Source organism: Sprattus sprattus (genome assembly GCF_963457725.1).
Source record: "Sprattus sprattus genome assembly, chromosome: 15".
In the NCBI taxonomy this organism is placed as follows: domain Eukaryota; kingdom Metazoa; phylum Chordata; class Actinopteri; order Clupeiformes; family Clupeidae; genus Sprattus; species Sprattus sprattus.
Genome location: NC_137913.1, coordinates 27,196,689 through 27,268,777, shown reverse-complemented (window position 1 = coordinate 27,268,777; position 72,089 = coordinate 27,196,689). Strand labels below are relative to the sequence as shown.

At 42.8% G+C, this 72,089-nt stretch overlaps 2 protein-coding genes across 2 annotated transcripts in view; both read right to left on the bottom strand.

The window, feature by feature from the left end:
- adgrd1 (adhesion G protein-coupled receptor D1) overlaps positions 1-27,002 on the bottom strand; it is a gene marked incomplete at both ends in the record, with an annotated part of 61,937 nt that extends 34,935 nt beyond the window's left edge. The window contains 11 exons of the mRNA XM_080852284.1: positions 2,269-2,376; positions 5,173-5,287; positions 5,605-5,688; positions 5,943-6,113; positions 10,017-10,099; positions 13,771-14,031; positions 17,719-17,895; positions 20,273-20,395; positions 25,751-25,867; positions 26,799-26,835; positions 26,949-27,002. Of these exons, the coding sequence (XP_080708410.1) occupies positions 2,269-2,376; positions 5,173-5,287; positions 5,605-5,688; positions 5,943-6,113; positions 10,017-10,099; positions 13,771-14,031; positions 17,719-17,895; positions 20,273-20,395; positions 25,751-25,867; positions 26,799-26,835; positions 26,949-27,002 (1,330 nt within the window). The remainder of the gene's footprint in view (positions 1-2,268; positions 2,377-5,172; positions 5,288-5,604; positions 5,689-5,942; positions 6,114-10,016; positions 10,100-13,770; positions 14,032-17,718; positions 17,896-20,272; positions 20,396-25,750; positions 25,868-26,798; positions 26,836-26,948) is intronic.
- A 5,196-nt stretch (positions 27,003-32,198) lies between these two features.
- rimbp2b (RIMS binding protein 2b) lies at positions 32,199-68,666 on the bottom strand (the record flags this gene model as incomplete). The annotated part of the gene is made up of 22 exons (XM_080852020.1): positions 68,562-68,666; positions 67,177-67,227; positions 66,460-66,480; positions 64,117-64,318; positions 62,478-62,626; positions 59,324-59,406; positions 58,952-59,061; positions 57,673-58,698; positions 51,980-52,131; positions 50,583-51,326; positions 49,997-50,143; positions 49,524-49,676; positions 45,884-46,660; positions 44,950-45,055; positions 43,735-43,860; positions 41,244-41,410; positions 40,766-40,934; positions 40,218-40,280; positions 39,544-39,647; positions 38,294-38,365; positions 33,277-33,411; positions 32,199-32,225 (listed from the first exon to the last, which is right to left on the bottom strand). Exons 1-22 carry the CDS (start codon positions 68,661-68,663, stop codon positions 32,199-32,201), a joined length of 4,686 nt encoding a protein of 1,561 aa, XP_080708146.1. The 5' UTR covers positions 68,664-68,666.
- Between the last annotated feature and the right edge of the window lie 3,423 nt (positions 68,667-72,089).

Here is a 72,089-nt window from a genome sequence, read left to right as displayed (position 1 = left end):
GACTCAGAGTGTGTGTGTGTGTGTAGGTCAGAATAGCTGTGAGTATGTGTATAACCGTCTTGGCTTTTGTGTGTGCTTGTGTTTGTGTAAGTACAAGAATGTGTGGGGCGGTATAATAGTTATTGCAGGAAATAATACAAGGCACACTCCCATATTCTCTATCTCTCTCTCTCTCTATCTTTATCTCTATCTCCCTCTCTCCCTCTCACTAACAATAAAAAAATAAATGGCTTACACAAACAATAACAGAATGAGCGAACAGCCTGTTCCCCTTCCTGAGTCAATCATGCTCTAAAATATCACCACCTAAATAGCCATTTCACAAGAGCATGCCCAAATGACCTGTGGCCCCAGCAGGCCAAACAGCCACAGCACTGTCTCAGAAGGCTGACCTGGGAGGGCATCATCACAAACATGAGCCAGACTGGCCAGACAGACCAACTGAAAGCTACTGAAGGGAGCGAATGTAGAATACTGGCACGTCATTTTGCAACAGTGAAGGTTCTAAACAGGAGATGTACAGGAGATCCTTCGTGGGTCGAAGACATTGGCTCCTGTGTTCCACATGATTTCCTTTCCATCATTTCACTTCCATTACCTCCACTGGAGTCCAGTAAACACCAGAAAATGCACAACAGTTACTGTAGTATCTACAGTATATCCTCACCTACATCCCATTCTTTTTAATTTTTCTTTTATGTTCTATTCTTCATTGTTTTTCATCCTCTTTTCTACAATTCTTACTGAGCGGATTCACCCAGCCAAATTCCGGTGAGCATTGTAAATGATTAAATGAACTTAGTTATTCTGAGTCAACTGGACCTGTTATTCAATCCCCCGATTGTTTTCTTTTCTGGTTCGCTCCTTATTTTCTGGTGGCTGGTTACCCGTTACCTCACTAATTTACTGCAGTGAGAAAGTGCCAAGGTATGATCCATCGGTGTTTCTTTTATGAAGACGTTTAAACTGAGCCTTGGCCTTGGCGGAAATGGAGGCGAGTGAAAACTGTAACTGCTTTCTGTGGAATTAATTGGCTCATAAAAGCAACACTAGATTTTCTTTAATGAAGTGTACCGTGCGTCCAAGCTCAGCAGAGAAATAAAGCCGCAAGGTTTTTTGAAAAGCCAGTGGTAACATTTATATTCCATTTCTGATTATGGGCTTTTAATAGCTGATTAAAGGGCCTTTATTGAACGGGTTGGAGTAGAGCGGCCACGTTGCGGTCCAGGTGCTGCCAAGACTATCTGACCTCAACAGAAAGTCAAACAAACAAGCCTTTTTATGCCTGCAGTAATTACTGTTTTCACACATATTAAGTGCATACACACACGAACACACACACATACACACGTTTACACGCACACACACAAACCACTTTAAGAGAAAGTTCTCTTTTTGGTCCTTTTGATTTTGTTCTCTGGTACAAAGAAGAGGAAGAATATCCAATGGAAAATGTTCTGCCTTTTTTCTGCAAAGCCATTTGAGCTCAGTAGCAGTTGAATGACTGATGTTCAGAGCCCCAAGGCAGCACCATCTATTTCTGTCCGCAGCTCAACACTCCCAGGTCTACAGTTTAACTGTCTGACCTGATCTCTCAAGCAGTTGATTGAACTGCACACTCACATTTACACACATAAAAAACACACAAACAAACACACACACACACACACACACACACACACACACACACACACACACACACACACACACACACACACACACACACACACACACACACATACACACACACACACACACACACACACACACACAAACACACACACACAAACACTCCCACTCACACACACTCACACAGCTACACTTGTAAGTCTGCTCCAGCAGTGAAGCATCATATGTAATTGCTCGGTGACAAATTCCTTTGCTGCTCTCTGTGGGACTTTGACTGTATCATAACAAATATTTTCTCAACAAGCACTTCAGCTGGACCCCTTACTCTGGACAAGGGCTCTCATTTTTTATAACTATAGCAAAAAAGGGTTCACGCAGTTGGCCATGTGTGTGTGTTTGGATATGTACAATGTTACAAACATGTGGGTGCAAGACTCCAGAAGTTTAAAACAGTAGGTATGCACCTGTGTGTTAGCATTTGCATGTATATGGATGTGTGTGTTTTTATGTATATGTGTGTGTGTGTGTGTGTGTGTGTGTGTGTGTGTGTGTGTGTGTGTGTGTGTGTGTGTGTGTGTGTGTGTGTGTGTGTGTGTGTGTGTGTGTGTGTGTGTGTGTATTAGTATTCATGTAACTTACACTGCATGCTTAAGGCCTCTCCCGGGACAGAGATGTAGTTCTTGCCCTGGGTGGGGAACCTGTAGCTCTGCATGTTGTAGTTCTGTGGAATCTTCATCAAGGAATAGTCTACACAGACCAACACAGATGATGTTAAAGGCAGATTGTCCATGTGTAACCCTCTGCTTAAATGTCTAAACCTTAACACAGATTACACATGCTAGAAACAACATTTAAGTAGGTTACAGTCAATTATCATCCTGCGTAATGTGACATCTTTGCAAAAAATCAAATGTTTCCATCAAACCCCTTGTACTGGGGAAACACTGAAACAGACGCCTGAATTTTCTCCACAAAGAGCATAACATGGAAAGTTGTAGTGAAATGATATTCCCTCACTGCAAGGGATCTAATTACCTTTTAAACAAATATATATATTTTTAATTAATCAGGCATTAAACCAAGTTCCTTTCTCATTTCAACACATATTTTCTATTATAGTCATAACATTCCTAACATTGGCGCACCAGTTACAGCTGCTATCACTGATATAGGTCAAGCTATAGATGTTTATTATGTGAATGAGTGTCCCTGGTTGTGTTGTTGTTAGTATGGGTCAAGTTTTTGACATATCCCGTAAGCGATGGTGTTCCACTGGGTGGATTAGTTTACAATTAGCATTCAAGTGAAGTAGAAAGTATGAGAGACCACAGGATTCGTCCCAGTAGAACCACTCTTATCACTAACATGAGGGAGGATCAGAGAAAATGCCCAGTGGAGCACAGAGAGAGAGGGGTGGGGGCACTAAGAGAACATGGGGGCAAGAGAGAGACAGTGAGAGATTGACCAAAGCTGAAAAATGAGAGAGAAGTGGAGGACAGGAAGAGACAAAAAAGATTAAAGATTTAAGAAGCAAGTAAGTGTGTCCTTGGGGAGGAGTGTGGAGGGAAAGCAGTAGTGGTGTGTGTGTGTGTGTGTGTGTGTGTGTGTGTGTGTGTGTGTGTGTGTGTGTGTGTGTGTGTGTGTGTGTGTGTGTGTGTGAGTGTGTGTGTGAGTGTGTGTGTAGTGATAGCAGTAGTGTTATCTGTGTCTAAGGAAGAGCGACACAGGCTCGCGTGAGGGCTGAATGTTTTTCTTAGCACTCCACTGCTCAGTGTTAGGCTCTAGGTATCATCATGGTCCTGTGCATTTTGCCATTGGGATTCGTGAAAACTAACCCCTCTAATAACATTCTATAAATCACATGCTTATAGACATACACACACACACAAACACACACACTCACACACACACACACACACATCATAATTTACTCATGATTCGGGGCTGACAAATCAAGGCTACAGGGGCAATCATTTGTTTGAATAACTTACTTAGATATTTCTGATATATCCTTCAATAACCCAATGATGCAATAGTTTATCAGTAATATAATGTTAACTTTTCACGCTTACGTGAATAACATAACAAAATGTAAATATAGCTGCAAGCAGCGATGGCAGTTTCCTCCTCCAGACATTGCGAACCAGGGAAAAATTTATTTTTGTGACAATTTGTCACTGTATAGAAAAATCCATGCTGCAGACTTGCCAATGGGATATTACATTTCAAATGCATTACTTTGAAGATCCTCAAGGGCCATGGCTTCAAGCTAAGAGTGAGAAGGGGTGTGGTCATCCCTAAATTTCCTTAAAAATGTTGTGTGTGTGTGCTTGCACGTGTCAAAGGAGCCTGTCCCTGTCCCTGTGTGTGTGTGTGTGAGAGAGAATCTGGAGCGCACACGCGCGCAAGACCAGAGGGGCAGGGGCAGAGAGGCAGACTTGAGAAACACCCTAGCAATTAGCCAAGCATGCGTATTTAAAATATTCACCAAAAATCTACTTTTCATCTTACAGTCAATTTTTTTGCAGATTTGTGTTCTAAACATTCTCAAGTGTCTTCACATGAACTTGTGATTCAATCAGAGTATCACTTTTTGACCTGTTGATGTGTAAAGCATTGTTTTAGCGTTAACAATCTATCAAATTTGCTTAATATCAATCATTTTTCAAGATGTGAAGTTGCCTTTGCACATGGCAACATGTTGTAGTGTCTTCCAGTGACATATCAAGTTTGGTGTTGATTTGTCAAAGATTTGCCAAGATATGACCTCACTTCCTGTTTGGCGACTTCTCTTCTGAATTTGAGTGGCTGTACCGGACAAACGGTTGTTGATAACTTTTGTGAGGCTAGGTCTGAAGATCATCTCTGGTGATTTTGATGAAGATTTGCCAAAAATTGTAGGAGGAGTAGGCTTTCAAAGGTTTTTGATAAAACCGGAAATAGCGGAAAATCTATATAACCGGAAATTTACGCCATGGGGTGGGTTTAATTCGTCTTGATCCAGGGAATCCAATGGTACCTCATTTTTGAAAATCAGTCATACGGTTCAAAAGTTGCGTGTGTTACAAAAGTCCAACTTTGACCCGTTGGTGGCGCTAGAGTGGTCTAATGAGAGCCATGAAACTTGGTGTGAATGAAGAAGAGACTGTCCTTAATGAGTGTGCCAAATTTCTCCAAGAGTTACCATATGGTTCTAGGGGCAGCCATTGACTCCCATGGTACTAACAGAATAATACTAACAGATACAATAGGTTACCTCCTACCGGAGGACACCTAATAATACAACATAATGTAACTACTTTTGTCATAAAAAGCTTTCACAAATCAAAATTTTACATTATGGGAATATATAATATTTTAGCTATCCTGATCAAAAGCTTAGAAATATCTTTTCAATTGCCCATGCTACTTTTGAGTCAGTACTGCAAAGCAGTACACTTTTGTCAACATCATCATCATCACACAGACAATTTGACAGTTCTCCAGGGAATATTATACATCAGAAGTCAAATACGCTGCTATTAGAGGAACCATAGCACTGACCTGCTACATGAGACTTGCCCCGAATGGTAATGGGGGCTTCAGACTGGACTTCCAGGTTATTCACCATATGACCCATGACCTTATCCACTGCCTCTATCAGTTCATTTACCAGAGACTGCAAAAATGAAAATGCAGGATCAACTACACATGGAAGACAATATGAAGACAAATCACCATAATATGCAGTTATTGTTAATAGCCATATAAGCATACATACAAGTAACCCATTCCCTGAGATTTGTGTCACACAGCATCTAGTTTTAAATTCTCCATTATGTGCAGTCACCAAGTCATTAAAAGCAGTGCAATAGGCAAATGAGGGTTTCCTACAACTGAGTAAAGAGATAGAAGCTGGGTTTACACTTGAGACAATTGTTGAATTGTTTTGACGCCAGATAAATCAAATTGAATTGAATTGAATGAATGGTTCACCTCATCCTCCATCTTGCCTTGCCCCTGATCATCCTGGCCTGCTCCAGTGGAGTTCAGCGTCTCCTCCACACTCCTAAGAAATGTCTAGAAAACAACAACCAGAAAACCACAATGCAAGCATCAAAAAGAACATTATAAGTCACTCAACCTACTGTAACTCAAACCCAAGGCCATTATTGGTATGTTAAAATACACTGTCAGCATGAATGCCAGAAGCACATACACCAGGGCAATCGCTAGATTAACATTTATGACCTTACAAGTTTAAAAAAAAATTGCTTAAATGTTATGTATATATGTATGTGTGTATGTATACATGAACGTGTACTTGTGTGTACCTGAGTGAAATTGTGGGCCGTCTGGCTGTGCAGAGTCTTGTTTGGCAGAGTGATGATGGGCATAGTGTCCAGTATGCTGACCGTGGGCGTGGGCACAAGGTCCTCCGAGGGAGAGACGTCCTCTGTCAGGTTACTAAGGCTGATGGGGTGGCTGGACTCTGAAGTGGTTTCCTGCACCATCCAAGTATAGGAGGAATTATTTATACGGATAAGGTATATTAAACACACACATACACTCACAAACACACACACAGAATTATATCATTATATCATATATCAATTATATCATAAAACACACACAAATACACACACACCAGAGACAGAGAGAGGGAGAGAGAGAGAGAAAAAAGAGAGAGAAAGAGAGAGAGAAAGATATTATTAGACACACACACAAGCACACACGCACACTCATGCAAACGTCTCACAAGCCAAACCAAGAAAGTCAGTAAACACACACACACACACACACACACACACACACACACACACACACACACACACACACAAAAGCACACACAAAAAGAAAAAAAACCTGAAAAGAGATGTGCCAAACCACACAAATAAATACACACAAAAAGCTACTCCACAAAAGCTTCTCTCTCTCTTTCTCACACACAAACACACACACACACACACACACACACAAAGACACACACACACACACAGAAACACACAGAAACACGCACACACAAACACACACACAAACACACGCGCACACACACACACACACACACACACAAACACACACACACACACACACACACACACACACACACACACACACACACACACACACGCACAAACATACAAACACACACACAAACATAGTTATAACACTGTCAAAAGCTCTTTGTGTGCACCACTTGGACTACAGCATCTTTGGGCCATTAGCGCACCACACAGATGTCCACTGAGCGGTATTAAATCTGAGCCGTGAGGGAGGCTCTCCAGCCATGGCTTTCCAAGCGAGGGCCTCTGCCAAGGCATAGAGCACCTGATTACGGCAAGTATGCCTCTAATTGAACCAATTAAAGCACTTTGCACAGTTCGGAAACTGTGCCTCAGGACGCTGGACAAGCTCAAGAGGGGAGGCACTGAGCAGTCCCACGTTGGAGATGGAAAGTGCTTGCACCTTGATAATCATGAGAGAGAGGCTATGATAAAGAAAGAAAGAAGGAGAAAAAGAGGGAGAGGGGCGTGAAATAGGTAGAGGGGAGGAGAGAAACAGTGAGGGGAGTGACAGAGGGAGAAAGATAGATGTAGAAGAGGGAGAGAGAGAGATGTAAGGAAATAGAGAGTGGCATCGATCATGCACTGAGGTGAAATGGACTGCATATGTGGTTGTCCTTAGTGTCGAGGGAGCGAGGGAGCACCAGAGGCAGGAAAGAGTGAGAGAAAGAGAGAGGGAGGAAGAGAGAGAGAAGTGAAGACAGCTTTCTGGCTTGGGCTATTTCCAGGGAAACTCTTCACAGCTCTATGTTTCCTCCCTGCCCCGGAGGAAGACATTTTGGGCGTCCATGAGCACAGATCTCTACTCTCCCTCTTCAGTCCTCCTGTCTTACTCTCTTCAGTCCTTCTGTCTTTCTCTCTTCAACCCTCCTGTCTTACTCTCTTCAGCCCTTCTGTCTTTCTCTCTTCAGTCCTCCTGTCTTTCTCTCTTCAGCCCTCCTGTCTTACTCTCTTCAGTCCTCCTGTCTTTCTCTCTTCAGCCCTTCTGTCTTTCTCTCTTCAGTCCTCCTGTCTTACTCTCTTCAGTCCTTCTGTCTTTCTCTCTTCAGTCCTCCTGTCTTACTCTCTTCAGTCCTCCTGTCTTTCTCTCTTCAACCCTCCTGTCTTTCTCTCTTCAGTCCTCCTGTCTTTCTCTCTTCAGTCCTCCTGTCTTACTCTCTTCAGTCCTCCTGTCTTTCTCTCTTCAGCCCTTATGTCTTTCTCTCTTCAACCCTCCTGTCTTTCTCTCTTCAGTCCTCCTGTCTTTCTCTCTTCAGTCCTCCTGTCTTACTCTCTTCAGCCCTCCTGTCTTTCTCTCTTCAGTCCTCCTGTCTTTCTCTCTTCAGTCCTCCTGTCTTACTCTCTTCAGCCCTCCTGTCTTTCAACTTTAAGGCCGAATCTCGATTCTTCCCCTTGCCCCTTTTGCTTTGTCTTTGTCTTTGTCTTTGTCTTAACCCTAGCACTTGCAAGTGTAAGGGCCCAGGGCTGAAAACTTTCCCCTATGAAATGAGACGCCACTCGTTTTCGGGTACGTCATGCGTGACTGTATGAGCTATGAAACTAGTGATTTAAAAAAGGTTTCAATGAAGAACATGGTTGCAAATATATATATGTATACAACTGTGTAGAGCACGAAACAAGACTGTCGTAATTTTTAAATTAATTATAAGCCAAAAATACTTACATGTAGTGTATGTAGCATCTAGCTAGAAAGCTACCATATAACCCAATGAAGTGGTGGCATACGCGCTAATTGTAACCTAAAACTACCGTTTGAAAGCTTCAGTTAAGACCTACAATACTATGCATCGTTCGTGTAGCACATTTCAGATCAAACCGAGTCATTATAAACATATAAAAAGTTGTGCAGATAGCTTTATTCATGTAAAATATTCCTTGCTTCAAGCAGCCATGTTTTTTTGAAAATTCCCGAGCTGGTTTCGCTGTGTGCTCTGGGATAGCCCTTGTAGGAGCAAGTGAGCTCTCAAATCATCTTAAAAATAAGGGCCATACAGCCCTCAATCTTACCCCTTAATCTTGATCAAATTGGGTATTGAGACACCACTAGCTCTCACATGAACGCGCAACTTCAAGGGTAAGGGGGAAGATAAGGGGTAAGGGGAAGTATTGAGATTGGGCCCAAATCTATTCCTTTAGACTTCATTCTCCCTCTTTCTCCAGCTTCTCCCTCACCCATTCTGGTTCGTTCTCTCCTCTCATTGAATCATCTTTCATCTCTTTCTCCCTCTGTCTGTCTCTCTCTGTCTCTGTCTCTGTCTCTCTCTCTCTTTGTCTGTCTGTCTCTCTGTCTCTCTCTTTCTCTCTGCCTGTCTTTCTTTCTCTCTCCTTGCTGTGCATTTAATAAACATGGGTAAAGCCTTTTTGCGTGAGCTCCCAATATCCTGCATTTTCCATTTCCTCACAATCTGAGGGGATCTCAACAATGGCTCAGTAGGTGCTGCAGTTGTTTTTGTGTTTACAGAGAGTTATAACACTGCCACCTCATTTCCTGCTCAGCTTACACTGGCCTACAATCATTTAAGTGTGTGTGTGTGTGTGTGTGTGTGTTTGTGTGTGTGTGTGTGTGTGTGTGTGTGTGTGTGTGTGTGTGTGTGTGTGTGTGTGTGTGTGTGTGTGTGTGTGTGTGTGTGTGTGTGTGTGTGTGAGAGAGAGAGGTTGTATGTGTATCTATGTGTGTGTGTGTGTGTGTGTGTGTGTGTGTGTGTGTGTGTGTGTGTGCGTGTGTGTGCGTGTGTGTGTGTGTGTGTGTGTGTGTGTTTGTGTGTACCTGTGTGGCAGGTTGGGTATATGTGTGGTTCAGTGTGTGAGGCCATATGTTTTTGGGGGTGTCTGTGTGTGCCTGAGTGTGTGTGAGTGTGTGTCCATAAGTCAGTACCCATGCCTGAGCATACCTGAAGGCAATCCCCTTGGTCTGCCTTAATTTCATATCAATGATTCATCCTCAGGCAAATGAAGCATCACAGAGTGTCTAGTGACTTTAACACAGGCCAATTCTCCACTACAGAGAGAGTTTGAAGGCTCTGTCATGAACATGAATACCCAGAAAGAGAGAGGGACTCTTATCTCTACAATCATCCAATCATTGGTCATTATTCAGGAAATGTCTGCACCTGTATCACACTATCTGAAATGTAAATGTTTACAGCTCATGGCCTGCTTCATGAGTTTCTTTAGAGTTGGGCCTTGACTTCATGCTTATGTCCTTGATAACATGAGTCATTATGTCAAAGCTTGTGGATCTGGATAGGAATAATTGAACTCCCTGGACAGGTGCTAAGATGGATGTGTTTTCCTGTTCTATGGTGAGGGGGGGTTAGTAGCTGTGTAAAATTGCAGTTGACTGACCTGGGAAAGATACGAAGCTGGCTGTGTTGTTGACGGCACAACGAAAGGAAGAGGAGTCGGTGTGGGGGAGTACACATTCGTACCTGTAGATGACAGATAATAGTGATTGAAAAACAAAAAGAGTCCAGTTACATCCACCCACAACAAATTCAGTTAAATCACACATCACAAATGCCTGCATAAACATTACTCTTTCTGTTCTTTTTTTACACCCTGGAAAGAGCCATCTCTCCACACCTGTTAAAGAGATGTGTTTGATGATTCATGTTTGATCCATGATGCATGTCTTGGCCGAGGCCAGGAGTGTTTCCAGAGAGAAGCACAGGTGATCCAGCTCTAGCGGGCTGGTTTAGGGGAAGGAATCCTGGCAGAGTGCACCCCAGATCCCCCCCTCCTCTTACCTCGGCCATTATCCACTATTAACGCCGGGGCCACAATTACCACACATGGGACAGACCACAACGGCCCTCACCATCAGTGAAAACGAAATGAAATAATGGTCAAATCTGCATTTTTTTTTCTGGAAAGCATTCGGAAGGACTTTTTCTCAGTAAACTAGATTGTAACCATCTGCGCCCGTTCACAAGAGGTTTTCACGTTTGACAACATCTGGGCTCAATTAGTTCAATTAGAACTAAACAGCATGCCAAAGTAGAGTGGAGAATCTCTGTGCACGCTGAAACTATCTAAAGAAACTAATTCGAAAGGACCAGTCCCCATCATTTAAAGGGCACTAATTAAACAGAAACTGAGACGCCATTAAGTGACGTGTGACGTCAGAGTGATTGGATTATAATTATATAATTATTATGAATGAGGCGGAAAAAAATAAGCTATTGTAATTCACAAAAACTTCGTCAGAAAGGGGAGACATTTATTCGCTTCTCTGAGTTATGGTACTGTCTTTTCTCATCCTGAGAGGACAGAGCAGGAGATAAATTGAACAATTAAATAAAATCAACCAACTTTATGTGAATGATGGGCATCGGCTGAATCTGGTGTCCATCCTTGATTCTGACACTATTAGTCCCATGAGAAACATTTCACCGCCATATTTAGCCTGCCAGACCTGTGCTGAATAAGAATTCCAAACTCAAAGCAATCACGGTAATAGGTTTTTTTCCTGGTTACCTAAGATGCAGAGCATTGCATGTCCATTTCTAAGAACATTACAATTGAATTTAATTGAATTAATGTATCATTGCATTGACTGAGACAACTGCCTTGGTAAAATATCTGAAACTCGTAGCATTTAAACAGATAGTGTCTCCTCCCAGTGACCCAGTGTTCATTACATGTCCATTGACGAGGACTTAGGCGATAATGAGTCCCCTACCACAGAAAGGTCAGCTCATACTGTGAGCAAATGTGATTGCAACACATGGATGAATTCAGATGCGACCAGCCCATCCATCTGTAAACAGTACACAAACCAAACACAACCTGATGTTGCGTTGTGCAATAAGCAATATTGCCATAGAAGGGCTGGAACTGAAAACCTCTCCTCTCCTCCTGCTTCTGGACGGCAGCTCTTTAATATCTTCTTTGGCGTCTTTCTTTTTTCGGAATGCGTTTTTGAAATCATGACAATATTACTCTTTTTTTTTGGTGAAAACACCAGATGCCAAGCAATGGCCAGCTGTAACTGATAGCAAGAGAGAGAGAGAGAGAGAGATAGAGAGACAGAGAGAGAGAGGAAAGGACAGAAAAAAAGAAAGGGAGGGAGAGTGACAGAGAGAGAGAAAGAGAGAAAGGGACAGAAAGAAAGGGAGGGAGAGAGAGTGACAGACAGAGTGAGAGATGTAGAGGGAGGCAGAGACAGGGATGGAGAGAATGAGAAAGAGGGAACTAGGAACAGATTCTTTTCTGATGTGAAATGGTCAGCACGTGTGCTGTTCCCCCCAGCCATAGTTAGGCATGAGCGAAGACCAGCGGCTGCTTCTGACGACACCTCTACACAAACACTCTAATGAGAAGAGTCTGGGAGCGCTCCTTACACCCCTCACCTCCCCACAACGCCCCATGACCCCCTCCCTGCTCTCCGCCCAGCCCTGTGCTATCACGGCTTAGTCCAACAGATGAGCCACAGCACAGACACACGCAGACACAGACACACCAGTTTTCAACAAAACAAAGGAAGTGGGAAGCTCTCTGTGCGAGGGGGAGAGTGAGACACCACATGAGCTGAATTATCTCCATCCTGCAGTTAGGAAAGGCTGTAAGCGGAATGAGAGGAACGCTCCCCGAATGAGACTCTCTCTGAAGCATTCCTGTATGTCCTTACGAAGTTCTACATGGGCTTTTCATAGAACACTTCAATGGGTATCATTTATATTGGTCATCATTAAGAAGCATAGAGAGTGAAAAGATTATGTCCAACTTCTCGAGATCAACTTGTCTGAATGATGTCTTTAATGAAATATGAATTATGTCAGCAATTGAATGTGTTATAGCAGCCTTGTAAAGCTGTTATAGAGCCTTGACATCAGAGGTGCAAACTTAGTTTATTATCTTGCACATACTTAAGCATTATAGACTTCCCAGCTTGCTCTCCGTTCTCCTGTGCAGCTGGGGCTTTCGTTTTACAGAGTCATTGGCAGGACAGCACGCTTTCTGTCCAAGTGAGTTAAGAACAACCTCAGCATCACAACCAGCTTGACTTATTCTAAACAGCATGTCGCAGGACTTGAGGTTACGGTGCTCTTTAAAAAACAGCAGCAGCCAGTGTTCTCTGATCCTGACCCATGAAACCATCCCTCGCTGGCCCTGATAAACACTTTGCGCCACTGTGCGGACCTCATATAAGGGCAAGATATGCAGGAGAGGCCCGGTAGTACCTAACCCAGGACCTCAGGGAAGAGGTGGGTGGTCGAGAGTTACCCCAGATGACCTAAATATGCGTTGTTTTGCTGTCCTTATGACTCCATGTGCAAAAGCTGATGGAAGAGGCTGCTGGCCTGGCTGTCAAAACTCCAAGCTCAACAGCTCCTTTTGCTAATGTTGTAAAAAGAATGGCGGGAGAGACAGAGAAAGGGAACCATGGAGGGGAGAAATGAAAAAGTTTACGTTTTAAAGAGAGAAAAGGAGACAAAGGGGAAAGTACGTGAGGGAAATGATATATTGATGTATAATAAAAGCTGAAGGAGAGAAAGAGAGAAAGAGTTGGAGGGGGAAAAAGAAGATGAGTGCTTATGTGACAAAAGGCAAAACAGAATCGAGAAGAAAGTAAGAAAGCTAATAAAAGAAAGAAGATGTGAAGAGAGAGTAACAGAGAAGCCAGATATGTGGAAGGGATGACAACAGTCTGTGCCAGAGAATGTGAGCTGGAGCTGCCAACAGGCCAAGTTGCCCAATGGCTATGGCAGGTGCCAGACTAACACCTTCATCTCAGTCTGGTGCTTTTATGGGCCATTTTACATCCTGATTTACACTGTATAAAAAAGGACACGGTCTGTAAAATGTCAGATATCCTTTTTATCAGTGAATCCAGGGAAGTACTTATTCCTCCTCTACAGGAGGGTACCATCTATTATTTTCTCACAGGTCTAAGATTAATATTACATCACCTTAAGATTAATATTACATCAGCTTAAAAATAATCATTCAGTGTCATCATTAAGAATATCATAAAAAGTGCTTTTATTGTCGGTGAGTAGTTTGTCACAATGAAGGATAAGATTGTCAACGTCAGATAGGTTTAACACTGAAGGACATACAGTGGGTAAGAGAATGACAGCAATCCCTTCTGTCTTACCAATGGCTGCTCTATAGTACAAGTTGATTTCCGCGGGGGACAGGGCTCGTTCCCAGATCACAAACTCGTCGAAGGCGCCTGTGGCATAGTGACCCCTTAAATTGTAGCCATTTCCTGTGCCAATGACCAAGTCAGGGTAGGGGTCGCCATAGTTCTGGGAGAAGTTTCCTTTAGGGTCGCTGACGCTGAATGACCCGTTGATGTAGACACTCAGACCATCTTTCAGGGTCCAGGTGAAGAGAATGTGGGTCCAGTAAGGCCCTGGAAGGAACAGTGGTGAGATAGAGAGAGAGAGAGAGAGAGAGAGAGAGAGAGAGAGAGAGAGAAAGAGAGAGAGAGAGAGAGAGAGAAAGAGAGAGAGAGATTGGAGATTGAGAGTTTGACATTTAAAACCTCTTTAGTCGAGGAGCACCAAGAACATAACCACATATCACCAGGCAAACAACAGACTACCATTATCATCAGTTTACCACAGACCTTTGTCTAAAGTCCGACATTGCCATTGTCTGAATCTCAATTCAACTATATACATATTGACTTGATTCACAATTGCCCCTCCTCCTCCTCCTCCAATCTACTGCTGTTCCGGATGGACAGATAGCTTGTCCTATCAAAACACTCAAATATGTGCTTGGCTCCTTCTTCTGTCGGGAGGAAGAAGAAAAGGAAAGATATGTCCGAAACACGGATGGACATAGAAGTAAGCAATGAAAGTGTGAAAAATGTTGATGTCTTTGTACCATGACTCAGCACTTAATACGTTTTGACATATTCAGAATGAGAGAGAGAATCACTTATTACTGCAGCTGTGCTTGTTAGTTTGAGTAATTTTGAATATAATTATGTGTTTGTTATGTCATATTTATAGTGGTAGACAGGTCAAATGTAGTTATGATTAAAGTAAACTAGTCCTACTCTGTCTGACATGGCCCTAAAATTTTGACTGTAATGAAGAGAGAAGACAGAGAGGCCATTCCAGCTATGACTGAGGCATTTCCTGTCTGGGCATTTCATTAGAACAGGCATTAGGTACCTCTCCATGGATACACAGACCACAATCACAGAGGAACAAACACACACACACACACACACACACACAAACACACACACACACACACACACACACACACACACACACACACACACAGGCACACCCATATTTGCACAGACAACAGAAAACCCTATAAGGCTAGACCAAATGCACAAACATAAAGCATACATCACAGACCCCCTTTCATCTTTGCCTTTCAAAGGAGAAAACAACCTCATTCAAATTTAAAGACACCTCAGCACCTCAGGAACCAGGAAGCTCATCGGCCCATAATCCACTGGGTGCAGTGCTTAAGCAGGACGCTCTGTCGCTTATGTCACAGATGAGAGGTCAACCCATTCAGGCAGAGAGAGAGCGAGAGACAGGGGAGAAAGAGGGCGAGAGAAAGAGAGAGAGAGGGAGAAACATTATACAGCCCTGAATGGGAAACAGATGAACTGTAATTGTCTCATGCTGTTTTTATGATCGCAAACAGCAAAGCTAACGCAAGAGGAAGAAAGGCCTCTGCATGGAAATATCTTGGAGCAAGTGGAAAATGGCTTTGATGCACAGAGGATATATAGCAGAACGTATAGAAGGTGGCGATTCCTTCTTGAAGAGAATTTGTAAATTAAGTGATTTAGTGGAAGCTTTCTAGAGTCTCACAACCAGTAAAAGTGAGGACTCTGGGAGGAAAGAGGAAAGCATCATCTTTATACATATTAAATCTAAAGTGTATGACTTAAGAGTCTTTTGTCCCTGGGTTACCACAGCCGTATTTCAGACAAACACATTTTGAATGCTGTCAAGTAAACCCTAGGCACATGTGGAGCCTCGATCGGAGACTATTCTGTCAAACTAGTATCAACCTTTCTTTGAACAACAGGAACCAAGGGCTTGTCTTATGACTAAACTGGACTTTCAGACATTTTGCACATGATGATTCACTAGTAATTAAAGTTTTCTAATTAATAAATAAATCTTAAAACTCAGAAATAAACTTTGTCATTTACAACTAAGAAAAATCTTTTGTCTGTCAAAGTCTGTCCAGCAAACATCTCTCCATCTTTGCCCGAACAAGATTTTTCAAAACAGCATTACAAGCAGACTTGTTTTCCGGAGTGATTTGTAGAATGCAAACAACGAGCACGAGGAGCAATTTGTATGAGATTAGAATTGCAGACTGCTGACTGATAGTGAAAAGACTGAAATTAACTGAACTGGCAGTTGGAAGCATTTGTTTTTGTATATATTTATAATTTGCCGTATCACAGACTGTATCTTTAAGTCCTATCATGCCTCGCGTGATGAAGATGACTCTGTCTGCCTTTCATTGCGTATGGCCATACCCCACGGAGTATGCCCGGTCTTTTCTGATCTCAGAAGTTAAACAGTGGAGGCCTCGTCAGTACAGTACGTGGATGGGACAACGTCTGCGAATAGCAGGTGCTGTAAGCTTCTTTTTTACAAGACAATGCAAGTTGGCAGAACTCTTCTCTAAACGTGTTAACCTTCGTGAAGTCAACGACATAGTCAAACAGAGAAAACATCAAAATCTCATAAATCAAGTTGCCTTGATAATTTGAGTTTTCACCATTTCCATTTTGACAGCTTTCCCTTCAGATGTACAATATAAGGCATCATAATTGGCGGTTTTCTCTTTTTACCACACTAGGGTGTGAGTACTGCACCAACGTTACCTCACAATGTTGCAAATATACTGTTTATCAATCAATAAATCAATCTATCCAGCAATGAACAAGTTCATTAGGTTTCCAAGGTGTGATTTTATGCTGAAAGGTAACACCTTTACGCACTACATATTTTCCGAAATAAGATAGTGTTATGTGGTTCAGGAACATAGTGTGACTTGGCCTGAAGACTTATTAAGTCAATGCCAGACCCTTATAAGCATACAGCACACCCAAGGGCTTCACGAATGCAGTGACTTCAGCCCTTATGCTTCCGAGACATTTGAGCTAAGAGGGATTTTTCAACAGTCCGCTAGCTAATTTAGCATCTCCTCTGTGTCAAATCTGTCAGACACTCTCACGCTAGGCTTATCACAAAACACACACTTTGAGCAGACTGTGCTATCATTAGGCCTGCCAGAAAACATGGCCCAGCTGAATGCAAGGAAACTGACCCAATATCAATAAAACCAACCAACTGTAAAAATATTGTGCTGCATGTATACAACACTTAGTATAGAATCATTTCAACTAAAGCCAAACCAGACATCCTCTGTGATAGCCAAATAGAAGGAAGGAAGAATTGAAATTCAACAGTTTTAGTTCAATGAAATTGTAGTATCTACTTTTGGTCATGATTTACATAAGATTCAAACAAGGGTATGTTTAAAATGTAGCCATGTGTATGAAATTAGAACAGAAGGGAGGTTTGGCTGAAGTGCGAGTCCAAAAACGTCCTCTTAGAGCGCCCCAAACACCCCACGATGCCAACAAACACAGATGTGCATGAACATGCAATCACAAATACACCACCACACACACACACACACACACACCCACACACACCCCCCCCCCCCCCCCCACACACACACACACACACACACACACACACAGAATAACACAACTCAACACCAACCGAGACAAACACTTTTAACTTTGCGAGTTACCATACAAACAAAGGCACATACCTGTGGGACGCAGATTAAATGTAATATCCATGTACCATACTATCTAATTTATCTCACTGTCTTGGACACATACACACACAGACACAGACACAGACACAGACACAGACACACACACACACACACACACACACACACACACACACACACACACACACACAAACACACACACACACACACACACACACACACACACACACACGCACAAACGCACACACGCACACACACACACACACACACACAGACCACATACAGCAAGTACCTGGGAGATCGATCTTGGCCTTCCATCTCCTGGAGTTGCCCCGGGTGTAGAACTCCACGTATCCTCCATGGGGGTTGGTGTACACAGAGAAGCCATTTGAAATGACTTTACCTCCTGAGGCTATGCTGAAACGGGAGTCAACCTCTTGGTTTTTCCAGAAAAAAGAAAACGTAATGCCTGTTGTGAGGGGGAAAAAAACACATGTTTTTATTTATTCGTTAGTTTCTGCAATAATTTTTTGACTGTGTAGTATAAATGTCGCATCACTTGCGACAGTGTTTCTAAATGATGGATTATGTCATCACAGATGTCAGAGAGCTTCATAATATTACAGGCGCTACGGTTCACACACAGATCTGTGTCTCAAAAGATGAAACGAGATATGCTTTGACACAGGCTGAGAAATTACTGTCTTTTTTCCTCATGTCTCTCTTTTGTAAAGGGCAATAAAAACAGACAGATAAAAGCAAGCAGCAGCAGTGCGCTAATAGGGGGTCACATCCAAGCCTATTAATGGATTCAAATTCAATTAAACCATGTCAGAAGGTTTTCCATTGCGAGTGAATCACTCCAGATTACTGATCATGTTTTTTGGCAACAGGGAGGCCAACCAGCGACAGTTCTGTGATGAAAGTCAAAATGTTCTTTCCAGCACTCTTCGACTCGCCTAGATCTCAAGATAAGACAACATAGCTCCAAACTTGAAAGTCTCCCTGGGCGCAGTGGCTCCATTTTGACCATGTGGGACAGGATGCTGATGAAACTAATGAAGAGTGCCAACAGAAATAGTTTTAGCTGTGTTATTTATGATATCTGGGGAGGGTTGGGGCTCATTTGCGTGATCTACTAGGTTCTGCCAGGAGCACTGTAAAACACAGGCTTTTTGAACCTGTAATTGGACAATGCAGGATTTATTATTTGAGACAGGCTACCTCCAGCACCAGCAACAGTGTAACCACAGAACTGGCTAAGCAGCTGTGACCATTAAACAATAAATAAATACATGAGATTACCCAGGTTTTTTCTATGCTTACCGGAATGTGGGATGGTAAAATATGAAATAAATAACAGATGATGTTACTGTAGCCATGTTGTTCAGTGAACTCATATGATGTAAGCGAGCAAAAGTCTTGGTCACGGCTTTGCAGCGGGAATGTTACATGCCGTATTAGTCATGGCACAGTTTTATAAAAATATACAACAGGACAGAAATCTGGGGAGAGCTAGATAAAGAAATGAAAACAAGGCAAAGAAGGAGAAGAGGAAAGAGGGGAAAGAGAAAGTGTTAATGAAAACAAATGAGAGATGGATATCGAGGTAATGTGTGTGTGGAGGAAGAAAGTGAACAAATGAGATAGCAATGAGGGATGGGGACACTTAAAAAAGAGACAGAAAAGCGAAAGTGAGCTGGAGAAATAAAGCGGAAAGGGGAATGTGGATAGAATGTCCCTTCATAGGATCTGATCCCAGAACAGATGTGGCGTTGATCCATTCCAGATCCTAAGCCAGTCCAAACCAACCAGGGCTGCGTTTCTCGATAACAGTGTCTCTTAGCCTTTTACAAAGACCTGAAAGGTAGACCCTTACTAAAGTTGTTTACTTTTCTATGCGTGTTTCCCAAAACATCTCTTAAAGTAGCATTATGTAGGAATTGTACTTCAGGGTAAGGGTTAGGATTAGCCGTTTTACCTTAAAATAACAGCTTAAAAAAATTGGGGCGCTACACTGACATTTAATATGGAGAATCGCCTAGACATAAAGCAGAATAGGCATATAACTGCTTTATGTAGGTTTGCCTGAAGCCACCCCGTTACTACTGTCTGCCAAACTAGTAACTTATTTGCTTTCTTGCTTTGTCTTGTGTTGTACTTGCTTGATGTTTGACTGTGTTTGGAAAGTTGTTGACTCACTAGTTTGTCATAGTGTCAAAGTAAGCACATTTCAAGAGGTTTCACTAGGTTTAGCCGCTAGCATCTCGTTAGCGATTAGCAATTCCTCCATTGTGCTACTTTAAGCGTTCCCTAAGAGAAACCTTCCTAAGTACCTTAAGAGGCGGAATCCAAAGTTTCTGGTATCGATTATTCTCATTCATGAAGGTTTGAGCATGTGTTAGATGAATTTACTGGACATGACTCAAATTGGAGCACACAGTATTAGATAGAACATCAACAACAAATACTATGCAAGTCAAAAATCTTCCACAAGACGGCTGTAGGCTAGATGTTACTCTGTGTATATATCAATATATTTGTATTGGCCAGGGATTTATTTTGTGTTTATCATGTATTTTTCTATTTATTTAATGAAGCAAAAAATGTGATGTAACATATATCTTACAATGCAGTCTTGCATATGTCTATACACTTATACTCTAAAGGTTCTAAAACATGTATTTGATCTGAAAACTATGTTGTATAGCTAAGGTATAGTTTAAGTATCTCTTACAGAAGGTGTGCTTAGGATGTTTTTGGAAACACCTAGGTATAAGGTATAACTTTCAAATGACGTAGCATTAGGAAGACTTAGGGAAACGCGGCCCAGACCAGAACCTTACCTTCAGGCCCGCACAGCATCGGGTCACTGATGCAGGAGTTCTTGTAGTTCCCAAAGTGCAGAAAAGTTCCTCCTTGGTCCCCGTTCAGATAGATGCCCTTGTTCACCATCCCTTCTACAATGTCTACAAGAAGAGAATGGGATGGGGGTTGGGGTGGGGGCAGGACGATTATTCTTGTTGGCCGCTGGTTAACTGACCACTCCCTAAAATCAGGCCCCCGGGCTTACAAAAATGATGGAGGTCCCTTTGAACGTGTGCCACATGATCTGAATCAGGCAAGGGAAGAGACATGGGACTCTTACTAATAAGCAGGCGTTCAGCTCAACTGAGCATGTTCCAGTGATCACAGGCCTACGTTATTACTCAGATCCAATATCCGCCAGTTATGTCACCCTCTGACGAGCTGCATGGCTAATGCATTAATTCCATTCCTGTCACACTTCATAGAGCTTGCGTAGCTTGGCAACCAATGTTTAGACATCCCTAGACACCTTAAACATACCTGTAGATTACTGTATAATGTTACTGTACTGTCTACTGTACTGTAATTTAATTAACTCCACATATATAAGTAAATACAAAGCCTGTAAGACACACATAAAACAATAGATAACTAGGGAGAGAGAGAATACAGAAAGAAAGAAAAAAGAAAGAATGAAAGACAGAGCTAAATGAATGAGATAGAGAAAGGAATCAAGGGACCACAGTGGTGGCACAGTGTGTTGTTGTGCTGGTGTGAACTATTGTACAGGAGAGGAGACAGCCAAGCTCATTGTGGTGAGGAATTTAAGCAGAGAATCCCCCACCCCCCCCACCCCCTCACCCCCTAACCCTCTCTTGGAACCGCTAAAATGGTTCACCCTCTACTAGCAGAGGACACGGAGAGAGTTCCAGATCTGCTGCTTTTCCAATGGACATTTATAGCCAGAAGCAAGAGTGATCCCGTAAGACTAGCATGGGCAAAGGCATGCCTTGTCAATGACTCCTTGCTGCAGTGTTTGGTCATCGACTTTCCCATTGTGATACAGTCAAAATTAATGTATGTTTAATCTACATTAGTACTCAACAGTGAGTATCAAAACCAAAGTATGTTTAATCTACATTAGTACTCAACAGTGAGTATCAAAACCAAAGTATGTTTAATCTACATTAGTACTCAACAGTGAGTATCAAAACCAAAGTATGTTTAATCTACATTAGTACTCAACAGTGAGTATCAAAACCAAAGTATGTTTAATCTACATTAGTACTCAACAGTGAGTATCAAAACCAAAGTATGTTTAATCTACATTAGTACTCAGCAGTGAGTAACAGTGGGTATAAAAATAAAAGTCACTCCGTTAAACTTAACAGTATGAAGTAGGTCGAGATACATGGAGGCATCTTTGCTAATGTGAATTAAATCACTTTGGTTCAGAGCAGCACAATATAAGGTGGCTAAGGCATGCGAAAGGATGGGAATAGTTTCACTGGCGACACCCATCAGTAAATGTGGTGGTTGATAGGACGGTAGATATCTAGCTTGATCCCTTTACCCACAATCCCTCACCTAGCTAGTTCTCATAATCAGATCACTAATACTGTATATCTGGTCCTGGTTCTCTTTTGGCATTAAATGCATGGGGAAGTTTTGTTTTTCAAAAGTAAAAGTTTCTTTAATCATACACAGGAAAGATGTCAAATTCCTCTTGCTATTGCTTAGAGACTTCCCACAGCGGCCAAACCTCTCACCATCAGCTGCAAGTACTCATACACAAAAACCTAGCCTAAGTATAATAACAACAGGGTACACTACAACCATCATACTGATACTTAACAAAATTTAAGAACAGCAACAACCACATAGATGTCTTCGTGAGCATTTCACTGGGGTTGTCAGGTTGGAACCTTTCACCACCTCCAATACCAGCGACAACAACAGAGGCACCTCAAGATAAACCTTGAAAATATGTAACATGCTAACTCAGTGTCTGATGAATGATGCACTGCTTGATTATCTAAACATCTACGTTATTTTATTATGGCATGCCACAGGCTATCCAGGGAAAGGGGTGGGAGGTTTGGGGGGTATAAACCTGGGTTAGGGTGAAGGTAGAAATGGATATGAACCCAGGTTATGGTAAGGGAAGCAATGGGATGGGATCCACTACAAGCTCTGGAGAATTTAGCTTCTTCCGTTCTTCATAGGGATTTGTTGACTCAATAAATTTAACAATGTGCTCACACTCAGAATATAACAACATGTCTGGTCTGATAACAGTCACAACAATACACTGTGGAACTTGGATTGGCCATCAGTCAGCAATGTCCAATCCCACACTACATTTGCCAGCACTGTTTGTATTTGTCCACTTTTCTGCCCCTCTCGCACAAAAGAAATTCTACTTTCCCTGTAATTAACTGGAAAACTGGAAAGTTAACCTCAACTTGTTTATTTGCAAACAACATGCCAATTTTTTTAAAACCCTGATTATGTCTTCACCACTAGCGACCCTGGGGCAAGCTAATTTTACAACCACACAGAATGTGTTTTAATGAGCCAACACCCATACAAAACTTGCAGCTTCCTTCTTCACCCACTCACTGACTGAGGCTCTGTGGAGTTGGGAGGACACCATAAGCCACACGGCTCCGGCAATGAATTTAATGCGGATAGCATCCATAGCCCACAATTCTCTCTAGCTCAGCTTCCTCTTCTCAACATTATGCCAGTTCATCCATTGCCCTTGTTTTGCCTGAGAAGCTGCTACTGCTCGTCTAGTTTCCTCTTCTTGTTCGTGGATAAAGCTGGTTACCACCTGCCTCCTCTCTTGCAGTTTAGCCTTAGCCAATGCTTTCCAACTTTCACCTAACCTAAACTCTGCTCTTTCACTGTGTACCAATGATATCCCTATGCTGTAATGTGCTTTGAGCAGGTTGAACTATTTCCTGTGGATTCCACTACTTCCCTGTTTTCGCCACTGCTGGAGCAGTGTTCTTGACTGCTGCATCCTTTAATTCAACTCTCAAACTTCCTGATTTCTCTTGAGTGAAGAAAGACTTCACAAACGTCAATGGATCCTTCTAGAATGCAGCCCTAGCTTGTTCTTTCTTCTTTGTCTACGGAGCTCCTCCCTCCAGTGGACGCTTCACCTCTGCCTAGTACACTAATACCTTCTCATCATCTGCTCATTTCCATTGCTTCTTCAGCTGCCTCCTCTTTAGAAAAAGACTTTCTATTTCAACCTGTCGTCTTGACTCTTTCCTTCCTAGCTTTCTGACAAACATATCTTTCCATGTCATTACAATACCCAACCTCACCCCTGTCAACTTCAACCGAGTGACTTGAGCTTCTTCTTAACCAGTAGTGCTCAATGTGGGGCCCCTGTTCTCCTTCATACAGAGATTTGTTCCTTCACTGGTGGATCATCAAGCCTTTCAGTGAAGTTTCCTTCCTCCTTTAACATGAACCTGAAGAGCTTTTCCCTTAACTCTCAAACTGGCCGTATCTATATTCATGTAAAGGAAATCGACTGCCACACTAGAGCGATATATTCAATTTGTTTTTTCTTTGTAAATGTCTTGTTGCAGTTGTTTACATATCCCAGAGGAAGAAATTAGTAAACAAAACAAAAAAAAATAAGTGATAAGACAACATAAAAAACCGAGAGTGGGAATATTAACAATTTCATTGTGCCTTCAGAATGACCATGATGGAAGTCTTTAAGTATTTTTGTGTTTCATCAGCTAAAGATACATACTGCAGCTAAACATACTTGATATCGTGTAGGTGTGCTTTGCCTCCTTTCCAGTCAAAGCTACAGTCAATAGATCATATGAGAAGCCAAGATATTGCCCTTGAAAAAAATCCTAAATTTGGTCTCTGAAGAACAATTTTACTGGATGAATCAGGAAAGAGTTTTTCTTTGTCCTCACCTACTGTTGCAGAAATGTTAGTGTAGGCAGAATCATTGGCATACACAGAGGAAGAATTATGAGAAGTGGACAGCACAGTGTGGTTGTGGATTCTGAGAGCTGTGGTAGAGATACGGAGAGAACACACACAAACACATAAACAAAACAGACAAACAAACAGACAGTACAAGGAGAGAAAACAAATGTGTGATTCACATACAACACAGTTACAACAATACAAGCTCAAATTAACTTCAAAGAAAAGACATGGACCATGGAGACAGATAGACACATTCAGATGATGGCAGACAGTGATGTTAGATGAGGACAAAGGGATGGATGAGTGAGTAAATAGAATAGATAGATAGATAGATAGATAGATAGATAGATAGATAGATAGATTGATTGAAAGTGAGAGAGAGAGAGTGAGAGACAGAGAGAGATATGAGAAGGAGGAACAATTAACATGAATGGATACAATTCTTTGAAAGGGCAACTGCAGCTAAGTTCAAGAGTCAAGACTTACGCTCTCACAGATATTCAGTTCACAACATGTATATTGGCTCCTTCACCAAGAAAGGAAAAAACTGAACCTTTACAATAATGACCTTGAAGGGTTCTTCTCACACCACAAGCTAAAAGCAACGCCTTGCTTTAAACAACCGCCTGATTGATTTAGTGCAACATCAAAAGAACAGGGAGAAAAAGCCCATGAAAAAAAGGGAAAAATTTGGATTTGGCCGTGTCTGTGGTCCACGTGGGGAAGCACAGAGGCCACCGCAGATGTCTAAACTCCCACCAAAACTCTGAGGATTCCTCAAAGCCTCTGGCTCTGGTGTGCATTAGTGAGCACGAGGCCCTGCTCATGGGACGGCAATATAAAAACCCTCGACGCTGTCTCAAGAAGAAAGACTGAATGTACAGATAACTGAAAATCATTAAATGTACCAGAACTTTTAAGAAATCCAAGCCCTACATAGTTTTAGTCAAATGAGAGTTTTAGAGTGTTCTCATTCAAGCTCAAGTATTCACGTTCTTGATACCTATACAAAAACGAAATATTGCTCTTAAATACTGCTGAAATTCCCTCCCTAATTCCTTGAAATATCCAGGTAGCAGTTCCTTGACTACACTTCACATAGTCAATGCATTTATTTCGAATCTTGGGCTTGAGGTGCTGCTGTATTAGAAAGCTGAATTGGTCATCAAAAAGTTTAAGTCTGATTCTACAAACAGCTGCACCACCAAAGAGGGACCCTTCATGCCCTACCAGTACGTTACTGGGGAAGAATGCATAACAGCTGTCAGTGCATGCAGATTTGAGAGACTTTAACGGGGTGGAAGGGGAGGATGGGCTTGGCTTTGACTCTTCCACTGTGTTTATCCAGACAGCGGGGAAAATAGAGAGCAAGAGAGAGAGGTGGAAGTAGACTCAAAGAGTGTCAAAGATGCAGTGATTGTTCTTGGAACTGAAAGAACAAATTGAGGCGGAGGTAGAAAGAGTGAGAGCGAGAGACGGAGCGTGAAGCTGGTGAGTACACGTCTGAATGTTCTATACTGCTGCGTGAAGCGTAGCGCACATACTTATATTACTCCCATTAATATGACCTGTTCTGTTCCCAAACTTGTCCCACAGCTCCGGGATTCCGTCCACCGCATCCAGGGGCCAGTAGTGTGAGGCTGTGGCCAGCACCTGGAAGCCTGGAGGGGGGGAGTGCGCCACAGTCAGTCCATAAAGGAACAGAGGTCGGTTATGGGGAGGGGTAATATGGCGCTAACTCCACGCGACTTGTAACCGAAAGTTTCTATGTCACTCTGACCCACTGGTTGGTGGTCCAATCTGATGCAATACCAAAACATCCGCACACAAAAATCGATGGTTGCTTACATCTCCAATTCCCCAATCCACACGTGTTCACGATCCCACTCAAAGAGATGCTTCAGCCACGTTGTATTTCCCTAGACAACTTATGAAACTATTTCAAATATAAATATAAAAACTCGGGTTTTACAAGTCTAATTACACAGACGTGCATCTCCTGTACCTATGATTCTCAAACAGAGACTGCATCTTAATCTGATACGGGACCAAATAAAATGTAGGGACAGTTATTGATTTAGCTGTTTGGTTATTATATAAACTTTGTCAAACATGTTTTTAGTCAAATCCCTATAAGCCAATGTTACCAGTCTGAATAGACGCGCCTTAAACGTTTGTGAGAGAGAACCAATGAGCCAACAAGAGTAAACCTTTTGTTAGGACGAAATCATTGATGTACACGCTTAACTATTTAGACCAATTTACGCCTAAAAATGTATCAGGTATTCATGGCTACACTTTTGTCAGGTAAGCAACAGTAGAAATACACAAAAATGCATAAACACAAATGCACAAACAACACATGAAAAGTGTAAAAGATTAACAGTAAAATTGTTCAATTTATCAGCTCGATCATGTTGCAGATGAACACTAATTCTTAAGTAGTTTTTTTTTTTTTTTTTTTTTACAGTGTATCAGTATTTATTTCTTATAATTTAATAATCATAATAATTCGTAGTATTTAAAACCCAAATACCATTTAAGATAACATACAAAGCAAGTAGTCAGATTGTTAATGAACACAGCTTTTACCTGGATGCTTGGACGGTGCCACTGCGTCACCACGGACCTGCATATTTAAGAGAACAAAATAGTAGGCTATTGTAGACTAAACATAATAGAAAATACTCATTATTGTCCGATAGTAACATTGATCAAAGAGGGTGTCGTGAGATTCTTTACCTGTAGAACGCTCATAAATGTGGTGACAGGAAGCACTTGGAACAACAGGTCCATATTTTTTAAGTTAAAATGCCCGTAGTTTTCATGAAATACCCCCAAAGTAAAATAACATTCGCCCGGCAGTCTAGGGCATTGTCAAAAGAAGTCGATGAAGGCTCCAGGTGGTTATGCCAGCTACTTAAGCCAGTCTGAAAGAAACTTATGATCAACTCAAAAGTAAAACGCCGCACTCAAACTACGTTTTATTTAAGCAAAGTTTAAAGGTGAATTTCGTTTATCATCGAATATTTCCAAGGCAGTAATCCGTTTCTAGCTTGCGTCGAAGTTTGTTATCCACGCGTTTGAGGCACTTGTGAGAGCTGAACGCTAAGTGTGTTTGACTGATGATGGGCTACAAGTGGCCTGCGCTCCGCTCCTCGTTCTGTCTTCGTCGGGAAAGTTCTCCCTCCCTCCAGTGCTGCGCAAATGGGCCGTTCTGACGGACAGACGTGGGAAATCACATGTGAAGTCATCATGTAGAGGGCCTGGAACATAGCAAGGTGGGGCCCTTAAGACGGTACATTTTGTGTTGTTTACGTTTTCATAACATGCCAAGGAAGAACAGCAAAACTATTTGCTTCACCCATAACAATCTCTCGTTTGACAACATGCCCCATCTTCTTATCCTTGTTAACAAATTCAGTGAGATAATAACTTAACCTTTTGATTTAACGCAAATGTTCGCTTTACAATATCATGAATTATAGACTTATTATATTAATTATGATTATATTAATTTGCGTGAGCACAATTGTGGTTTAAAGTTTTAAAGTAGGTCTAACCTATTTATTGAGGCCATCTAGTGGCAAGTTATTGTACTAACAACCTGGAACGTCTCCAATACAATCCTGCTGTGGAGCAGAATAAAACGAGGACACAAACGGTTTAATATATATTTTTTTTTTTTTTTACAAAATATCAAATTTATTCTGTTACAAAATTTTGCACATGCACACCCACACAATATTTGATAACCATCAATATAGGCTGATATCTGTTTTCATAAAGCTAGCACACAACTGCAGACTTTAAAACATTATGGTTTGAAGACACCATGGGGAAAAAGCTTGCACATTTTGATTATAAAGTTTAATGTACAAAAAAGGCAGTTTGAAAATCAAGTATAAACATTTAAAAAGAATTTACAAATGGACAAAGTACAAAAAGAGCAACAGTCACTCAAACAATACAGCGATAATGGTTATAACTTATAATGGTTCTGTAAGTCGCAATAAAGTAGCTATTCTAGAGACTCTGAATACCTAATATTTTGGCTGAAAATTGTACAAGTTATACAGAATGTCATTTTAATACATTCCTTTTTGGCAGTCTCGGTTCAAATCTCTTAAAGTCTAAGAACAATTGTCATTCGTTAAAGAAGATTTTTTTTCCTAAAAGCAGATGAAACCATGGAATGGCTGGTGGAAATTAAAGAAGGATAAATGACTTGAGGGAGTATGGGCTGGCATGAAAGAAGCTTCCGGGTGCAAAACGGAATGAAAGGGTAATATCTTGCGTTCAACACAGAGTGTACCTAGGCTTGTGGAGCCAACATATCACCTGTCTCAGGGCTGTTATTTTAGGACACTCTACTAGGGGTTTACTCCATTCCTACATTCCACTAATCTACGTTTCTGATTGAGAGGTTAAGAGGGGCAAAAAGACATGTTAAGTCAAAGAAACAAACACTATCATGGGCCACAATGATGCAGCTAAAAAAAAAAAAAGTTATACTGGCTGATGCCCACACAGAGTCCAAGTCTGTGCATAGGGTACAAAACCAGAATAAGGCCCGTGTAACGACAGAGAAGCTTGAGCTGAGCAGGTCTGGGTAAAGGATGGGAATTTGGAGGGAGTCATATGTCCTGTCACATCCACCAAAAAGCACATGACAAGCATGGGGATGCATTAAGCAGCACATCACTGTATCACGTGACGGTAAAACACACTTTTGTTTCTCCTGTTTGTTTGTTTCTAGTAGAGAGAATGCAATGAGACATGAACGCACACCACACATCCAAACAAACAAACAAACCTTTTGCACCACTGACCAGACTGAATAAAAATTCAAACCATTGTGCAATTATAAGGCAAATACATGGAGGCAGAGTCACACTAGGCAATTTATGACCACCCAACACTGCTGAACTAGCCACGCTTGGCAGGGTTCGTCAGACATCTTTCCCTTCTTTCAAAAATTTTAATAAACAAACAAACAAACAAACAAATAAATCAAAAATAAGCCTCAAATCTTAGTTTCCCCAAAACCCTGTTCTGTACTGTGCTAGGGAATTTATTGTGCTATTCATACGCTATTTATGTAAATCTACAGTACACTGCAACCTCGATTTGTGCAAAACTAAAACAGGTAATGACCCGGAGCAGAACACTTAAGTGTGAAGCAATCTTTTTGATTTCATCCATCCTAGCACTGGGTAGATTGGTAGTTCACTGTAAACATTGCACATGGTGTATTGTAGTCTAACCAGGCATCAACAGACAGTATGCCAGCCTGACTATAGGAGGCTTGAGGGCTGAGTGTAGGTGTAGTTCTTGGAGGTATGCCATTATTCAACAACTTCGGAGAGCAACTGTCTGTACATTCAACACCTGAGAGAGAGAGAGAGACAGAGAGAGAAAGAGAGAGAGAGAGAGAGAGAGAGAGAGAGAAAGAGAGAGAAGGCTCTCCTCAATCCCAACCTTGCATTTCTGTGCTTGACAACAAATGTGTACAACACGCTCAAGTCTCCCGGCCGTAATCACAATGCGTAAACCTTCCCAAATCCCTGAATCTCAATGTCCACTGTATTAAATAAATTACACTGTTGCTGCCCTGACATAATAATAATCATAATCATATTTAACAAATAGGAGAGTGACAAACACCTCCCCAGATAATCTCGTCACTCAACAGTTCTTGTGAACATCCTAGTTTTGACAACATTCTTCCGTTTCCTCAGTTTTCACATTTCACTTGAATCCACCTCCTATTTCTCAGTGTAAGACTGCAAGTGCAGCCGCAACAGAAGAGAAGACATCCTTTCCCACATTTGAGCACCTAGCAGTGATTTGCTTATCTTTTTTTGTTTTGTTGTTTTTTCGTGTGTTGTCATACACATCGTTGCCTGTGTTGTGAGAGGAATGAAGCAGTAGTCAGTAGTAAGTAAGAGAAGGAGGGGTTTGGAGAGGTTACTTTACAGCTCCAAGCTTTTTCAAGAGTTTCTTCCCTTTGGAGAGCAGTCCCTTTGTCTTTGTGTTGGTCCGCGCTGCCCTCATGGGGCTGCCGGGGCCCTGGGAGGCAGGACCAGACCCCGGGATGTGAGGGCGCACGGTTGGGGTCGCTGCTCTTCTGGGCGGCCCCGGGACCTAATGGGAGACCCGTAGGGGACAGTTCAGCTGGAGGGGAATTAGCAAAGTGTTGTTTTCTTTTTCTCTCTTCTTTCCTACTTTCCCTCCTTCCTTTCTTTACTTGTGTTTTAAAATTTCTGCTTTTATAATAATCTCGCCTACCTCCTGGTCTATGTCTCAACAACATTCACTTCAAAGTCTCTCAACCCCTCTATATTTGTCCCCTTCACATTTTTCTGTCCCAATACAGCCACAGTATATGTACCAGGTAGGGTTTATCAAGACAGAGTACAATACATGTGGATATTTCCCTTGTCAAGAGGGAGAATTGGGTTGATCACTACTTTAGATTGGGGCTCTTTTGAAATAAACTGTCCCTCTGCCCTTAATAATTGCATAAGAGTCTTGCCCAAAACTGACTCCAGTTCCTTAACCTGACCATTTATGCATTGGTGGGGAGATAGCAGCAGGTCTGGTCCCAAATCCGTTTTTACTCCTATCTGTTTGAGCTACATGGAATGGCTACTGAAATAAGGGGAGAGGAAAGGGAGATGTGTCCACAGCTACCTTTCACACAAAAACAAAACAAACCTTATATACAGTACTTGTTTTTTTTAACACTGAGGGACAATGAAGATGACACACAGTTTCCCTTAGAAAGTGGAGGCAGTCATACACAAGTGGGTTACAAGAAAAAAAACTGCTATCGTCTAAAGTATTCTTCCATTGTACTCATGAGCTAAAAGGCTTTTTCCATTGCACTTCAGAGAGGAATTCTCCGGTTTGAAGGCCATTAACATGAGAGTGTGTTTAAGATTGTAATATCAGGATGGTCCAAACTAAATTGGCTGAGGTCTGGCATGGCTATTTTTTAAGATTTCTGAAGCAAGAGAAGGGTTTGATTTACAAGCAATTTATAACTGTACATGATTTCAACTATGTTGTTATGCCCAATTCAAGACAATTTGGTTTACAAATTCTGTAAAACAAAATATCAAAACCGACAAATAAGTGGAAATCAGATTATAACGGAAATAAAATTTCTCATGTTAATTAATATGTTCCTTTTGGGAACCCGTGCCACTCTCTATGCAGGGAAAAAAAGGAGAATGTCAGTAAAGACTGTGCTACATTTAGGCTACCCATTCCTTAAATGGTGAAGAAAAAGTGCACCCCACATACTCAAGTGTAATTCAGCATCAATTTGTGTGCTGGACTGATCTTTTGTCTAGTACCAATTCTTAAATCAAAACTTATCTTATTTTATAATTTTTACACATAGCAGCATGTCAAGTGCACTACTTCAACTGGAGATGTGGGCGAGGGGGTAAGGAAAATGGAGAATTTCAGTCCGAGTGCCAATAGCTTCTCATCTAATTGACTACACACAGTGGTAAGGGATAGTGGGTGGGAAAACTCTGAACCTTAGATGTGCAACAATGGCCTTGAAGCTTCCCATGAGTCACAGTAAGGACATTACTGGTTATGAAAGACGGACATTATAATGTACAACACCCAAAAGAAACAACGGAAGATACCAGGCCTCTTGTCTAATGCACTGGCCAGGGTGACCACATTTAAGCTGTCAAGCCCCTGTTGAAAACTCAGGATCAAATCAGGTGAGTGATTATTCTGAATGGAAAATCTGTATGTCTATTGGTGCATCAGAAAGTGATGCATATTTCTGAAGAGTTTAATAATGTAAATATGTTTAGAAGTGCCTGTGTGCGCGTGTGTGTGTATGTTGCGCGTGTGTGTTGCTGCGTACCAGGAGCTAATGGGGACCCATGTCATCTGCATTAGACGAGGAGAGCGTAACAGTGGTATCCTCGGTTGTTCACTTACGTGACGGGCACTGAGCCTTTACGGAGTGAAATGAACACTCTTCTTCTGTGTTTGCCGAGCGGGTGAGAAAAGGAAATACAAAATAATAATAAATAATGCATTGATGGCATTTTCAACAGTTTTCACAGTGAAATATGATAAGAGAACCAAATAGTCACAGAGAAACCAAATACAAGATCTCGGCTGATTCCTGTTGATAGGGTAAAACATTAATTTGCAACATTATTTTTTTTCCACACACAGTTATAGTTACATTACTATTACATCTATGAATATAATTATTCTTCTGGTCATTTCCTTCTAATAGAGACTTTTTTGAACTGAATCATTTCAATGCTACAGGTATAAAAAAAACATTGCTCTCAGAAACATATACAAAAAGATCATATATATTTTATATATTACTAGACTCAGATTTGATGCAGTATAAAAAAAGGAAAAAAAAAACTCAAGCATTTCTTTCTTTTTTTTAAATCATGGACATGCAGGACTACAGTCTGTGATGTTTCATCTTCCATTACATCAAAACTATGTCTTCTATTATAAACTGCATTTTTTTTTTTAACAAACAAGACCATATTCATAAAGCATTTCAGACAATGCTCAGTGTCTGTGCTGGGGGTAGAAAATACAATGTTGAAGTTAGTGCTTTGTCTGTTTATCTTCACACATGACACAAAGATGCCTGGCGGACAGCTGGGGGAAGACAGCTTCACCAGATCCTCTTCGCTCCAATTCTTTATGAATTTTTTTACATAACAAATTCCCATGTTTGGTGCCCTCAATCCACCTCTCTACACATTTACATTTATATCGAGGCGCTCCACAGTCAAGAGTTTGGATGGTAACTGATAGAGACATGTCTGTGTCATTGCCCATTTTTGGCGTCACTTCCAAACAAACCCTTTCTAAACAAGTGGCTGGTCACACAACACAAACACAGAGGGCGAGAGTAAAAAAAAACACGAAAAAATACAAATACAGAGGAGAAGAGGCGGCATAAAAAGAAGTGGATAAAAAGGAGAGATAGAGCGGTAAGGAAGATAAGAAGAGCAGATGAATGACAGGAGGGCTAGCACTGCTTAAGATGATGTACCCTTTTGGTCTTTGTCCTTGATGGGTGATCCTGGGGGTAACGAGATGGAGTGTCTGTCAGATAGACCTCTACATCCTCAGGCACTTCTTCCAGAAAGTTGGAGGGAACCAGGCCTTTGTGTCCATTCAGTTCACCCTGAGGATGAGTGGTGGTGGTGAGAGAGGGTTTAAGGTACGGAGATCACGTCATGCCACTGTGCCAACACTTTAGCATGAAGAAGTAAAGAGAAGTAGGATGACAGCTTTCTGTGGTAAGGAATTTATTTCAAGCAATAGAAAAATAGACTACCTGACATTGGCTAATATATACACATGCACGAACGCACGCGCACGCACACGCACACACACAGACAGTGATAGTTATCTCTAGTTTGGTGTCCCCTACATTAACCTGCAATCAGTGTTTTGGTTAGAGGTGTTGAGGTCAAGTAAATATATATTTTTTAAATAAATCTGTGACTTGTCAATGATGATACATAGATGATACCCTAGTCCCTAGTCTACAAACAAAAGGCATGGATCAGTTTTTCCGTTTTTAAGTTTCCTAAGGAGTGAAGATTCCCACATCTTGGATTCGGACATGTATAGGGCCCAATTAACGGGCAAATTACAAAATAGCTGCTGAACAGAGCAATAATGTCCCATATATAACAGTGTTCAGTACACTTTAACTTTTTAATAAAAATGTCATATAAAATATACACAATGAAAATATATATACAACTACAGACTGCGTCTTGTCTTCTTTGATCTGAACCGTTCATGGAGGGGTCCACAACGTTTTGTGCTGAGAGTTTTAAGTAGCCTAAATATCTCGAGACAACCTGGTTTAAAGAAATAAAATGGCAGGAGGGTAGAACATTTGTGCTGTCACCCTGGATGTAGGGGAGCTTTCTATGAATGAGGTCATACTTCTTTAGATCTAAAGGTAGCTTCAAATGTATTACATATCAATTACATATGTAACATCTTAAATAAGTCTCTAAGCGTGACATGAAATGGACATGAACATTCTTAGTGATGAATAAAGTTATAGGGACTGAAAGTATTCAAGACACCCCCTAGTGGTAGCATTCTTGTCGCTGGGTGAGATGAAAGGGATTCTCCGTAGGGATGTTTTTTTTGAAGAAGTAGCCTGTATCTCTGTCCATAATAGGCCCTTATACATGTGTCAATTTAACCCACCCAATGTATCGAATCGTCTTCACGAGTAGGTGTGAAGATTTTTAAGGGAAATGGCTCTTGTCGTTAGGTGTATACATGGAGCGAAATTTGAACCGGTTACCTTGCCTTGGGCATGCGCAAAGACGACGGAGATGTGCTCCCACCTGGTTTGTTTACTAACAACATCAACGTGGATCTGCATCGTGCACAGGCAGTGTAGTGGCTAAAAGTTCCCTTCTTTCTATCAGCATATAGTTCTTAATATTTTCTTTGAATAACCACTCTCAGACGGAAAGAAAACGAGTCTACGCGTGGATGTGTTTCAACAACGGTAGAAAACTGTGTTTGCTCCGTCTTTTACTGAACTCATAATTATATGACAGTGGTATTCGTACAGTTGAGACATGGGTACAGTTGATACACCCGAAATAACTTGCATGCGCAGCAATCCTGAGACGTGATCTTTAGTTTGCACATGAATACTAACGTCTTCTTTGATCCCAGGAAATTTGAGCACATAACCCATCTCCCTTACGGAGATATTGGCAAAAGTTGTTATACCTACTTCATTGCAAACGTCTAGTTTTGCAAACGTGTCTAGTTTTTGTGCTGTAGTGAATAGAGTCTTAGTCTACTACACCATACATAGCATACCATGTTTGAAGAAAATGATTAAGGTGCAACAAATGCCAATAAGCATAGTTAAATTAAATGATTCACATTGCAAGTAAAATGGTGCGGCTGGAGCACATACAGGGAGGGACAACGGTGACGCATAGTTTGGATATAGCGACAAACATTTATGTGCTGTAACAGTGTTAACCAGTATGTGAGTAACGTGGGTTTTATTAAAGAATAGGGTGTATAATGGGTAGCTATTTCATTCCGTTTGTTAACCTTTCCGGCTGTCTGTATTTACTAACCAGCAGCAGACGTAAAGGAAAGGGAATTAACCCCAAAGTTAAAAACATGTAATCTACTTCGGCAGCGGAGCATTTTACTCCCCTGCAATCTCTCTACAAACTTCCATATAGACGCGGGATCAGCAGAGGAAAATCTACTTTCCTTTTGGGAGAAACAAGGCCAGTCGTTCCCACGACTACAGCACCTTGCAAAACGAATTATATGCGGGTTTTTTTTTTACTGTTTGCAACTAAAGGCTAGGCCTAATGCATAAGAATATTTATTTATTTTGTTTAATATTTTTTCTGCCTGTTGTTTCTTTTGACTCATAAAATAGGCATTGTCTGATAGAGGCTATCAATAAAGGTTCATCTGTCGCGGAATTGGTGTTTTCAGATGTTTCACTGAGTCCTCTCTGTCTCTATCACACACACACACACACACACACACACACACACACACACACACACACACACACACACTAACGGAAGTTTAAATTAAGTGACAATCCATCCCATGTCACGTCTCCTTGCAGCGCCGCAAACCTGCAAGCTATGAGTCAGCTGTCAGTATTGGAAGAAGCCTTAACGTCTTGTAGATGAAACTGCCTGGGTTATTTTGTTTCGTTAGGCTATTAGTTATATTTTAAAACAGCCAGTCATTGTAGCCTACCACTCGTGGAATAAGGAATTTCAAAGAGATGATGGAGTGATTTAACTCAGAAGTGACATTGGGCATTGGCAGCGCGAAATGTTCAGAACAAGTTTAACTTCTAGCTCAGTAACATCAACAGCTAAGAAAGAAGGTACGAAAAATAGTCGGAAAACTTTGATTTGCAAGGGAAGCAGGCAAGTGTTGGTGTTGTTAGAGTATAGCCTTTGTCTGGGAAGTCCCGCCCCTCTTCTTCCGGCAAATTTGATTTTGCCTGAGAAGTGGGTCTGGCAAAGATTGCACAGCATTTCACTACAGCATTCTCAGGATCTCTGGGACCAATCACAAACTGGCTTTTGGCTACCTGGCGCGCCATTGGCGGATTTAAAATAACCACGTCTGCGTAACAAAAGCGAAAGCAAAAAGAAAAGCACAGCAAACTATATACTGCTCTCGCGGCTGTCTTGGATGATTTCAAAGGCAAGTTTTCTTTGAAAATAGAACAGAAACCTGCTCTGGAACAATTCATACAGAAAAAAGATGTGTTTGCTTTATTACCGATCGTTGTATCGTTGTATAGTATCGTTGGTCTGATTGGTTAAAGGCGTGTCCAATTACGTGAGTGAAGTGGACCTCCATTTAGTACTTCGCCAGACTAACTGAGCAAATGAAAGTTGCAGTGAAGGGGCGGGGAAGTAAGTATAGCCTACAATGTGGTGAAATTTCGGAATTAATAGGCTCGAGTCGGCGTTTCCTTAATAGGCTTTCTTTCATTTTGCAAAAAACAGTAGGCTATATTACCATATTAAAATGGTGTACCAAATTGCGCTTTATTACAACGATAAAAAATTGTAGGCCTACTAGCCTATGGTAAGGTCAGGTTTGCCGATGTGCTTGGCTTTTTATTTATTTTTCTCCCTGTGCATCAATCGGAGACAGACGTCACTTCACTGATAATATTCTGGGGATAGGCTACAACATAGTCAATAGGCTATCATACTAGGGACTTTATCCTTTAAATATCTTTGCGGCATTGGATCAGTCTCCTTTCAAGAACAGGCAAGAACTTTCTAGCCTCCAACTTTCTAGCCTCCTGTCACCACCATCCCCATGTCACATCGGCCTTATTCGACCCGCCCTTTTTTGAGCTGACCGATCGGGGTAGACCACCTCTCTCGAAAGGCTCAGACATCGTCGGAAAAACGACCGGGTCATATTTAGGCGTGTGCTACATGAGGCAATTATAAGCGAATTACGAGCTTTTACCGGATTAAACGCGATTCGACCGGGTTAAATTGACACATGTATAAGGGCCTATTGAAAGGTCAGTGAAATGATTTCCATCAAATTTACTTTGAGATAAACTTTATGGGTTCTGGTGATCAAAGTTTATTTTCAGCCAGTATTTTAATTGTTTCGAAATCAAGGTGATATAGAACTACAAAAATGCCCATTTGTATTACTTGGCTGGCTGAATAGGTCTGTAATAACAACATCTGCATAACCATGATAACTAAATAAATGATTATTGATCAGGGCATGTGAAGCAGCGCTGCGTCCACAGAGAGAGCTGAGCGGTATCGACAGGGCTTACATGAAGGAGAAGGCATTTGCCACGGTAAGAAGTGTGACTGAGTTGAAGCTAGTAGACTTATTTATTGGTTTTATTTGGCAAACCGGTAGCAAAGTTAAAGTTAGCGCAAGCAAGCAGTGACTAACCTTAGGCTGCCAATTATGTTTGAACATTTAGTACATTTTTCTCCAATGTTCTGATGAGTTTGTTGAAGCAATATGACCTATGCTAAAGCAGTGGCAGCGATGTGGAAGAGAGGATATGAATTGCTGTGAAAATATGAGCTGTCCATATGTATTTGGTAGGCCAATGTTAACATTAACCCAATCACCCACCAGCTAAGATAATTAGAAAATAATCTCAATGCTCTCTGCTAAACAGCAGGGTATGGTGTTAGTTTTCTCCGAATGTTAAAAAGGTATAGCCAGCGAACATCATTAGCTCATATTTTTAAGGGGGGGGGGGGGGGTTAACCTAAAATAAAACATTTTCACTTTTGTTAATTTGATGTTTGATGTTACTTGTAGACTGCATGCATTTACAGAGACCTCAACTGCTTATAATTTCAAAAATATGCTTTTACGCAGTTATAAATGCTGAGTCCTTAGGAACCTCAAGCAGCTGAAGCAATTGAAGAAGGCCTTTTTTACAGATCTGAATAAACACTGCATTGTAAGCATGCTCCTACCAACTGAAGTGCTACTTCAAAATAACAGCTGATACTTACATAGTAAAAGCCATCCTCATCGATTTCCCCAAACACAGTGATTACGTCACCAGCACAGAAAGTCAGCTCACCCTGGAAGATGAAACAATGTATTTTAGAGAAGACAACTCAAAACAACACAGATTTATTTTAGGGTTTATATTTTCAAGAAATAATGTGGTTTGTTCTGACTAAACTGTAAAGAGTAAATTCAAGCAGGAGTCACATGGGAAGGTACTGCTAATATGACCATGTCAGATGTAATCAGATCCCACCCTTTTTTGAAGGATTCCCCAAACACAAAGACGTTTTTTGTAAAAACCACTCAACACACAACCTACAGATGAGGTTAGGCACCCCCCAGCGAAGGACTGAGGGCTGCATTCACAAGCTTAGTTGATCAACATCAACAAACAAGGGGAACACATGTTGCAAATTCATCAACTCCATTTTCCCAATCTGCCCTGGATGAGCACAGATGCTTGAAACCACTCACCATAGGGCCTTAAATAAATGCTACATAAAATCTCAAACCACTTGTACGAACCATGGACAATAATAATAATAAATGGGTCTCCTTTAGAACATGAGAGGTTAAAGAATGACAAATCCTCTCATGCTAGTTTTTCATTACCGATAGGTTGTCTTTAAGGTCATGGGGTTCTTATGACACATGATAATTTCTTATGTAGCATTCCTAAAGGCCTTATGACTGGCTTCATAGAGCTAACCAGTCTAATGTTTCTAAACTCCATGCTTAACAACAACAACAAGGAGTGCGAAGGGTGCATTAACTGACATCAAGGGTTCAATTTGTAGGGTAGGGAATCATTTGGGACATGTCCTCACAGTAGAGTCTGTCTCCGTCTAACTCACCTCTTCACTCAGCCTGGCGCCCCCATAGTGGGTCTGAGGCAGTGCCAACGTAAAGGATGAAAGTGAGTGACAATGTGGAGCATGGCACACAGACATACACACTTTCCTGTATGTTATAAGTACGATGTGAAGTAAACCTGACAGACATGGCCTGGGCATGTATGGTGGAAGGCCCTGAAGAGTGGAGAGTGCTGAGTGTGGCTTGGTCCAGTGCAGTGGATGAGAAATTGCAAGCCCAATGCCAGTATGCCTGCCAGTCTGTTTTAGCAGTGCCTAGGTGAGCTTGCCCGAGCAAAGCTAGAACAGGCTGGAAGTCGTGTGGGCTATCATGAAATTTAAAATTGTGGATTTTGGAAATGTAATGTGGGAGTGAGGTGTAGTGGAGCGGTCTTTACCTCCACATCAACGTTCGGAGAGCTTTCTCTGGGGTCGTAGTCGTACAGCGCCACCATCCTGTGGGTAGACACAGGGTGCTGTCTGCCACTGCGCCTGTTCCTCTCTGAGACATGAGAAGAAAGAGGGGTATTAGGCAGAATTAGAAGGGGGGTGAGGGCAGAGCAAAAGAGACATAGAGTTAAAAATCATCCCAAGTTATATTTAAACTGCATTCTAACATCTGGATGTGTGACATTGTGAACTCTGCAAATGAAACTAAACATGGTGCATAGACTGTGCAGCACAACATAAAGAATGCAATATGCTAATACAGAACGAAAAATCATTTGCTTCTATGTTAGTATCTCACCTAGAGCGTGTTGTTATTATTGACTGAACAGGATGTTGTAAATGCATTGCTTGCAGTCAGACCAAGGTTCAGGTATAAGCACTGGTACTGGTTATACAAGTTGTTAGTAAATCTGACAAGGTAGTTTATGCAGAGATAGTTTTTGCTCCTCTGGCAGTTGATTAACACTGGTATTTAGAAAAGCTGCATATTGTATCTTTATTGAAAAAAGGAAAGCTAAGAGAGCCAGAGAGTAAAGAGAGTAGGCAAAAAAAAAAAAATGCATAAGGATGAATGAGGCTAAAAAGGTGAGGAGGAGGGGGGAAATGGGGGAAAAGAACAGACCTCTTTTGGATTTTCGGGACCTGCGGTTTATTGAGCGGCCATCTTTGAAGCGGTTGCAGTTGACTTTACAGGCAAGGAGTGGAAGAAAGAGAGGAAATGAGAGAGGGAAAGGGAAGAGGTAGAGCACAGGTGTCATTCACTTGCAGAGGCGTTTCAAAAGGCTGAGGAGCATCCAGTCACACATTCACACCCTACAGGGGTTTGGACAGAGGAGACGTTGCATTCAAAACATTTATTAGGAATAAAAAACAGGACAGTGACAGCAAGAAGGAGGAGAAAAATAATTGTATAACAAGAGAGAAAGAGAGCTGTGTGCAGAGAAGGTACCTCATTGTACAGTAAGAGAGAAGATGACCATGAAAAAGAATGAGAAGAAGAGGAGAGAAAGAAATCGAGACATGAGTGAGTCTAGGCTGCAGAGGAAAAAGACAAGTAGCAACTGGGAGCAGAAAAAGCCAGCCATGGAGACGTTTCAGAGAGAAGGAGCGAGGAAGAAGACAGCGAGTACATGCATCGGCTGCAGAAGAAACAAAGTGGTGTTGGCGTACCTATGTTCTCCACTGGCGTGTTGAGGGGCAGGAAACCCTGTTGGAGGAGCTGGTCCATCATGTCGTCATCTTCTGTCTGGATCTCGGACACCATGTTGCACGGGATGAGTCCCCGCCGGCCACCGATCTCAGAGCGGTAGAACCCGTCTGTGTCCTTATCACCGAACACCTGCAGAGCACGGGATAGGTTTCCTAGTCAGTCACAACAACTGACATCTGTGGCAGCTCAAAAACCAACAATTACACAGTGTGAAAAAAACTAATCACAGAGTATAGTATCACAATGGAGAGATCACAGAGGCTCCTCTAACTGCCATCAAACATATCCACATAACATCATATTTGCTATATACAGTACCTACAAATGAGGAATGAGTGAGGAATGCAAAACTACAGTAGAAAAGTAGCGATGAAATAGACATTTATAGTGGAATACATACAATATGAACAGAATATATGATATCCAGGCTATCCGTACCTTAATGACTTGGCCTTCCTTAAAAGGAAGCTCTTCAACACCAGCGTCAGGGTTTGGGGACATGGAGAGGGGATCGTAATCGAACAGGGCAACAAATATTCGAGTGAGGTCCTCTGTCTCAGACTCGTAGTATTCTGGCGATCGGTGACCACGTCCACCATAACCATCTGAAATGAAAGACAGGCCAAGCTACTGCTGCTCCAAAGACCCAGAATGGCTGAGGAGTACAGTGTGTTGCACCTAGTTCTGTGGTCAAGAACAAGAACCCCAAAACAGGCCCAACGGAGTACATAACTGCATAAACTCCACAAACTGATGTTTTGAAAGTCAAAACAAAACTAGACTACTTAAGCAAATGTGAAGGGGGATAGAAGACTTGTCTGATGTTGTTACAATGAAACCACAAACATTCTCCATCAAAACTGCAGACCACAGGCCTTTGTGACAAAAATGTCTACAAGTGATGTTGCTAACACATTCACGGAATAAGAGGCAAAACACACATACAGTGCGCACAGCATACTGTTCATACACACCAGATGTCGTATTTTCCATACTACATAAGGCCAGTGGAATATTAGTCATCTCACTGGTAGACTGGTGCAAAGTGTTCCATTTAAGTCTGTAATCTTACTGCGATCTCTAACTTTTCAAGGCATTGGATTGGTTTAGAATAAACCACCAGAAATACCCGAATTGTTACCCTGCATTCTTTGACCAAATTCTCAAGGTCGCTCCCAGGATGTTTCTTGTCAATGAATATTTGTCTGCTCAATACAAAAAGTGCATTCAAAAAATATTGATTTTGCTTATGTGAACATTATGCTCCTGACTGTCCACTAGATTGGATTGAATTCTTTAACATCCTCTTAGCATATTGCACACACTGGCCTATTACTGTATGGAATTAAAGGGGGGGGGGTGTCGGGGTCAATGGCTCAAAGTCAGACTGAGCAACTGATTCTGAGTTCACCAGCCATGCACAAGGCAAAAGGGGAAATGTACATTGCTGTTTTACTGAACTGAAACCATTTCACTGAGCCTCAACAAGCACACATGCTTGCTTTGGTGCAGCATACTATAACACACTGCCATAAAGCCCGTATGAATATGTGTTTTTATGTTTAGTAATAACACAATCTTATGATGCATTAAAAATGGCACAATACAAGGGACTTGGCAATCGTCTAAATCATCCTCAGATGTCTTTTGCAATCAAGGCCAGTTTGCATTGAGGTGGGAGGGCTTTAAAACAGAGTGCCGAGACAGAATGTTTGTTTGTGGTAAAGTGGTACATTTGTATGAGAGTAAAAGAGTACAAATCTAAGGATTTATGCTTTTTTTCCAGATCTCAAATGTCACACTTAGAAATTCAGACAACCATCACAGCCTCATATTGTAAAAGTGACCTAAGCCAGGAACTCACAGCAGGGCCCTGCATACAGCAGCAAAGGGCCATACAGCAGGGCCCTGCATACAGCAGCAAAGGGCCATGGAGAAGAGGAACAGGAGTTGGCAGAACAGACGTCATGCTTATTTGAAGTGAATACACTGGACCCGTGCCGTATTAGGGCCAGAACTGTTCCAGAGGCGAGTGCAGTCTTCGGTGGACACTGTCTAGGTATCTGAGCTGGACTATACATGCAATGCATTTTGATGTCAGATACTAAACATATAAAATCTTCTAGAAAAGATTAACAAATAATGGCCCCCAAAATTAAATCTGCTGAAGTATTGCAGTGGGTCGTGACAATTTTGCTATCCAGACATACCTATGTTTGAGCAGATCTGATTAATATGTTGATACCTGCTACAATATATTTCTCTGTCTTCACTTAAAAGCCCTTTGTACAGTGCTTGAGTGCAGGAATTGAGGATTGGTATGCATGCACTAAACCAAACAACAGTATGGACAAACGTTCATGCAGAGCAGGGCACAGCCAAAGGAGCAGCAGGGAAGAAGTGTCTATAGGTTATAAGTGTAGAGGGTGGGTAAAGATGGTCAAGGAAGGGTGCTAGAGGAAAGAGGAAGGAGGCAGTTCACAGGCACAGGGGCAGTCTATTGGGTTTGGGGCAAGACGAAGGCACACAGGGAGGGGGAAAGGGCAGCACTCATTCATCACTAAAGAAGGGTGCCATTTTGTCTAGGCTTCTCTAAAAATGATTACAGTATAATACATCAGAACTGGAAATAACCTATAGCCTGTGTTATACTGCTACTATGCAGTTGAGAGTTCATACTACAGGCCTCAAATGGAACAGGTTTTGATTCTGCTCTTTCAACTGAAGAAAGACAAATAATGTTGTCAACAGATAAGCATCAATTGCACTCCATCTGAACTAACATTGACCGCTACTGGCACTGTCTATCTGTGAAAACAACATATTTGCTCAAGTTAACCTGCGATTCTAAATCTGCTCTACGCTGCTTGGTTTGTTTGTTTGTTTGTTTGTTTGTGGTTGTTCTCTGAAGGTGTGCCGCACCACATACCATATCGAGGGTCTGATCGCTGTGGGGGCCAATTCCTGCGCCGAGCTACACTGCCATAGTAAACATCTTCCTTGACAGGCGAGAAGTTCCCCTCACTCCCTTCACTGTTATTCTCCATGGTGATCTCTATGGAAACACCAATCAGAGCATTACTGCCAAAGCCCCTTCACCTGTCAAAACCCCACCCACCTGACATTGACTTCCTGTGGGTGAAGGATCATGGGATGAGGGTGGGCGGAGTCTGAAGCCACTTGACCTCTCCAGGGTGAAGTTGCTCCTTACTGCCAATCTAGGATCAGCTAGGGTTTTGTTTTATTGTCACACTGATCAAGAGACTCAAAGGTTAAACTGATCCTAGAGCATCATTGTGAGGCAACTTCATCCAACAAGAGCTGAATTGGAGTTTCGGAAATGTAAAACAGCAATGCACTATACAGACACAATACACTATAAGGTGGAAGACCGAATTACAGTGGTTCCCAAACATTTTAGGCCAGGCCCCCCAATGACAATGAGAAAAAAAATACTTTTTCTCCCAACACCATAGTGTAAAGATTGAGACACTGATATAACCTAACACATTTTGTTTTTAATTTCATTAGATCAGAGCGGTTATTTAAAATGGATCAAATCTGTCCAGATCAAATTCAGTTTTATGATTGGCTATGCATGGTTCATTGTATTCATGATTAGGCAAGCTATCCCTTCTTATACACAGGCTAAACAAAAGTCCCTGAACATATTACATAAGTACAAAGTAGGCTATAAACTCATCACCAAACAGCGGAAGTTGTTAGAGGCTACTTTGCTGTAAGAGCAATGTCATCCTTAATTTGACCAGTGGCAGTGTTTTCTTTTCGCTCAGCTTGTGCCCCTCTCCCTTTGTTGTGACCTAGTGCCCCCCCCTGGGGAACCTGCCCCACACTTTGGTAACCACTGACCTAAAAACAGACAAAAAAAAAATCATTTTTGTCTTCAGTTTGTTCTCAATATGCTTGCCTTAACCATACTAACCTTAACCCGAAATCATATTGAGTAACAACAGCTTTAAAACATCAATATCCAGGGAGACTCCACATTTTGACACAGGACCAGAAAGATATGTGGAAACAGGCAGGGAAGAGAGAGGGGGCTAAAAGCACAACACCAGGGTTTTCTTTTAGAAGTTGAAAGCAGGTTGGTTGAGGGCAGACAGGGCGCGTTACCCAAACTAACCAATGGAAGGAACCATCATGGGACGTCTTGGTGGGGGGGCACAGCCATGGGCCGTCCTCCTCCCTGTATGATCCAGGCGGGCCATGGTTTGGGAGCTTCCTAAAATCTTTAAAAGGAGAAAGAAAGATGTCCCATGTTAAAGATATTCAGGTGAGATAGACTTTTATCATGGATACAAAAGGTAGGCAAGCAAAAAATTATCAAATTCTTGTGTTGCCCATTAAATAAAACAAAGCTAAACAATCAAACAGTCAAGGAGAGGGACCAAGAAATCAAAAAAACAGAATAGATTAACACAACCCCAACAACAACATGGGAAAGGTTTTGGCAGAAACTGAATGTTTCACTAAAGACCATCTCAGTTTTTGTTCTGTTTGTTTTCTTTTGCAAAGATGAAAGCAGAGAGAAGAGGGAAGAGAAGAAGAGAAGAGAACGAAAGGGAGGAGATATTAGACAGGCCAACTGTATACTGCTGTAATCACAGAAACAAGAAACTCAATCCAATGGCCTTTAGGTTAAACCAAAAATGAGTCAAAACATTCTACAGTCAAAACATTTCACTACACAACATTTCACTACTAGAAAGAAAAACAATATACATGATAGGTAAAAGAAAAGAAGTCTACAAAACAAAGAACAAACCAATGAACATGTAGTAACATTCAGTCAACATCAATCCAAATGAAACATAAAACTAACAAATAAAAAATAACACACAAAATAAAAACAAACAAAAAATAAACATTACCCAATGTACAAGGGGAAATGCAGGATTGACGGGGGAAAAACACCAAAAACAGAAATGGTTTTACTGCTCTGTAAATGTGAACTTAAAGCAGTAGATAGATGAGGAGGAGTGTGGCAGGTCGTGGGGAGGGGGAGGCGAGGGTGTGTGAGTGCGAGTGGATCGGAGGCTGTAGCCGGTCACACACACCAGAGGCTCGTCCATTCTCCTGTTGAGTCTGGCCACAGAGTGTGCCCTATTATCCCTGTAGTAGCTCCTGCCGACGTCCGTCAGTCGCCCCTCGCTCTGAAAGCGCCGCTGAGGATGAGGGTGGTAGTGTTGATGATAATGAGGATGATGATAGTAGGCATCCAGGTCACGCCTGTTACGCATGTCCATGCTGACGTCCTGGTAGTCCTCCTCCATGCTGCTCTGTGGCGTCACTGTCCTTTTCCTTCCTGTTGCCAGGGCCCGACGTTCCACAGGGCCCTCGCAGTGGATCAGACGCATGTTAGGCCCCCTGCCCACTCGTATTGGGCTTCCCGCGCCATACGAGTACAGGCCACGGTAGCCCGGGGAGCCCTCCTCCTCACTGCAGCAGTCCAGCCCGCTGTCTGGGCTCTTTGTGATCTGCCGACCCGCAATCCACCCCGGGCTGCCGGGTGGTCCCCTGTCCTCCAGAGAGGAGTAACGGGGCGAGGAACGCTGGCGCTGTAGCCGCCGGATGCAGTTGCTCGGGGTGAGGCGGTTGTGCTGCCGGGAGTCCTGGTGGTAGACACGGTGGCCCCGGTGTGGCGCACCTGGCCGCTGATCCTCATAGCGCGGCCGCTGGCCCATCGCCTCCACCACCACGCCCTCCGCCTCATCCTCCGCCACCTCCGGGATGCTGTGGAGGCGTTTGCTGCGCAGTGAGCGCTGCCGAACCACCTCCCGCTGCAGGTCCCAGTTGTCTCCTTCCACCGACAGGTCATGACGTCGGTAGTAATCCTAAACCACCGCCCAGCAGGTGGCAAGGATTCATTAGAGATAAGAGTTTATGTTTTCAGTAGTTTTTGTTTTCCATTTGTCATCGTTTTTTTTTTTTTCATTCGTTTTTGTTTTTGGAAGGTGTTAGAACAGGCAGGAGACGCAACAAAGTGTGCAAATAAGAACAAAATGGGAAAAGAAAGACAAAAGTAAAGACAGAATTAGTTATCTGCGGCAATGGCCTGATGCAAAGGCATGCATTGTCATGCCTTGACGGGAATGACATGCTTCAGTCGGGAATCTGTGGAGGGTATCCATGGGAATGTCAAACCACTGCTGGTATGGGAGTCAGAGGAGGTTTCAGAGACATGAGACAGACATACATCCAGTAACAGAAACACAAAAGAGACAATCCCAGCAAAACAAAAACAAACAAACAAAGACACAAGGTCTTCACAAACATGGACAAAAATGCAATAACGGGTGAAAAGCCAGCATGAGCATGAGTGAAATAAGTGAAAAAAAAATACAGAAAATAAAGGAATAAAATCTTTATACCTGTGAGGAGGAGGGGGGTGAGTCCAGCATAAACTAAGTCTGTGAGCCTTACAAGTGTTGAATCAGGAGAATTAAAACCACTACCAACCTCAGAACACCTCTGCTATAACTTTTTTAAACCTACTGCATTCACCACGAAAGACTGGATGCTCCCAAATCTTATGGAAATGTATCCTAGCAGTTTAGCTGTCCATATAAGTGTGAAGATGAGGTAGTGCAATTCTTGAAGTTCTAAACACAGATCTGCATAGCTTTTGTTTATAAATATAATATGAAAAGCATGTCGATTTCATATAAGCTATAAACATCTGATTTCTATTGTGTTGCACCTTTACAACATGCATGTAAGAGTTTTGTGTTTACGACGTTTACTACAAACATACTGTATATTATCTGTAATCTGATTTGACATGACTGCATGAGATACGAGGAACTATAAATGATGTGCTTGTTGGAAGATGCCACATCTTCTACACTTCTTCATTACTGGCATTTGATCCCAGATCCAACAGAGTGGAGAAGAATGCATTTAATTCCTCATAATGGGGACTTCTCTGTCACCTGTTTCATTATTTACATCATGTTTTATTTAGTTTTGATTTCCAGAAGAACATAACAAAAAAAGCAGAGAATGCAGTACTGTACAAACTTCATGAGTACACTGAATTCAGCCGGCAATGGAGTACATGAACGAAATGGATATTTGACTCTAAACATGATGACAATGACAACAGAGGGCATGTGCCATTTTGTTGAAAAAAGAGAGACAACATAAAAATGCAAAGCATTAACTAGTATTTTGTAACGGGTTGATAGGTAAGATTAGACAGCTAACACTCATTGTTCATTTTTAGTCTGTTTTCATTTCAATTCCATTTAAACTACAGAGGATCAGAATCTGTTGGATGAATTGAGTATAATAGACGTATAAATGACACCCTAGTTAACATGACATTTGATAGCACAACATTATAAAGCATTGACAGATACAGCTTATATCTATAAATGGCTACAGGCAAGGGGGGTTTTACAGCCTCTGAGGATTTCACAACTAATGTGAATTAGAACGTCCACGTTGATAACTGGCACATAATAATAGCAACAACTCTACAGTATGGCAACAGAGACATGACTTAATATGTGGATATATCTAGATTCACGCAATCAACATATTACATTGAATTGAATGTATTCATATATTTGTATTTTATATTGAAAAACAATAAAACACAACCAAAGTAGAGGCATGAGACAAACATAAACAAAAGTGAGTAATTGTTTCATTTAAGCAGACCTACTTAAATGAGATTCCCGCAATGCACTTTAGCAAATGACACAGGGCACGTTTGTGCATATTTTTACATCTCTAAAAAACACTCACACATTTCAATTCATATTTACAAGGGTTTCAACAATAGACAGAAGCACTGTACTCCATGCTGAGAATATATATATGCTACTACAGTACTCGATATTGGGCTTGTGTTACAGGGGGCAACCATGAGTTTTACACATCAGCTTTAGAACCCTCACTTATAGTGTGTGTAAGAATAAAATAAATAAGTGTTCTACTATGTGTGTGATGTCTGACAAAAGTAGAAGTGGAGAGGCTATTTAAAGACACGCATTGTAGATAGTGCCTAGTTTAAAATGTGTGTTGTTAGGCCCGCTATGGTTGATTTTGTGAGTAGCGCAGAAGTGTGTTTGTAGATAGAACAGAAGCTCCATAAAAATCCCTCTCCAATGGCATCCTAGTCCTCTTCCTACACTGTAACACGGTGAAAACCCCAGCACTAAACCTAAGTCCCCTGTCCTTCTCTATCGACACACAGCTTTACAGCTGACAGGGTCCTTTTAGGACCGTAGAACCTTTGTTTTAAATCTCTACGGATATCTCAAGGGGCTGAATGTGGTTGAACTTTGACCCTGGCTCCTCTCCCAAATCCTGCCCATTCTAAATGAGCAGTTTTCTGGAGACCCCTTTTTCACACAGTCAGTTTGTCTCACTGTAATGCAGGCCTTGTTACTCTTCCTATGCTGACCCCCAGTATAAACCCCCACGTCTCCCATGCTAGGCCCAGATGAAGCCCACCTCCCGGCGACTGTCATAACCCCAGAGTGGTATCGTCCTGGAGCGCGGTCTAAAGGGTGTCTGCTCCTGCTGGCGTGTGTACGAGTGAGCTTGCTCTTGTGCGTGCCCGTAGCCATACGTGCTCTGTGGGTTTGCACGCGGGTGTGGGTTGGTGTATGCACGCGGGAGTGGGTTGGTGTATGCCCGCGGGCGCGAGAGCGTGTGTAGGTACGCTTGTGCGTATCTGTGCTGTACCTTGAGCGTGTTGTGCGAGTTGATGCTGCGCCGCCGGCCTTCCTCCAGCTGCATCTCCGAGTAGAGGTCCTCCTCGTCCTCCTCCATGATGTCCGACAGGTCGGAGCCGCGGCTGCTCTCCGTGTAGTACTCCTCACTGTGGCTGTAGTGCGGCTGAAGGGAGCAGGGAGAGGAGGAGGTAGACACCAGAGAGATTAGGGCGAAGTAATGTACAGCACTGTGTTAATATGGATAAGAGGAGTGAAGATTGTACAACCTAATAGATTTGACTGCCACTTGTGTAAGTCTTGTCATTGTCACGTGTCCACTTTCTGTCTCTCTGTGTTTGAATGTTTACACTTGAGTTTGAGTTTATGGCAGTGTGTGTCTATAAGTGTGCACCAGTGTGCATGTGTGAGTTAATGCATGCATATGTGAGTCTATGTGCATGTGAGTATGAGAATGTGTGTGTGTGCTTTATATGTCTGCCTTACATGTCTGCCCAACTCAGAGCCGCGTAAGAACTCGTCCACCGAGGCACCTCTCCGTCTTACATGCGGAGACTCGTAGCCGTCCTCCTCCTCGTCCGAGTTGAGTGAGTGCCCACGCTCGCTGAAGATGTTTCTCTTCTCCATCTGGGCCTTCAGGCAAAGACACCCATTAGACATCTCTAGAACACCTCAGGACGGGGTTAGTCTCAAAACAGCTCCCTTTTTGCTTCCGCCTGCACTCTAGCACGCCTGACTGACCCCCGCAGTGATAAAGTTACTGTTGATTGGCTGAGCATGACTTGCCTGATTAAGTGTGGCCCAGCAGGTAGAACTGAAAGGCATGCGGTGCAGAGATCCCAGTAAAGGAGAGAGAAACTTCTCTCTGTGGGATGCCAGAATAGTGTTCTAGAACACTGTTACTAAAGTGACATAAAGCACAATGATGGCTAGGTGGGAAATGGGTTTAGATAATGTAACATGGTACTGTCTCTTAACTCTCTCTCGCTCACTGTCTTTAATGTATTTCATATATTTTAATTGTGAGCTGCCCCACTGGCCACCAGAGGGCAGAAGGCAGCTGACTGCTCACCCGGCTGTTCTCGGCCACCCTCTGCGCTGCCTCACGAGCCATGGCTTTGGCCGCTGTGTTGGTGATGGGCGTTCCCTGAGGCTGGGGCAGGATCCTCTGGGGGGAGGGCGAACGTCGGCCCGGGAAGTGGGGGGGCTCCAGGGTGTGTCCAGAGTGGTGATGGGCGAGAGGGTGGGCGTGGGCATAGGACGGGGCGAGGTGTGGGGGCAGAGGTGAAGAGGCGCGTGGGACTTGCGGTGCAGGCTCCCATGGCTGGCCCAGCCGATCTTTGGTATGCATGTCTCTGGCACTTGGCAGGAGCTTGGGCTTGGGGTGCGAATGCTGCTGGATCAGCGGCTGCGGCTGGGGAATGTGGGGCTGGGGGTGGGGGTGAGGAGAGGCCGCGTGGGGGGGCGGATGGGGATGCTGAGGGGGTTGGTGAGGCGGATGCTGTAGATGGGGCTGAGGGGGTGGCTGGACGTGGGGCTGCGGGTGTATGGGGGGGTAGCTCTGAGGGTAAGGGGGGTGGTGTGGCAGGACATGGGCAGGAGTTGGCGAGTGAGAGACGGTGTGAGGAAGTGGGGACAGTCGGCCAGGGTGGGCTGAGGTGCGTAGGAGAGTGTGGGGTATAGAGGCCACTGGAGAGTCCTGGGACTCGCCCTGTGCTGACAGTGTCCGCACGATGACTTCACATGCCTCAAGACACTGGATGCGGTTCAGCTCCACAGTGACGTAGTCCGCCGTTGGGTACATCACCTCTGCGATCTGTCACACACAAACACAGACCGACACAGATGTGTGCACAACAACAGGCATATACACACAGGCACACATGCCTAAGCAAAAACACAACAATGTGTGATTAAAGTTAAGAAAAATCTATATGCAGTCATTCAATTGCTTAAGATTCATTCATGACCATTAATGAGAAATTCAACCCATTTGTACCCATCATTACATATATGTTGTTGTGCAGATTCACACAGCTGACATATAAACATGTAACGTGATCCGTGAAGTGTGTTCAGCACAGTTAAAAGACCCCAAAGGAGCAATTTTATAGAGACTTATGTAAACCCCCTGCATTACATAATTCTGATGTGCATGCAAGAGGCTGCAGCTGTTATGTGGGTATTTCATCTGTAGATGGCAGTAGTAAGCATTACACTGAAGAAGCATTCAGTGCTGAAGCTGAAGAACCCATTACACATACACTCTAATAGGAAGTGAGATTGATGACTGTGCAATCCAATCCAGAACAGCTTTGATAACCGTATCCAGGTCAGCCCAGCATGTCTGTGGTCAGATACTAAGACCTGAAGTTGTGTTGTGATATATCTTACAACCTCTAGTAGAAAGTCTGTGAAGAAGCATAGGAAAACACAAACTGAAACGCATGTTTCGTTGGTAATACTGACCTTTTGCCCTTTTGTACAGACAGCATAGCCAATGACTGTGGCCCCATTGGAGGTGCCGTTGGGGGTGAGAAGAGGGGGCTTCCAGCGAACCTGCAGCAACCCCGGTGACTGTGCACACTGCACCTGCACTTCCTGAGGAGGCAAGGGGGGGCCTGGGGGTGGGGGGCAAGGAAGATAAAATGAGAAGGTGACAAATACAAGAGAGAGCGCTTCAGACAAATGCCCCTGATAACCTAAGCTTAGGTGCTAAGAGCTTGTATTATGTATATTGCTAAAAGAAACATAAAACAAAGGAGTGTATTTCACAAATGCTTTCACAGAGACTGCTGTCTGATTTTCAGAAGCCTTCTGTGTGAGATGGGGTGGCTTAGCACAGCTCTGCACAGCTAGCCCACACAGCCAAACAGCACAACACATGGCGTGAGAATAGCAAAAGTAACAGGATGTCCTGTTTTTGAATATTTGCGATCAGTAGACAAGACATGAAGTGGGGTGTGCCAAAGAAAAGGCACAAGAAAGAGAGGGAGAAGCAATTATATAAAGAGAAGAAAGAAAGAGACAGACCAACACAGAAGAGGAGTTAATATACAAGAGAGAGAGAGATGTATTGACCAAGAGAGAGGAAACATGAGAAAGACTGACAGGAAGTAGTAATAGATTCATGGAGCTGAAGAACAGTAGTGAACATTCCAAAGGAGAGAAAGTGACTCCCATGGGTAGAGATCCAATCTAGTGAGAATCAGAGAGACTACTGAGTGCCTGAAGTCATGTCGCAGGCTTAAAGCAACCCAGCACATCAGAAGTCCCCTCTTAATCCACACAGCCCTGACAACTCCACACACAATCCATTGATTAGAAGTGCACATGACATGCTGTTTGAAGTGTCTCCCCAATCAATCAGCTGGAGATCCCACTAATCAACAGCCCCTGCTGAGAGCAGTGAGGGAGAACGCACCGTGGAGGAAGGAGGTGGAGTGGAAGAGAGGATGGAGGAGCGTAGAGTAGAGGACAGCATTAAAGGAGAGAGGAATAAAGCAGTGGAAAGGGCGAGACGAGACAAGACAGATGGAGTGGAGGAGAGGAGAGGAGAAAGGCAGAGACGAGATGTGGTGGAGAGTAAAGCAAAAGTGAGGAGAGAGGGCAAAATAATAAACTAGTGGTAGGTTAAAAGTGAGAATAGAGAAAGCAGAAAAAAGAGTGCGCACAAATGCTCACAGAGCTCAAGAGGTTCATATGGGAGCAAGATCCATCCTTTGTATGTGAAAGTTGCTCAAAAGCACAAGGTTATCTTATCAAACACACCCATCGGCGACGAAGCAGAGGTCAAGCCAAGCGCCTGCATATAACACGAGTCTCTCAGCCCTCTCATCGGAAACACATCATGTTGTATTACATACCACAGGAAGCTCATATCTAGCATATCCAAGAGGAAACGCCCAGATGCTCTTCTCCCAACAACACATCCATTGCGACAATGCTAGAGATGTGTCCAAAATTATTCTGAAATTTGCATTTTCGCTATTTTTCAGGGTCACGGCGGTCATGTGTTTGTATGACATATACTGTATATATAGTCCCATCTGATGAAACTGGATCAGACAGACATGTTGCTTCAGGGACCAAAGGCCACGGGGAACATTCATGCTAAAAATACTCGCTATGGAAACAAGCCAAGCTGCAGGGCCCAGAAGGGACCAGTTCAGTTGCTTTTCTAAACAGGATCGAATATCTAACAAAGAAAATAGAATGAAACAGGATCTGGGATATGAAAATAGCTTCTGGAGCTGAAGAGGGCAGGTCTGGTTACTCTGCATTCTACATTACATTTAGTCATTTAGCAGACGCTTTTGTCCAAAGCGACGTACAAGGGAGAGAACAGTCAAGCTACGAGCAATAGAACCTGGTGTAACAAAAAAATACTACTTTACATAAGACATATATATATATATATATATATATATATATATATATATATATATAAAAAAGGAAGTGCGGGAATGTTGCAAGTTAAGCACTAGTCGAAGTGTCAGTTAGGACGAGAGGTGCTCTCTGAAGAGTTGGGTCTTCAAAAGCTTCTTAAAGGTAGAGAGGGACGCCCCTACTCTGGTAGTGCTAGGCAGTTTATTCCACCAACGTTCATTGATTGAAAGTAATTTATCCCTGTATAATTCACACAGGAATTATTAAAAGAAAAGTAAAGTGTCAGTATATTTCGTTATTTCCTGTACACTAAGTATATTTATGAACGCTACTAGCGGTTGAGCCTAATTAGCTCAGGCTCAAGTGTTCCTTACAATGCTGGAGAAAGGACTGCTGCGGGTGCCATAGAGAAGAGCCATCATCATGGGTGCCACGTCTCTGAGATCATTACCAGCTCTTTAATGTGCCAGAGTATCTTCCTGCTGTTTATTCACTCTTAGCGCACTGTGAGTGAGTCTCCCCCTCCTCCGCCCCGCCCAGCTCTCTCCTGCCTGCCACTCACAGCGCCGTCTCTAGGGAGAGCGTAGTAGAAGAGGACTCCCTGAGACTGAAGACTTGTTAACATTGAAAAGGGTTTCCCTTTTCTTTTCTTCTCTCTCTCCTTCGTAGGTTCTCTCTATTCCACCCCCACACCCCTCATGTACCACATTCTTCTGATGTTGCACTCTTTTCATCTCTTGTGCATCGTTTCTGAGAGCGGCAGTACACATTTGTGTTTAGTCGGGAGAAAGAAGGCAATGAGAAAAATATGGTAAAATTAAGGAAAAAAACATTGCAGAATTATGGCTCTGTTTGATGTTCCTTGCACTGAGATTGGCAGCGGGCCCATCAAAAGCAAGGAATAGACTACACACGTCAACAACATTTCACTCCGACCCCGCTCTCAAGGCTAAATTGGCACAAACACATTGCTAGATTGGTTATACTGTTTCTGTCCTAGTTGCATTTCTGAATTGTCCGACTTGTCTTCTGGATTCATTTGAAGATAAATTAGCTTACTTGGTTGGAAACATTTTAGAATACCCAAAAATAAATACCCAAGCAGTTTTATTGAATTTCTCAGCTCCCCTTATAATACCCATGAAGTCCTTGAATAGACATGGAAACCTAAAATAAGCCAAATAGAAAAGATGATTTCCAAATCAGGCAGAGATCCAGTATGTGTTTTCTTTAGAAAAAAATGTACAATACATCCCAAGCACTTGCTAGCATTTCTGTCACAATAGCTGTCTGTATAAACCACTGTTCCGAATGCTAAGTCCCGCAGTTCAAACCAGTGGTCTATGGAGACATAACTGAGCTTCTGCCATGACCTTCATGGACTGCACTAAAAACAATATACTTCAGTGAATGTACATCCATAAACCTGCGAGGCAATGTCTGAATATACAGTAAAGTATATACAGTATATTCAAAAATGTCTATATTAGTTTCCCCCTCTACAAACAGACATGCAAACATGACGAGATATCCTAGCCCCAAACGTATCATCATAGATCAGGAGACTCAAGGATAAGGACGGGCATGACATTTAAGACGCTGTTGTTTTGTTTTACAAACATGAGCTATATTTAGGCCATGTCTCAATTATGCCATCTTGTCCTTTTGGTAGGGTTCCACAGATGCTGTTTTCTATTCAGTGTTATTGAAAGCACAGCACTAAGCAAGGGAACAGCAATGAGTATGATAGAAGCCACTAGCTCCAGGGACATATTACATTAGATCATTATAATTCACATCTTTATACACTAATGTATATGTGTGGTGCTTATGCGTACATACTAGGCATGGGAAGATTCACCGATGCGCATCGGAAAATCGATACAACATGTAAGATGCAGTTGCATCGATTTGCAAACGTCTGCATCGGTAAAAACCGCACATAAACTCAAGATGCATCGTATCAAAATGATCTGCATCGATACAAACTGATTATTATCTATTATTAAAACTTTTTAGAAACGTGTCTCTGAGTTTCAGTTGTGTTTCTACCCCTCTAGTCTCTGCTCAAATCTCGGCTCAAGGCTCGCGCGAATAGGCGGGTCCAAACAAACGTGCTTTCGAAAGGAGGCGACCAGCCAGTCAGCATGGAGCATGGAGGAAAACGAAACGGAGGTAATACATTCGGTTGTGGGCTTTAAGTCTACGGTATGGAAATATTTTGGCTTCTACAAACGAGATCTTTCTTAAAAAGAACTTGAAAAAGACCCATCTGGGTTAAGTGTTTGGATTCACTTGTCTTAATTTCCAGATGGGGAACTGTTACTCCCTTGTTATGGCCATTTGTTCATAATGATGAATCATATTACAGTGCATGGAGATAATGAGTATACCCCTTTTGAAAAGTAACATTATGAACTATATTTCAATAAGTACACGTGTTATTTCCAAAATGTGCACTGAGTAAATGGAAAAAATGTCACCTAAGTTACATTATTAACCTTACTTTGCTCATCAGATATTGTATGCACATTTTGGGCATAACATTTACCTATGCACATTTTGGAAATAACTTGTGCTTATTAAAGGCACAATATGCAACAATTATGCTTCAGGATTAGGGTTAGGATAAGCATTTTAACCTTAAAATAACAGCTTAAAAAAAATTGGGGCGCTACAATGACTTTTAATATGGAGAATTGCGTCCGTTCCAATGGCATAGCAGGGTCGATAGGCATATAACTGCCTTCTGTAGTTTTGCCTGCCGATGCCCGCCGACCTGACTTTGATTACCTTCTGCCGATCTAGTAAGTAGCTTATTGGCCGTCTTGCTTAGTCTTGTGTTGCACATGATTGATGTTTGACTGTGTAAGGACAGTCGTTGAGTAATTCGTTTGTCATAATGTCAAAGTCAGCACATTTCAAGAGATTTCGTTAGTTTTAGCTGCTAGCATACCTTTAGCGAATAGCTATTAATCCTTAATGCACCTTTAAAATGTTTTTCAAAATGTTACTTTTCAAATGGGGGTGTACTCATCAATGGTGTGCATTGTATATTTTGGGGAAAATGCAATATGTTCCTGTTAATGCTTTCCTATTAGTTTTTATAGTGGATGGAATCTCCTGGCCTGCACCTTTTTGTATTAGCCCATTTTATTTGGTTTACCTCATGTATAGACGTAAAGCACTTTTAAAGGCTTAACTGGAAAACATGCCTTTGTGTAGGGCTTAAATTGTTCTACAACATGCACTAAAGAGAAATCTGAATTTTTGTTAAAGGTTACACTTGTATCCTAAAGTTCCAGAGACCTACAATGAATTACTCTCTAAGTTGTACTTCCTTTGTTTCAAAATAAAAGGCACAGCCAGCTTTAATGCTTCAAGTGCCATAACTTGAACTATGTATTCCATGGTGTACTTTTCTTCTGCATTGCATCGCATCGTATTGTATCGTATCGTATCGTATCGTATCGTATCGCACTGGATCGCATTGTTTTAAAATTAGATCGTACTGTATCGCACCGGATCGCAGGAGGTAGGAGAATCGTATCGTATCTTATCACTGGTAATTCCATGAATCGTGAATGTATCGAATCGTTGGTAGTGTATCGAGATGTGTATCGTATCGCCTTGATGGTAAAGATTCCCATCCCTAGTACATACTCACTTATCAGTATAAATAGTCCCCAGTATTGACCTAAAGGCCTTTTGGGAGCAATCTACTCTATCATCACAACCACACATAAAATGCAGGTAGAGGAGTCTCATCTCACCGGCTGGTTGGGTGCAGAACTCCGCAAAGACCTCCTTCTTCTCGCGCTGATCGACGGGCAACTGCCAGGGCATCTGGTGCGGCCTAGCCACGGCACGCACCTTGTACACCGTCATGGGCTTCAGGTTGTAAAACTGGTACTTGTAGCCACCGGGCTTGACCACGTCATATTCAACATCGTTGACGAAGATGTTGTGACTGTAGTTGCTGTTGCTGGGCATCCAGGAGAGCTCGGCCGACATCTGTGTGACATTCTCCACACGCAGGTAGTAGGGTGCCACCACTACATCCTTGCCCACCAGCAGGGTGCAGCGCAGCTCGTCCGAGAGCCCGCGGTCTGTCATGCTCTGGATGGAGATGCGGTGCGTGCAGATGGCCAGGTTGAGCTTCTCGATCAGTGCCTTGGTGCGTCCACCAAATGGCACGCTCATGCGTATCTCGCGGTCTACCAGCACTTGGTAGCCGCTCACCTGGCCCCAGCCAGGCGGCACCACGGGCGGCTCCCAGCTCACGATCACGCTCTTGGCCAGCTGCTTGATCAGGTTTATACGGCGGGGGTAAGGCACGATGTCTTCGCCGATCTCGTCGATGTTCACGTCCAGGGTCCCCATGCCGTTGCTGCAGGAGCCCAGAGTGAAGTCCATCCCCAGGCTGCCCAGGGTGCTGAGGCTGCTCAGTGTGCTCAGGGTGCTGAGGGTACTGAGGGTACTGAGGGTACTGGCCGCGCTCCCCGTCCCCATGCCATCCAGCTTCGGGGTGCTTTCTGACAGAAGTGCGGCCTTGGCCGAGAGCCCCGTGCTGGCCACGGAGGAGACGGGCAAGACAGCGGGGTTGTGGTTGAGGTAGGACTGTTCTTTGACGCTGCGCTCAGTGCTGCCAACGACGCTGCTGATGCCACTGCTGATGCCGCTGCTGCTAATGCCGCTGCTGCCACCGCTGGCAGGGGGAACAGACGGCAGCTCGTCGTCCTGCATGAAGTCCACAAAGTTGGAGGGAACGAGACCCTGCTGACCGTCCAATGTTTCTCCTGTGATAGGAAGACAACAAATCATTCCAAGAAATACGATGAACGGACATGGGGTAGGTAAAATGAGTGAGAAGAGAAAGGAGGAGAAAAAGAAAGTTTGTTTACAAGAAAGGAGAGGTAGAGTGGGATGGTGATGCAGTAATGCTTATTTGGTGCATACAGAATCAGACAAAACAAAAGAAAAAATCCAAATCAGCATGTTGTCTGAAAACATCACAAAAAGGAATTTATGCTGGTGGGTAATGTACAACACCTTCATAAAAGCCATCTTCATCCGGGGTCCCATAAACATAGAGGTACTTCCCAGCCCCAAGGGAGAGCTCTGCCTCGGGGTGCTCATTGGGTCCGTCATAAGGATTATAACTGTCAAATCAAAGACCAATATTCAACCTATACTGAACAACATGCATGTGCAAAATATGATTTATTTAGCTATGCGCCCTGAGATTAACACACTGGCAATTTGAAGTGATAAATTGTCACACAATTTTTACCAAGCACCAGGGCGCTAAGCAGAAAGCTCTGCTTCCCATGGGAGCAAACCAACCTGTAGCAAGCGACATGGGAGCAGACTAACCTGTTCACATGGGAGCACACGGACCTGTTCACATGGGAGCAAACTGACCTGTAGCGAGCGACGCACAGACGCACTTTCCCCGTGAACCTGGGCTTGGCGCGTGGGGTAGAACTCCGCTCTTTGTCCATCTGCTGAGGGAGGGAGAGAATAAAGATGGACCAGTCAGGTTTAATCCGTTTAACAGCTTTCAATCCGTGTGGGGCAAGTCTTCTTCTCATTATCTTTTCTCATGTATATATTTGATATGTGAATGAGATACTGCAGTGTAATGATTGAAAAGTGTCATGACACACAGAGGAAGAAACATATACACAACCACATGTCAAATAAAATGTAAATCATTTACAATAACTAAGCCCATTAATTAATTGTTTGGAATGAATAGTTGTGGAAGAAGTAGCATATGATTGAAGTACTAAGAAACCCTGACAATAAAGGATATAGAAGAAATAAATTCAGTTCTTACATATGTCCAAACAACATTAAAAATAACAGAGTACTCTAAAATGGTTGTGTGAAAATAATGGATGCAAGGAAGTAGCCTATGATTGGTTAATTCATTAGGCAGATGAGGGAGGGATGTTAGTGGGTGAGTGTCAGCTGAGTGTTAATGTGGCAGAAAGTTTCAGTGCTGTGGAAGACATCCTGCCTTGTTCCGGTACCAAAGAAGTCTTCTCCATCTGACCTCAATGACTACGGACCAGTTGCATTGACATCCCACTTCATGAAAGTCCTGGAGAGCTCATGTCAGGCCTGAGGTGACCACCCTTATTGACCCGCTGCAGTTTCCCTACCGCCTCGAGATTGGATGCCATCATCTACCTGCTTCATTGAGCCCAATCTCACCTGAACATAGCTGGCAGCACTGTGAGGATCGTGTTCTTTGATTTCTCAAGTGCCTTTAACACAATCTAGCCTTTACTGCCAGCAGGGAAGCCCCATAAGAGGCAGGTAGACACGTCCACAATCTACTGGATTATGGATATTTACTAGCCTGGATACCAGCCCGAACCCCGCCCACAAAAATGTTGGTCTGGGAAGTTCGGTCTGGCTCTGTGCAGTTGGGGAGAGGGAATCAGCGGCCGGATTATGCCGTACCAATCAAATTGTCAGGGCGGGCTGTATACGATGATGGAAAGATGACAAACCAACGCTTGAGTTGATTAGATAGATAGATTTGAAATCATACCAAGATGGCGGCGTCTCGGGAGCCTGTTATATTTTATGTGATTTAAGCTATCTACACAACTTTTTTATGTCTACATTCACTCGGTTAGTTGTGTATGTGCAACACGAATGTTGCAGAGGATTGTAGGTCTTAACTGAAGCGCTCTTGACCATTATTGATAGGTATTGCTAACGCTTAGACAAAAAATCCATCGAAACACATAGTAGCTAGCTAGCCTCGCTGCTAATAAGTATAACGAAAGAGGAACAGAGAAACGCGTAAAAAAGGCATTTGTCGATCGAAAATATGTTTTTGCCGTCCTTCCTACGGGATCCGGTAAAAGTTTTAATGTATCAGATGGTCATACTATGTTGCTCTGATTGGTCCAATTGAGCGAAGAGGCATTTTTCCCCCTGGTTCGTTGAAACACGCCCCATAATCACAGCCCAATGGGTCAGTATCAGTCTCATATTCTGACTAGAATTATGTACACCGATGTACACCGACAGTTTTTTTCAGAGTCTAAACGCAAATTTAACTGTCGGTGTGCCGATGTCGGCCGAATTTCAGCCGACAGCCCCGTATCATTCGCCCGACAGCCCATCGGGAGTCCCCGACATCTTCAAAGTGCGTGTAAACGCGACCCGACATCTGTAAGGCATATTACAGACAGTGTTGCTAGGCAACATCGCTATCAACAGAGGCAAACTGAGAAACTTCCCGCGGTGTGTGTAAATGCGCCCCGACATCTAGGCGCAGATGTCGCCGACATCGCGAAAACCTGTGTGTAATTTGGGCCTAAACCACCTGAGTAATCTAGTTTAACATAATGGATTTCTGCCCTGGACAGATTGGGCCATTCGCACCCCATCTTTAACACGCAGCCTCTTCTCCCTTCGAGTGGTGCCTGGGTGAGTGAGTGTGTGTGAATGAGCATGTGTGCGTGTGTGTGTGTGTTTGTGTGACAGACAGCATATTACTGGTTTTCGTGTTCTCCTATGCCTAGCATGGACTTTGGCTCTGAATGGAAAAAGTTCCAAATGTGGCATGAAAAAAATGATATGCACAACCAGCAAGCAACCTAAAAATATCACAGCCCTGTGGTAAGCACTTTCTGGTTAAGCCATAGTCCTTTCCTTCACAGCACTGAATACGGCTACCCTCGGGCTGCAGCAGGCCTCCATATGGCTTGGTGAGTTAAGGGTCAATTCACATTATGCCCATGGATGAACTCAACTCTGTAAATGTAATATGTGTGGTGTAAGAAGTGAAACTCCTCAACTCTGCCTGATGCATTATCTGATCGCTGAATGCTGACCAATATTAAAAGTATTGTGACTGCTGTGTATTGCAAATAGTGCCGGATAAATTGTGGAGGTATACTAAACTACATTATGATTTAGGAGAGGACGCACAGGTGGTCATTTTTCACAGGACAGCCACAGGACAAGCCAATTGTTTAGTTTGTGCCAACACAGATTATGAAAAATAATCCATGTTTGGTAAATGCTTGGGTGGAGTATTGATTTTGCTCAGGCTGAACCATGATTAAATCACACACAATAGCCCAAATGACACAAAACACAGTGATCACCGGGATATATTAATATAGGGTTATATCAACTGTTGTATAGACATTTGCTCTATCAAATACTATTTTGCCTCCTTTATTATGCCAACAGGCTGAAGTGAGGGCATTGAACCCATCTACACTATGAACCTATATTGATTGCCCAGAAGAACAGCTTTCAGGAACAGCTTTCATTTTCAATGAACCTTGTCACTGACTTGGAATATCAGATAATCCAGTATAGGGAAATGAATCCAGGGATAACTGCAGAAAGTACTGCACAATGGTGGTGCTCACTGAGATGATTTGAGGGTTGAGGATCCTGGTTTGAGGACGTGTTCACAGATGACTTTGGGGGTCGGTGACTGTGGTGGCTGTTCAGCGGGCAGGCTTAGGGTTGATGATAGGCCAGTGGATTAAAACCAAGATAAGATCGGACTCACAGCATTGAGGACAGGACGCACCTCGGAGAGGAAGGCGCGGCGTGGGCTGCTTGGCGTGCTCCGGCTCAGAAACGTGGGCTTGACGGACAAGAGCTCTGCCTTCTCAGCACTCATCTGAAGCGGCCGGATGAACTCGGAAAGGGCCGATCTGCTCATCGGAGCGTCATTGCCTGAGAGCGAAAGGCAAACAACAGAGAGAGATAACGAGTAAGGAGGAGGTGGTCAGTGAGTTGGTGCTTGTGCAATGTTTACTCAAGTACTGCTGCCAAGAGCTTTATAGTTTAAAAAAGGAACCTTTTGTTGGTGGTGGAAAAGGTGCTTTCTCCCTTAAAGGTTTCTTAACAGCTGAAGACTCATGTCAGTATAACTAACATGCCCTTCATCAGATGGTTTAAAGGGAACCCGTATGGGCTGCAAACCATATCATATTATCATATTTTCCAGCGAGTGTTAGTGTATGCATGACTCCTTCAAGATTATATTTCTACAACTAAGGCTAAGAGGACGTTTGACAGACAAATATTGATTCTGTATCATTGCTCTCGATACCCTTCAAACACTTTGAAATACATTATACCATAATCATAAACTCCTTGTGGGTCCTGACCCCCCCTATTCGCCTAGACTTTTACAACATCTACACATGACGATCCTTCATAAAATTATGCTGCCAGGGGCTTTAAATCATTGACTTGATCACTCATGCCGGGAATGAAGGATGGGCCTATCTCATAGGTACACCATGATAGCACATTATTGGTTCACCTGCTTCACCGAACCCAACATGTGTATTTCTGTTGATGTGATTTTCATTTTTTCGTCCCGCCAACGTTGCACATTAAAACTGTGCCCATGAATCAGCTGAGATAGGAAGAATTGTCATGTTGTTATGATTGATTGTTTCATTACCAGGCCCAGCATGCCTGCTCGTAATCAGCTGACAGACGCCAACACTGCCTCTCCCTCCCGTCTTCCTTGACAAGCCCCTGTCCAAAGGCACCTCGCCTTTCAGCAATTTTCCGTCTCATTTTTCACAATTTTTCAATAAACCTTACAGCATCATTTTTCCACTTCCTATATTTTTATTTTTAATACCAATTTAGCAGAGGATATAATGTTGTGGCTTCGTGGTGGCAGAGCTTCTCGACTCTGAGAGTTTTCCCTTGAGGTGAAATGCAATAGTCACTACAGTTACACTACATCGAGCTGTAGAGATAATTACCTGTCAAACGCACACTTCCTGGTGAAATACACAACCGCAAACTGAGCCAGAGAGCACTCCAGGATTATATCAGTTAACAGAGAAGCTTCCCAATACTGAGATAAAATAAACCCAATGCATCGAGACTAAGGCCAACACTGATGTGGCTACAACCTACTTAGTATGTATGGTGCCCTAGCTTTGATTGGATCTAATAAAAAAAAAAAAGATAATTTTTCTCAGATTCAGTTAATTCGTCTTGTTTTGATGCAGATGCTGTCCTACAGGCACTTGCATTGATTAGCTTTATGAATGGCAACATGCTAGAGAACCAATGCTCTACTATTTCTCAATTCAATAGTTCAGAGTCAAAATACCACGCACAGTGACAACATAGCTTAATCACAATGAAGTGCTTCCTAGAGCAATGCTGTGTTAGGATGGGTATTAGAAACAGACCTTTACCACCCGGAGCAGCAAGCCCATTGAGGAGCTGGGACAGGGTCTTGCTGGGGGAACCCGGCGGCTCGCCCACAGTTAAGGGGGCGGTGCTGAGGATATCAAACCCAGCCTGCAGTCGGAACTTCTCCAGTTCTTTGGACAGGAGGTTGAACTGCTCACCCTGATTTCGACATTTCTCCTCCAGGTCTCGCACTTTGGCCTGGAGAGATTGATGTAGAGAGAGAAGGAGAAGAAGAGTGAAGGAGAGAGTAGTCAGAAGGGAGAAAGAGAAAGTGAGGGAAAGGCAAAAAGAGGACAAAACCATTACACAGTACATGAAAAAAAAGCTGCCATGAACATCAACTGTACTCATCTGTAATCTAGGTTCTCATCTATTCCAGAAATGTTATCTTAACGACTTGTTTTACTCTTCCATGTACTCCAGTAAGCAACACAAGGGAAAATTGCTTTCAGTGCAAACAGTTTAGCACATCTTAACTAACACATCAAAATACAAACACATGCAAGTCTAACCACTACCACAGGTCACCTAGAGAGTGGCTTCTTGCTAAGAGGAGATGGACCGTACGGTATGCATACCAAAAAACACACTGTGTTCAACGTGCGTGGAATGCTCCTCGACTTCAATGCCACAGAGACACAGACATAAAATAAAGGCAAGAATCAGGGGTGAGTTCAGAGGCACACGGGGGGAATAAGAGATCATAACAGAGTTTGAAAGATACTGATAAACCATGCAGCCAGGTTTAATCCGCTTTCAATGGGGAGTTAGAGAGAGAGGCTGTGAGATGGCTTCTGCCAAATCTCCCTTGTCTTAGGCAAAGAAAAACCTAACACACGTAATTATGACACCGACATGAGACATTGTCATCAAAATCATGAAACACTTGAGCTATCATCTGCTGCATGGTTTAAGGTTTTTTTAAACCGTGTGTGCAATGACACAAGGCTTAACCTAATGGTACATGTACAAAGGCTTTATGACAAGTCATAAGGCCATAAGACACACGTAGACACACACAAGGTCTCGTACACTGTGGCCCATCGGGGGCCTGAGTTGTTGGGTTTTCGGAGCGGGCAGACGACGAACACAGTTAGGGAGGAGGACGGGTTTGAAGTTGTTCATTCCACTACGGTATGGATGTTGGGCTGATTGTCTAAAGTAGTCCATTTTCAAGTCAACCCACCAGTTGATTTGAACCCTTCTTTAGACTGCGAGGTTGTGTGCGTGTAGGCGTGTGTTTGTGCGTACATGTGTGTGCGTGTGTGTGTGTGTGTGTGTGCGTGTTAGTTTGTATGAAACAAATGTACCTGTATAGTAAACTCAGCACATTTGTGAGTCTAAACTCACAACTGGATCCAACACATATGGCTTACTGTACAATTATACTATATTCCCTACTGCTTGAAGGATGATGACAATTTACTGACAATTACACTATATACTATGTAGTCAACAGCATCCTGTTCCGTCAACACCACCCACTGCCTTATAGCATTCTGGGTACATTTGTGAATTGGTAGCAGTCAAGGGTGGCACCCTGTATGTCAAATGTCAATTTCTGCAGAATTCTGACATTCCCCAATAATGTTTGTTTTCCTTCACTAACACTGTCAGAACCTCTTAGATGCCTGTCCATGACACAGCATTATTGTTATGTTATGTACGTTATTAGGTATCAATTGGTGTTAATGGAACATAGGATTTCAAAATAAATTCTGTATCCTATTGAAACGGATGTTGACTTAAAGTGCACTGGTTAAAGATGAGAGATTTCATGTGCCAAATTAACCAATATATACAAGCCATCCTGGCTGAGAATCAGACGCCATTCAAGTTAAGTATTTCCATGTCTTTTGCTGAGCATTTATGTACTACCTAACATGTGAAGTTGATCACAAGACTGGCCATCTGTCCAGTGTTAAGCAGGGATAAGCTTTAGTGTATATCAACACAGCTGCGGACGTCTGCTTTGAAATGTTTACCATGTCACTCTGAAGGCATCTGACAGTATTTATTGCATAACAAAGATGGCTTTAATTTTTTTGTATTTTGACATGTCCCTCAGTTTCTTGACATTGCAAATGGCATAGAACATTGGTTTGAACTAGGATATGGGTGGTGAGTGCTGTTAATTTATTTTGTTTTGAATGTCATGTCAGGCAGCCACTTGCGTGATTAATAACTCTTGTTAAAAAAAAGATCTTGGCGCCACAAACACGTGTCAACAATTTAAAGAAGTTCGGAAGGAGGAGGAGGAGGAAGAGGAGGGTGATTTGCGTGGCGGGGATGGGATGGAAGGATGGGAGTATGTGTAAGGGAAAATAACTCTAAAATACCTGCATGCTGTCCAAGTGGTTCTGTGTATGCAAAGAAATAAATATATCAACACATCAACCAAATAGAAGCAACGCTCACACACAAACCTGTACACACACTCAGATACTCTCCATCTATAACAGAGAGACCAGGAATGAGAAAATGAGATCGATATGAGATAAACACTAGAACTCTCGACGCTGTTATTAAGAATAAAACTAAAAAAAACTGTTTCTGTCTCATGAGATAACAGGACAGCTCAAAGCACCTATACTAACAAAATAACTAACCAATTTTTCCTGAGCTGAAAACGGTTTTGAATGTTAAAGACAACAATATTTTAAAGTCTTGCTGACAGCAATTAGAAACTGTCTGATGTGTTGCAATTCAGCAAGGACCACATCGCACTCAGTCTCCCTGAAGTGACCCTCCACACTTCCAATACTCCTCAGCGGAGGAGCTTTCAGAGTGAAATCCATCTGTGTTGTATGCTGAGATGTCCTCAGATGTGATGGAGAGGGAGTGCTAAAGCAGTCTGCGCTTGACAACTGCTTAGTATGAATGGATGAGGTGGAGGATGTCCTCATCATTCTTAGTTTGGAGTCTACAGCTACAGAACTTAAAAGTAGATGCACCACTAAAACAAAACACATGGAGATGTATCCATGCACACACACACACACACACACACACACACACACACACACACACACACACACACACCTCTCTGAGCTTACCTCTAACAGATGGACAGCACCTTCATGTTCCTTCTGAGCCTCAACCTGAGCCTGAAACACACAGAGCAGCATTAGGCCATCACATGTTACTCACCTTCCCCTTGTGGATAACAAACAAACACATACCACACAGCTCTCTGTAGTTTTATACTAATGTAATGTAATGTAAAGGATATGAATTCATAGAACATTTTTATGATTTCTAAGATGTCAAAGCGCTTTGAGACAATTTGATTGTTTTGGCACTAGATAAATACAATTGAATTGAATTGAATTGAATTTTACATCAAGGCCTGGTTTGTTGTGTCGAGTTGTATGAGAATGTAACCTTCACAACTGCTTTCTTGGGATGAAGTGTGTCGTACGAGTGTTCTAGGTATGCTGTGTTAGCAGAGGGAAAAATGGCAGCGCTACACGGAACTATTTATTCAATGTGAAGGCGAGCATCTGTTGGGAGGACGCTTTGGTTCCACGTGGATGGGGAAACATCTGTGGACCTGTGTCTTTCGCTGCTCCACTTCACAAGACATTAGTTTAAAAAAAAAAAAAAAAAGTGGACCCTGAAAAAAGAAATCTCCCCACTAAACTATATTATAATTCCAGAGTCATAAATACACAGACATACACATGCATTCTCGCTCACACACACACACAAGCATGGTTGAGACCCTCTGTCGGGCGCAAAGACCAGGGATGGCATTTAGAGTACAACGTTTAGGAGTGTCAAAGCGCAAGCGGTGCAGAGATAGGGGGATGACAAGTGCCAATTTGTATCGTCCTGGGGACGAGTCTTCTGCTCGCCGCAGTCGGGAGGCTTTGCTGTAATTGCTGCGTTGCTGTATCTCCGCCTCGGCCTGTCATACGAAGTGCAACGAGACGTCAAACCGGCATCCGCATTTATTCCGCAGATTTATTTCTTTATTTATGCGCGATATTTACTTCAGCACGCAGCTGGGAATGTCACATTTGATGAGGTCCTCTTTTCATCTCCCAGCCTTTTCATTAGGCAGACATTCAGGCAGGGAGTTTACCTCCATCTAGGGAGGTGTGTCTGCAAATGTGCCAATCCACAGCACGCCTAATTTCCCATTAATTTATCATAGTCTCCAAGAGTCACTTTCAAACGCGTCTGTCATCCTCTTGTCTTCTGCGAGAATGTCAATGCCCCACTGTGTATGTCTGTCTATGATTCCCAAGCAGGGAATGTCCCACAGACCAGCTGCAGTGAAGACAATAATCAACACTTGGAAATATGTTTCCTGACATGCACAAACATACATTGGCAATGGCCAAGTGAGAGCCATTTCTCAGTGTTTGCATTGTGAGTGAACAGAGGAGTGACCCTTAAAGTATATGTGGGCACACAACTCCCCTTCCCCACTCACCTTCTGCAGAAGGTCAATCTCCTGCTGCTTGGCATTGAGCACGCCCAGGGCTTCTTCATGCTCCAACTCTAACTGCTGCCTCCGCTCTGCAGCCTCTCGCATATGCTGCACACACACACACAAACACACACACACATGCGCGCGCACACACATGCAACATACACACACACACACACACACACACGCATTTCACCATACATACACAGGGGGTGAAGAGGGGGTGAGGAGTGGTTGATGGAAAAGTGGATGGAGACAGAGACAGAGACAATGGAGAACATGGTGAGATAGTGGGAGGAATGAAGGGGTAGAAATTGACAGAGGAGGGTAGAGAGGTATGGTCAGAGAAGAAGGCAGAGAAATCTCCAGAACAACAGAATATCAGAAGGAAAAAAAGGATGAGGAGAAGAGAAGAAATGAGACACGACAAGAGAAACAGGAGAGGCAAAACATAAAAAAGTCAAATTGAAGCAAGGTGAGAAAGAAATAGGAAGAGAGAGAGAGACAGGTGGAAACAGGGGAAGAAAGACAAAACAACAGCAGCTGTTAGTAAAGCAACTAGCCTGTTCCAGTCCTTTGCCATCACAGCATCATATGACCAGCCCTGTCCACATCCCCTAACTTCATCAGCAACATGAGCCTAGAACCTTTACATGCTAACTCTATATGCAATGCTTTCAGCGTAGGGGAGGGTATTAAAATCACTATACCTGCACGTGTGTATGACTAGTATTCACACTACCGGAGCTACTTCTCCTATCCAGATCACTGATCAAGTATTCATTGGAGAGACTGTACAATCATATTGTTGTTTTTGAGAGTTGCTTTTAAAGGTAGCCTAGAGCTCGAGGTGCATGAGGAGGGTAGGGAAAGGCAGATGATATGTAGCTGCAATGGAATTCCAATCAGATGCAGTAAATTGAAAACACCACTCGCCCGCTTTGAAGCTTGCCTCACCTCATCAGGTTAAAGCAAAGCCAATCAGAGGGGCCATGTCCAAAAAAAAAGAGTGAGGGGGAATAAAAAATAAGCGTTTTTTTTTTTTTTTTCAAAGCAGGAGGTGGTTTAGCAGGATCAATACAGCCGATCAGGTGTTTGTCCTGTACATGAAAGGGTGGCTTAACTCCACAGTGTGATCAATAATAAGTGCCCCCGCCTCATAGACAGCATGCATGCCCTCGAAAAACTACCTGGTAGCATCCAAAAGGCCAGACAGAAATGGGTTAGATGCAACACTTCTCTTAACCTTAAGCTCAGGTGCTCAGTGATTACACAACAGTGCACTGCACTCTCTTTGCATTAAGGTTAGAGGTTACTGAGGAGAAAAAATATATAGACTTGCTTGGTTATGTAAAGAAGAAAGGGAAGGGAAGGGATCCTGATCTGTTTTTTCCTCCTTTTCTTTCGTTCTTGAGATTTCTCTGCCTTCTTCTCTGACCATACCTCTCCACCCTCCTCTGTCAATTTCTACCCCTTCATTCCTCCCACTATCTCACCATGTTCTCCATTGTCTCTGTCTCCGCCTGTTATTTGGGAAGTTGAAAGTTGTAGGCAGCTTTAGTAGGGAATTGAACCTAAACAAACAGTTGTCACTGCATTCAAATATGTGACTGATGTGTGTAAAACAAGAAATTCTTTTGGGATTGTTGGTTGGTCGGGAGTGGGGGGGGGGGTCATGGTCTCATGTCCCAAAGATCATAGTCTCATGTTCCATGGGTAAATCATTGTAATCTGAATTAGGTGGAAGGTTCAAGGTTCATCATAAAGACGTCACTAACAAGGGAGAACAACATTGACAAACCTTACTTTAGAAATAACAAAAAATAGTGGCCAAAGCAACTTAGCTTCCTCCATGTAGTGTATAACTAGAAATCACAGGCTTCCCTCCTGAAGGAAGTAACTCCTTATTCATGTTGGCAGTGTGAAAAAAAACCCGCATTAACTGATAACTGACTCTTCTGGCAGAAGTGGACCGTGGACCAAATCAGTGCCAAATCAGGGCCCTACCCGCTCTAGGGTGTGCTACCAGCTAGCTCACTGATCCAGGCCCACAAACACATGCAGCTGTGAGTATCTGTCACTTGAGAACTATCTTTTCTTCACTCTTCACACTTTAGTGAAGGAAAGCAACATCTCCTCTCGTCATGATGACCATGCACAGCCACATTCCAGAGTGATCCCATCCCCAGCCAGGCAATCATTCCTGACAATCAGTAGTGAGTGAGACATGGAGGCAGCCTGTGGTGGACAGCGTCGGTCGCCAGGGGGGTGGCACAGAAACAAAATAAAACAATATGTCAAGATGACTAATCAGAGGGGGCCTGGTCCCTGAGGGATGCAAGAGGAGTAGTACCTTATGGGTTTAAAATGGGACTGGGGGCGGGGCAGACCGAAGAATGGGGAGGGGTTGGGTGAATGAGAGGGGCGGGAGATTGCTCCGGGTTTCTCAGCGGCTTATCTATCCGGGATGGGGGACCAGCCACAGGAACTAAGAGGCAATACACAACATCATGGCAGATATCATGAGAGAAAGAGATGGACAGATGGAGAGAGAAAGAAGGAAAGAAAGAAAAGACAGAGGAGAAAAGGACCAATTTTATACATGTGGCTCTTCATTGCCTGCAACAGACAAGATGTTGACAGACCTGATACCAGATTACATGACATTTGAGAGATGTAGATGTTAAGCCTAAGCATACTGCATGTAGACATTGTAAATCCAAGACTGAATGAGCAAGACTCTCCCCCCTCATTCATCCCCCCCCCTCTCTCTCTCTCTCACACACACACACACACACACACACACACACACACACACACACACACACACTTCTCCTTTCCTCAGATAACATTCCAGCTCTGAACAGAGTTATACTTTCTATCTGTTTCTCACTGAATTCGCTGTCCATCTTTTCATTATACTCAATCTTCAGAATGCTCCAGAGAAAAAAGAAAAGCACTGATCATAGATCTCTATCTCTCTCTGTGTCTGTCTGTGTGTGGGTAGCTAGCCTTGACCACTAATGACAATGAAGAGTGCTGAATTAAATGAACCCCCCACCCCCAGATCTAATGTCTGTCATCTTCAAATGGGGTTTTACTGAATCTTCATAACAGAGCGCATTGTAGAGCTTTGTACTTTGTGCTTTGCGATGGAGATAAAGGAGTGTTCATCTGTCCTGGATTTCCTGTATCAGTAAACCAACATGCTGATGCTTCTTAAAGACTGTAAGAATGTACTACAGCACAGAGTGAGCTGTGCAGTCCTACATACAGTAACACCATTTCTTGGAAATCAAAATATCAAAACATCCAGAAAACATACAAATATATCCGTATTTAAACATTACTTCCTTCCACTGTCCTCCCACCTGCAAAGCATGATCTATTCTGGTACATCTTGAACTGACCCATGTTTTTCTACTTGCTCTTCAGAACATCTCATCTTTAACACCCTGATCGCTGACCTGGCATATTTCAGCACCCGCTCTACTTCTTTTACCCTCAACATGTGCTCTTGGCTGCAGAAGT